Genomic DNA, 72,089 nt, shown 5'->3' with positions numbered 1-72,089 from the left:
TATATGCACTCATCAAGTCAATTTTAGCAAAAATTCTTCTATCCGCCATCACGTCAAGATGCCCTTCACCTTTCGAACTGGGGAAGAGTCTACCTAGGTCTAAGAGTTTGTAGTGTTTTTGAAGTTACTACACATACATAAGGAGCCGCTCAGTTCTTGTACTATTATTATACGCGTGGCCAATTGCCACTTTCACAGAGGTTAAAGGATTCGTTCGTTGAAGAACTTAAGGGTTCCGGATGTCAGTCGGGTGATAAATGCTACATAGTCTCTGACTGCTGATACTGGTTGCGAAAACACTGACTTAAATTTTGCAAGCAATGTGCCAAGGAATTTGGGAACGCTGAGGGTGTGGGCAATAGGTGCAGTCATGGATCTCCAGTACTTTACCAAAAGGTTCACTGCTGCCACAATATTCACTACAAGAATGTGGACATAGATGGTGTAGCTGCCATACTGGATCGATGCCGTGAACTGTCCCGAAAAACTCATCATGTCATAGCTGTAAGTCATCTTCCGACAATCCACGTGTTGGTAGGTGGTTCGCCCGCCCAATGGTAGGATTGGCAGTCAGTGATCGTTGCAGAGAAACCTAGCTACAACCTGAGCAGCACATCACCAACGCTCAACAACAGGGAGATACTGTTTGTGGTGGTTTGGAACACTAATTTGATATGTTCTGTATTTGGGAAAGGTTTACCTCTGGTCGCTGATCCTCCTTCCAATGGATCAAGCGTGTTGTACTCCACTGACATTTTGTGCGACGATTGACAAACTTTTGCTCAGTGTCCCGGCTCCCCACACGTAGCACATTTTGACCTGTGATAATGACAGGAGTGTGATATAAAACACTTGATACACGATGGCAAATACTGGGATCGACGCCTCAGTCCTTGGTCGTTCTGTACCATCTGCCAATGCGTCCTCATTGATGGTTGAAGCCTACAGGTTGCCCTAGTTGCAAAAACTTGGGATGAGCCTTGCAGAGGTACTGCCAAATATAACGATTGTTTAAAAGCCTTATTGAAGGGTGATCACAATACTAATGAAGGGTCTTTCATTTCCAACAGGTCTTTCCGGAAGACATCATCTGGAGCTTGCACTAATACCATGTCTCTGACCAATGAAGCAGCTTAGGACTATTTGGATTTCGGATTAACGCACACAAATCTATAATTCCTGGAGAGCCCTCATAGCCATGCGGGCCAATCTGTGTAGGACTGTCTGTTGATCTTGTGATAACTGAAGAATTTACACCTAGATGCCGCTATATGCAAGCAAACTGGATTTGGTCGTGCCCTGTGGTAGGGCTTGTGGCTCTGCCTTTCGGTTACTTTGTTGTTCAGGATGGTGTATCTCTTGTCCCGCATGCAAACGCCAACAAAAACGCACATTGTTGCTCGCTATCGGAGTGGCTGTGGACCAAGAATTGCTGCTCCATCCTGGTGACGCAATTGACCCACTTTACGACCACGTAGTCGAACGGCTGCAATGAAGCGGCTGCCTTGCGGAACGCCTTTATCATGGTGTCGATTCTGGAGAGACGGTGATATACTTCAGGTGTTGAATTGAAAACTGTGGCTTCTCTGTCTGCCGTGGCCTCCATAGTTCGTCGTATATCCTGGAGCGTCAGGAAACCCTGTGTAGTCACAACCACCGTTTCCCTCATTCTGAAAAACAGAGATAAATGCGGCACAGACCGAGAGCACCCGCAGTTCCTTAAATGGTGTTGTTGGTGCACACGCCAAACATTCAATAAGCCCTGACGACACTAGTGAATCCGCCGCAGGAACACAAAAAATATCAAAGATTCCTCAAAATGTTATTAACAAAACCAAGGAACACTGTTCGGCTGCTCCGACGATTGATAATACAAAACTGACAAGTGAAAGTCACCGGCAGGAGGACCATAATTTAGAAACAAACAGGCGAGCACACAAATGAAAACGTTAAGTCTTGCTGAGGTTATCTCGACGTAAGGTTCCACAAACATTCAGCTCCTCTATCAATGCACAGAATTAAAGTTCCACAAAAGGTTTTAAGTTTCCCATCTAGACGCAGAATTAAAGTTCCGTCGGAACATTCCACAGTGAATGTACTACAAGAATAATTTGATCCAAGTTTTTTGAGATCCACAACCACGGAGATGGATCTGTCCGCAGCGTCGCGGTGAGCCAGGGCGTTGTCCGTAGCGAAGGCGTCTGGTCGGCGGAGGAGAAGATGGCATCGGCATGGGCTGAATTTCCGATCTGTAGTGCTGGCACGGACTCAGATGGAGGAGCGAGCGCCGGCCATAACACTATGCTTCAGCAGAATATGTTGGTATCTATCTGCAGTAACGTGTGTTGCGAAAGTCAAGCGCGTACCTGCAGCCTGTGACTTCTTGCGGCGCTTCTAGGGCTGAATACTGGAAACCCAATAAATCTACTTGTCGGCGACAAGAGGACACCTGCCATACTGGCAGGCATGTGACACTGAGAAGTATAATGCGTAGCCGACGGTGCACACGTAATGTAGAAACACATCGAACACCATTGCACAACAAGAGTGGCTCATTGTCAGAGCACATGGGTTTCCTGCGAATGCTGCTCTGCTGCATCGTAGGTGTATCACACTGTGTCAGCGAAATAGCGCGGAGCTGGAAAAATAATCCAGATTTTAAATACGCTTAACAGTATGATTCTTATGAATGAAACATCTAAGCACAGATGCGCTCTGATATTCGGGAGATGTTTGGACCAAATGCAATATCGCTTTGAGGCGCTAGTTTGAACAAAGACACGCAGGCGGATGTAATGCTGATTGGAAAGTTTAGGTCCTGCACCATGCCATTTTCGTCTGTCTGGGAAGCTGAAGACATCCGAGGGATCTTCCAGCGATGAGGGGGTTCAGAGAGCTGTTCCCGCATGACTCTGCGACTAAGGAGCAAATTTCTGTAGTCTATCCTCGTAAGTGCTAGAACTTCTCTATGTATCGATTCTTCATGTCGACACATGGGTGACACAGCGGTGACCTCGGGTCCGGAGTCTGGAGTTTTCCTGTTCAGGAAACGTTGCACCTCTGATATCGCGTACCCGTCATTCTAGAAGTAGGTGGATTCCAATAATTTCCTTAACCGCAGAAAGACCCAAAGATACTTCGTGCTATCAAAAATACGGTGGTGAAGCAAAATATGAAACGCAAAGAAGCAGCATGTGTCATGTGCAGAACGAGCTGGGCCGTTGTGCTGGAGCAAATACCCCCTTGGACAGCTTTTCACTGCACTTCGTGGTAACAGCCTGCCTTAATCAGGTGTGAAGGTTTGCTCTTGAACCATGTGATTTTCATCTGTTAGGCAAGCGGAAAGAACATCCTGGGAAAATAGATTTTCCAACATTGAGAGGGTTCATGCGTTAGTGCTACACCACTCATCATCACCTCGCACGATGACGGTCGAACCTTGGCTTTTGTATCCACATGTTCCACTCCTTGCTCTGCTTCTTAGTTACGGAGACAAGGCCGCGCGGGATTAGCCGAGCGGTCTATGGCGCTGCAGTCATGGACTGTGCGGCTGGTCCCGACGGAGGTTCGAGTCCTCCCTCGGGCGTGGGTGTGTGTGTTTGTCCTTAGAATAATTTAGGTTAAGTAGTGTGTAACTTTAGGTACTGATGACCTTAGGAGTTAAGTCCCATTACATTCGGAGACAGGGTGACACACCCAGAACTCGTCCCTGGTGATTACGCGGCTGAAAATGTCATCTGGAATGTACTGACGCTCTGCAATATTTGCGCTCCTGCCCCGCTTGAGGCCGGGGGAGGTGAAGGGTGTGGGAGGGCTTTTGAATGGACGTGACAGTCACGAAACGTAGCGGGCGGCAAACTTTCTCCCTTGAAATTCGTCGCTCTCCACGTGCAGACGGTTTACCACTACGTCTTCCGTCATTAAGACTTGTTTGACCGCATTTTGAGCGTCTTCACGCACCTACAAATTTTGTCATTTGACGGTGACTTGTTGCTTTAAATACAAAAAATTATATACATACTTTCACGAAACGATACTTCATTTACAACAGTAATCTCGCAATCACTCATTTTCATGTACCAATAAATAGAAATGAAAGTAGTTTTCCGCTAAGCAAAGCTACTACGACCCCTACGACCCCCACAGCGGAGAAGTCTTAGCTCAACCTTGAGAAAGAGCCAATACATAAACAACCTATTAATTAAAGTAAAAAAAAATGATCCCCACGTGCAGATATTCATTTAATTCCGCGATCTTAGATCTATCCAATAACAAAAATTGAATTTTTGATATACTCTGAGTGACATGAATTTGATCACACCTCTTGCATTCAACAAAATTCCATCCCTTCCTTGAGAAGACTTAAATTTTGCAATGTGCACAATCATTACATGAAAACTAAATTTGTATGTATTTACTAAAGACCTAATTAATGAATTAACTTAGTCTGTTCGAAAAAGTCGAAAATCTATTAAATTATGTTACTATGTTACCCACAAAGACGAAAAATGTTCACCCAAATAAGTATTCATTCTACTCTGCAAACTTAAATGCATTATATAATTAGCAAGTAACTGAATTTTGAGATATTATGAGTACCAGGGATTGAGCGCATAATCCTTCCGCATCAGGAAGATCCTTCTGTTTCTGAAAAAGAATCTGCTTAAATTTTCGAACTTCCACGTACTTCACTCACTCACTGAACGTGTAACCGTTTACTGAATACCGAGTAGGGCATGGAGTGTGGCATGATTTCTTGGCGTTCATATTGCCTACGTCTTCCAAATCATCTTCACATACAAGTACATACATTTTGTATTCATTATTCCATCTTAATATTTCCTAGTATGTTCTCTTCACATTTATTTCCTATTTAACGTAAATATTGTCAGTTATGTCCTAGTTTCACTGTAAAGTATGACATTTTCACTCTTTTCGTCCTTACTCTCCACTTTCAATATATTTTTCAAAGCTATTCATCATTACTGTATTCTCTTTCATAACGATATAAATTTTAGTCTGATTTTATCCTTTAGAGCCAAAAACCTCTTAACTAAATACGATTACTGAGTCCCAGAGGAAATTCAGTTTTGCTGTCTTCCTTTGCCTTCTGCAAATCCAGTTCCTGTTTCACGTTTTCCTTAACTGTTTCTGTTCATTTATCTGCAGATGTGAATAGTGAGTCTAGACTTGTTTAGGTATAAGAACATTTCTTAGTTGTTAGTTCTTTTTAGAGATTGTTACGAACTGATGTACGCCGCTTCATTATTCCTGTTTTTCAAAAAAGCAGTGGGTTCACGTTCAGGAGCGTGGCGTTTGAGCTCCTTGGTCTGGCACTCTTGATTCTGATTTTGCTTGGCTTTCGAAGACCTCATTGTGCGAAGCATCCCGTCTGAAGAGTCTCTGTTACAGCGAATTGACGGCAGCCCTTGAAACCAGCACACAACCTCTTGTCAAGAAACTAAATACCTCCAACATCATTGCGTGGAATGTCATTCAAGAGGCGAGTAAGCATCCATTCAAGTGTCAGATGTCACAAGACCTACCAGATGATGACTTTCCCAGTCTCGTGGAATTCTTCCAATCGTATCTATACCGTTCTGTAAACATAATTGATTTTCTAACATGTGCTTCGTTTATTAACGAGGCTGCCTTTACAAGAGAAGGAATGTTCAACGGTGGCAATAGCTACGTCCGAGGCTTGAAAAATTTTAAGGCAGCTCGTGTGTTCCAGTACCAACAGATTTGCCATAAGTGCATGTTAGTCAGCTTTGTTCACGACTATCTAATTTGGCCTTATCTTCTGTCTAACATACTCGGTTGACTGAATACTACCGCAAACGTTGGAGAATGTTCCACTAGTAGTCAGGTAAGGATTATGCTTCCTGCATGGCACAGATTCTCGTTGAGGTCAGAGAACATTTAGACAATGTTTACCCCCAGAAACACGTGGTTGTTTGGAGTGTGTTAGACAGTCACCAACAGGCAGATGCCAGTTGTGCATTAGTGTAAACGTACGAGATTTTCAGCAGCATGTCTAAAGCAATATTCATCAGACAGCATTTTGAACGTCTATGAACATCACTAGCGTCAAAATCTTCATTGACCCGTAGCGGAAGATGCTGTACACCTGTGACGTTTTGGTCATTTGTGTTATTGATGATATTGTCTTATGATCATTAGGCCTTGTCTGCGCCATAACTCTCCAGAGTGTCCATAATCAAAGTTCTGGGTTCAAAACGTTGTAGGAAGGGAAACACTGCACATTTGAACAGCATGTTGACGCAGGAGGAAACGTTATTGGAAGATAAATTTAACGAAATTTTTACCAATAGATGGCACTGTAAGCTGCCTACTTTCCTCAAATTGTAATCATTTCTTTTTCTTTACATGCAAATCACACCTACTGATCGCATTCGGATAATTATTTCGCGCTGCTCCACATTTTTGTCTTACAGTGTATTACAGTGAATTATTTATGGCGAATTTCACAAGCTAGTATGCAGTCCTATGCTGTGAGATGCAGTTACAATATCTAATTCTTCGGGAGATTTTACAAAATGTCCCAGCACATGGTTGAATTCCACGGGGTATCAATACATCCTTTCCATGTATACCCAATAAACAGCAGCGTAAGATCTTAAGTAGTGTAAATACACAAAGCATTTCTACATATCAACTTATTTGTTTCTAAAAGCGGGGAGCAAATTTGTTAGATTATTGTGAAGATCAATGACATATTCTTCATGTATTACTTGTTTTATTTGGTTTATAAAGGCAGTTTTACCGTATTTTATCATGCGTGAAAAGGATTCCATTTCGAAAGAATCACTTATTCATTAACAGAAAAATACTAACAATTTGATGTGAATCTTCAGCTTTTAACAAAAGCTGGTTCTGCTATTGTTAAGGAGAGGATCCACTTTACTCGTCGAAAAATAGACCTGGTTTCTGAAGAACTTTATCGCCTGCACCTGAAGATGTCTGTGGAGATACCCTATGATTCTTGGAATTGGATTGATGGTACAATGTGGGCCAAATCCGACTGGATTCGTGAGGTGACCACATCCCGACGGACTGCAAAATTTAGTCGACTGAAGACCACATCGCAGTGAGAAACTGTTATTGGACACCCTGTTATTAATATGACAGGTAAAGATTTGGGCGATGCTACGATGGTGGTCTTGAGTAAGGGACTGAATTTTCCACCCACGCCACAGGTTCTGCCATTACCTTCGTTTATCAGCGCCATTGAAGAAGCTGTTCGACCACTTCCCTCGGATTTAGCAGAGGAAGTACGACGTGAAACTTGCCTTGCAATTATGAAGGCTCGTCCACAAAGGAGCAATATATCTGTGGCAGGGAGGGCTGCTCTACGCAAGCTTCGCCTGGATCTCAGACGGTGGTACTCCCAGCAGATAAAGGTAATGCTACTGTTTTGTTGTCCCGGGACGAATATCATGATAAAATGTACAATTTATTGGGTGACAGCATGTACCGGAAGATCAGCAGAGATCCCACTAATCGAGTGGCGGAGAAAACTGTTTGGCTTCTGAATGATTCCCCCCTTCCACCAAAAGTTGTTCGGACATTGAAACCAAGTGGTCCGGTGGCCTCCTAGACTTTATGAACTACCAAAGGTCCACAAGGAAGACGTTCCTGTACGCCCCATAGTGAGTAGCATAGGCTCTCCGAGCTATGACGTTGCCAAACATCTGGAATCATTGTTGAGGCCTCTTGTGGGAAAATGTACTCACCACATAAGAAACTCTGCTGACTTCATTAGTAAACTGAAATCATTGAAAATTAACCCGTCTGATATATTAGTTAGTTTTGATGTGGTAGCTTTATTTACAAAGGTTGCCCTTCCAGAATCTCTACAACTTATTGAAAGAAGTTTTGACGAAGAGATTTGAGTTTTATTTCAACATGTTCTGACCTCCACATATTTTTTTTAACAAAGAATTTTTCGAACAGACCGACGGAGTCGCCATGGGTAGACCCTTATCCCCTCTGGTGGCTAATTTATTCATGGAGGACTTCGAGGAGAAGGCGCTTGAATCTGCTGACTTGAAACCCACGGTATTCTGGAGGAATGTTGATGACACCTTTGTAGTTTGGCCCCATGGTGAAGACAACTTGCAAGACTTCTTAAGACATCTGAACTCCCTCCACAATCAAATAAAGTTCACAATGGAAACTGAAAAGGAGGGATGCCTTCCATTGTTAGATGTTTTGGTTCGGCGCAGAGAGAATGGCACTTTGGGACATTAAGTGTATAGGAAGCCGACGCACACCGATCTGTATTTACGTGCAAATAGATGCCCAGAATATGAGTGTTCTCCGAACTCTGACCCACAGAGCGCATATTATTTCTGACGAAAGCAGCCTGCAAAATGAACTTTCCCACTCACAAAGAGTGTTTGAAGACAATGGGTACTCTCCACAACAAATACAGAGGACACTGAAAATGAAACCGAAAGAGGCCACAAAGAAAGTAGAAGAAGATGAAGAAACCTTTAAATCGATGGCCTTCCTGTCGTATGCGGGTAGCCTCTCATCAAAAATAGGACGGATTCTCAGCAGACACAAAGTAAAAGTGATTTTTCGTCCTCCACCTAAGAGAGCTGCACTCGTGGGCTCCGTCAAAGATGATTTGCTGCTCCTAAAATCTAGAGATTACAAAATTCCATGTGAATGTGGCCTTTCTTACATCGGACAAACAACTCTTACTGTCCAAGAAAAATGTACAGAACACCGGAGGTACACACGGCTTTTACAACCTAACAAGTCGGCAGTGGCAGGGCACTGTATTGATAATGGTCACAGTATGTTGTATGACAACGTCGAAATTTTGGCAACTTCATCATCCTTTTGGAACTCGATAGTGAAGGAGGCAATTGAAATTCGCTTGACGACGAATTTAATAAATAGAGACAGTGGTTTCAATCTTGATAAATCATGGAATCCGGCACTTGCTATAATAAACTCACAAAGACGTCGTCACAGTGCAGCTCACAACGATACATCGATATGGCAACACAGATCGACTGCGGAGTCATAGATACAACTTGCGCATTATGCACGTCTCAGCCGCCGACAAACGTCTCTGGCGCATTTGCATCTGTGGCAGCACGCGCAGTCGCGCGGTACACGAGTACAAAGGGACTAAGCGAGCACTGGAACGGCAGTCTTGCGGTTCACTCTGAAGATGGCTGAACGTTATACGGCCGAAATATTAGAAGAAGGAGATTTCTTGCGGTTGCACACCCAAAACTTAATGGAACATACTAACAGTTTGTTTCTTATTGTCTCTCTAATAGTGCTAATTACAATCCTCATCTACAGAAAACTGGGCAGTACTACCTCGTGCGCCCGTTCCCCACGACTAAATGGATGCGAGGCTTTACATTGCTTCCTTCCAGTGTGAGAACGACACTCGAGATGATGTCAATAAACGTGTGTAAATCCCACATTTACTTTTCTTGTTCCTAATTACTGTTGAAATAGACGAAAACGCGAATCATTGTCTGTAAGAAAAATATTGTCCCGCAAGTAAGAGTATTGAAGAAGTTACATGACAAAATATTGTATAAATCAACGTACGGAACGTATATAAATAATCTGAAATTCAGAGACAATATTTCGAAAGTGGTTCACAGATATTTTCTGAGTTTTCTGTTGCAGGGGATTCGAGATGTCTTTGAGATAACCGCTTAACTCACTTCAGAATGATTCGTAACTGAATCGAAGTAACTTGTGAGAATAAAATTCCAATTTCATTGGAAAAATTGACTGTTTATTTTCAATAAACAGGTTTTGTTGTGATGCCATGTATTTCAGACTGAATCTACACGATTTCTGCAGTCACTGTCGAGCTTTTAATGGTGGATGTATTACTGCCCCGGCAGTGTCAGTCTTCCTAATGATCTGCGAAAGAATATCGACTGTGTGTTGGTGTGGCTGTTGCTGCATTGCATCCAGAGACAACCGCACAGCTGTAGCTGGCGGGCCTGCCTCCGACACCGTCTGCATTACTCAGTGAAGCCAAAGACGATTAGAACTCACGCCATTTCATCCAGTCTTCCACAACACCGAATATTACGGTTCTCTGCATCTACATCTATTTTCCAAAAGCCACATTACTTCGTGTGGTGGGAGATACTTCTGGTATAATTATCTGTTGTCCCCTTCCCTATTCCAGTCGCGATGGGCGCTGAGGAAATACCATTGCCAGCAAACCTGTTATTTACCTTTTATTTCCTAGATCTTTCCGTTGCGATCATTTCCAGAGACGTGTGTGAATAAAAATCATATTTTGTTCAATTTTTTTACGGACCTTGTAATGGTTCTTTATCTACGTGACCATTACGGCACTCCAACCCCAGTTCTCGATACCAGTAATATCGCAACTGGTTCAGATGGCTCTGAGCACTATGGGACTTAACATCTGTGGTCATCAGTCCCCTAGAACTTAGAACTACTTAAACCTAACTAACCTAAGGACATCACACACATCCATGGCCGAGGCAGGATTAGAACCTGCGACCGTAACGGTCACGCGGTTCCAGACTGAAGCGCCTCGAACCGCACGGCCAAACCAGCCGGCCAATATCGCACTACTTTTCTGCGAGGTAGCAGACATATTTTTGTGACAATATTCACATTTGGTTTTATTAATGTATAGGTACTCCGATGTATCGATATATTACAATGATGTGGTTCTCGTGTGTATTCATTTCTGTGAGACTGTCATAAACTCTTACTTATTTTTAACCGTTTTGGCGTGAATGCTCACAGAGCAGTCTTTGTTTCACTTTGCAGAAGATAAGTTGTTATTTAGCTTTGTAAAAGAACAGTCGAGTCTTGTGTTCCGTTAAAGTGGAAATTAAATATATGAAGATTGATACAATACTGTTTTTTGATAATGTGACAATTAAGAAAAAGTATAATTGAATTTACAAGAAGTTTAATAGAAATGTGCATCGTGAACACCAAGTCAAAAATTATTTCTACCATACCATTGCTCTGATCTGGGATTGTCTGATCATGAAGAATTTCCTGAAAAACGCATTTGTTAGGTCTTCAAATATTGCTATAATACAGATCTGGAGCTTCTAGCAGTCAAAGTGCAATCACCCTAGAATCAACAAGATGAACCATAACAACTTCGACGAAATCTAAGTGGGAATTCATTCAAGATAAGTGCCAAAATTAATGACTCTTTTACAGTGACTTCATTATTTACATTCTGACGATACCATCCACAGTCAATAACTTTGTTGTTGCCCGGTAAAGCGAACATATGCTGCGTGAGCAACATTATTAATCTGATTTCTAACCTACTTTGCAAGTGGTGGTATTGTTAGAACCTGCTTTCTCGGCATTTCAATAGTAAACGTCCCTCCGATGCGCAACGCCTCCGTTTGACGTCTGTCGTCGCAGTTTGTCGAGCATCTTCGTAATGCTCTCTCGCAGGCTAAACGATCACGTGACAAACTGCTCTCATCATTGGCTCTTGTCTATTTCCTTCTAGTAATCTAATGTAGTAAAGATTCCAGCTTGGTGGACAACACTAAAGAATTGAGCAAACATGTATTTTGTAAGCCACTTTTTTCATAAATGAATTACATTTTCGCGACATTTTTCCAATTAATCTCTGTCAAGCATACCGTCTTCTTATAGTTTCTCTTATGTGGTCAGTCCAGTTTAGGTGACTCCTGGATAATTGCTAGTAGCTTTTCTACGGTACGTTTTCCTGCGATTTCTCAACTATTGTATAATCGTATAGTAATGGATTTCCTTGCCTGTATGCAGAGTGCGTTACAATTCTTTGCGTTCAAAGTCAGTTTTCAGTCGCATAACCAATCATTGATCCTCTGCAGGTCGTCCTGCAATTGGGTACAGTCTTCCAGCGTTGCTACCTTGTTATAAAGCACATCATCTGCGAGGAACTTCGTGAAGTTTCTGAGGTTATCACTGGTTCATTTATGTGCGTGGGATTCAGTTGCCTCTAATATGGATTTTAAGCAATCCACAACGCCTATGGTACACAAATGGCGCCACGATACAATCAGGATTATCTTCCAAACCAGATCACGCGCGTCATCGAGCCTATGAAATAGAACAGTTCATACTTGACGATCTACGTTTAGATCCGGCAACTGTTGTCGAAATACCTTATTTTATAACGGCGAGCGGTCTGTGTGAGTGTTGTCTAAATACGCGAATTCTCTCACATTTAAACGTTCCGACAGGTATATCGGTGCAGTGACGGTGGATCGTATAGGCATGAGCCAGAGGACTTTAAGGGTTTTTGACCTCCCCTTCGAGATCCCAGACGAATTTGTCAAGGACGCCTTCCGACCATATGGCAATGTCATCAGCCACGTTGCAGAAAGCTGCAAACTTCTTCGACGTATAAGGTCTATAGTTGCTTGCGCCAAATCAAACTTGAGCTCAAGAAACATGTACCGTCCTATTTGAACATTGGTGGCTGTTGTGCAGTAGGAATGTACGATGCATAACTGTTCAGGATGTGGACAGGAAGGCCATGTTATACTGGGCTGCTTAAAACGTAGACTTACACAGACACCAGTGAGAGACTCGGTTTTGCCGACAGAGACGACCATCCTGCCCCTCACATACGCTCAGACGACGATGCGCACCATAGATGAGGGCGAAACGGGAAGTCGGACACATCCATCGACGTCAGAAAGACCACATGAGGAAAGGGAAGGACCCCCCCCCCCCCCCCCGATGCAAACCCGGAAGTCGCCCCCTCCACAGCAACAACAGCACCAACAGCCCCACGGAATCCAGACGCAACCTCACGCCCAGGACACGATGGACGTGGAAGCGAACATTGTTTCCTAGCGCAAGGTGATACGACGCTGGATTGCCTCCCGCATTCTGATGTGGATTTCCACGCCCAAAAACAACGTTCACCTCGACGACACAATCTACGTCGGTGGACCCGTTCTGACGATTGCCTCCTAAACACGGCGGGTCAAGAAGGTGACATCTCGTCAGACGAGGATGCTGCACCTGCTGAGGATCTAAGTGGTGTAGACGATTCGCTTGCCCTTCCCACGAGTGCCCAGTTAGTTCTTGCACCACAAATACAGCAGGTCACGTCGATGGACGGCACTACGTCCACCTCTTCCAAACACGACGTGGGTGAAAGAGACTTACATACAGATCAGCAACACAGCATCGTGTTGTACCCACTGAGGAGCTTCCAGGAGAGAGCACGACTGACAGGGAAGGGGGTGGCATTGGGGATGCCACTCCTACCGTGAAAGACTCATAATCTGTAACTGGTTCAGTGGGTCCGACATCTCTTGCAGTTATCTTCGATTGCCATGGCGTCTACCCTAGGTGAAGAGGCTGGGCAGCACACCATTTGCCTTGCGACCATCAATATCAATGCGATACAGGCACTACACAAACTGACAATGATCCAACGCATGCTGGACGCGGCGTACATCGATGTGGCACTCTCACAGGAAGCTTGTGTTGCAAGTTTCCCTGACTTCTACGGGTATACCACCCACATCTCCCACGCCTCTTCTACCGATTTTGGTGTGGCTGTCCTGATGAGGGAAGTCTTGGCGGCTACGGACCTACTGTACCTATCGAGTACAAGAGCCATGGCCGTAACTGTCAACGGTTTACGACTCATCAATGTCTATGCCCCTTCAAGATCACGCAAACGGAGAGATGGGGCCCGCTTTTTTTCGGAAGATATTACGCGTCAGTGTATGGTCTGCATAGACGATATGGTGATCGGAGGCGATTTAGACTGTACTTTATCTCCGTCTGATCAGCAGCCACATCACGTCCCATGTGCGGAATTGGAAATGCTAATGCGTGACATCCATCTGTTCGACACGTGGCGCCACATCCATGGCCCAGCTCCAGGTTACACCAGTCATTCGTCAAATCCTTTGCAAAAACAGACATAATGTCTGATGGGATAACAGCAATCAGTGACTTTATAATGTTAATTTGCAGTCAAGACGGATTATAAGTAACATTCGTCAAGTCGGTTTGACAGCATTTACGTCACAAGCACCCTTGCGACGACGACAAGAGGAGCAGAGCCCTGGCCCACTGCATTCACCGATCACACAGCCTATATTTGCACCATTGCCCTCCAACCTGCACGTGTGTGGCGCATTAGGCCACCCTGGAAACTAAACGTCACCCATCTGGACGAGCCGGCATCTCAAGGTGCTATCGAAGAGTCGTGGAACGCGTCCATACAGCGTCGTGGTCGTTATCGATCGACCCTGAGTTGGTGGATTGAATGTGCGACCTGATCTTAGGCGCACCTTCATGTCTTACGGCCGGCAAGCGGCGGCATGGAGGAGGAGCACGAAAAGCTTTTATTACACTGTCCTACGGGAATTTCTAGTTATGGCGCCTTCACCTGTCAGGCTGACCATTGTCAATCGCGTGAAAGCGCAGCTCGTCTCTTTAGCACGCCATCATTTACAGGGCGCTGTTATACGGTCGCGTGCTCCAGACAGACTACAATCAGAAAGGACATCTATGCACCACGTGCTGTTAGAGCGCAGGAGGTGCTGTAGGTCACTGGTAACGTGATAACGGACGTCGGTCGACACGTGGTAGAACAAGCAGATATAGCAGACGCCTTCTATGGGCATTACGTTCACCTGTATTCTGCAGTGGCCCATGATTTGGCGACGGTAAACACCGTTTCTGCACATGTCCACGGTACAGTTCCACCAGATATGGTACCAACCTTCTCGGGAGAAGTGACAGAAGAGGAAGTGCTTGACGCCATTGGTAAAGGTGCTCCCCATAAAACACCAGGAATCGACGGACTAACATTAGAGTTTGAAACGTCCCATTTGAAAAATTATACAAGACTGTGCTTAAACTGACACGCAATATTTTTAGCGCAACGCAATCTGACTTTCAGTAATCGCTACAAAGAATGGCCCTGACTAACATTAACCTGTACATTTCACAAATCACTTACCTCACAAAAATCTTGGTTATTCGAACTACTGCAATACAGCGAGCGCCACTACTGCCAGCTAAATAAAAGATTCAAACTACGGAAGGCACTAACTACTGATAGGGATAGTTAGGAAATGAAAGATTTTAATAGAGAACAAACAATGTATTTACCTTAATATCATCAAAAGTCATAATATATATAGCAGTTCATGACATCCAGTCTTACAAATTTCAAAACTCCGCCCTCTCTCTCCCCACATCCACCACTGCTGGCGGCTTACCTCCAAATGCGCAACGCTAAGCGCTGTTAACAGCCAACTACCCAACGCTATAATGGCGAGTATTACAACAATGCCAACCAGCCACTGACTGCACACAGCACAGTCAGTGATTTTTCATACAGAGCGCTATGTGGCGTTACCAATAAAAAAACCTAATCAGCCTACTTACAAGTTCTACCGAGCCTTTAAACGACTGTTGATACCATGTTGGGTTGCAATTTGTCAGGAATTGGTGCCACCAGGTTTATCGTTGCCTGCAACATTCTTGGAAGGAATGATTGTACCCATCCATAAACAGAAGTGTCGGAATTATGCCCGCGATTATCGCCCCTTAACTTTATTGAACAGCGACTTCCAAATCTTTTTGAGGCTGCTATGACAACGTATTCTCCGGACACTACTGCACGCCCTGTTCAGCGATCAGACGTCCTTGGGGGGATCCGACAGCATCAGAACTGCGTTATGTCGTTACAGAGATCTCATCTCCCTCGCACGGGTGAGACGTTTGCCGGCAGCCCTGGCGTCTATCGACTTTAGCCAGGCTTTCGACCGTGTAGGCCACACTTTCTTCACGGACGTTCTAAGGCGCATGGAATACCCCGACAACTATATCACAGTTTTGACACGCCTTGTGCATGGTCCTACTTCTTTAGCTCTTGTTAATGGAAGTCAGGCGGCACCCATGCCGATCCACCGATCAGTACGACGGGGATGTCCATTATCTACAGTGTTTTTTGCTTTGGCCCTAGAACCCTTGTTGTGTGGTCTCCGAGACAGGCTCACTGGGATACAATTTGACGGCTCCATCTATCACTGTACCGCATATGCCGATGATTTGATGATCGTCATACGTGGAGCAGCCGATATGGCGGCGGGTTTGGACTGGATTGGAACGTACGGTACAGCATCTGGTAGCCAAATCAACATTGACAAGTCAGTCGCCTTGAGGATCGGAATAGGACTACCGCAGGAACAACACGTCCCCTTACGCTTCCGTGATACTATCCACTGCTTGGGTTTAGATTTCATGAACGATATGCGACGCACGACGCTTGCGGCCCCTCAACATCGTCCAGCGGGCGCATTATGCCAATGTATACCTTGCGTCCAGCATACCGCATGTCGCCCAAACGCTACCCATTCTATACTACATCTACATATATACTCCGCTAGCCACCAAGCGGTGCTATTTCCCTTATCTTTGAATGGTGATCATCGCGCGATTTGAAAGTTGGTGGTAATAATATATGCTCTACATCCTCGGTGAAGATCGGATTGCAGAATTTAGTGAGCAGCCCCTTCTGTTTAGCGCGCCGTCTATCTGCAAGTGTGTCCAACTTCAAACTTTCTATGAGATTTTTAACGCTCTCGCGATGCCTAAATGTACCAGTCCCGTATCTTGCCGCTGTTATTTGGACCTTCTCAATCTCTGGAATCATACCCAACTGGTAAGGGTGCCATACAGACGAGCAATACTCCAAGACTGGACGAACTAAAGTATTATAAGCTATTTCCTCTGTTGAAGGACTGCATCGCTTCAGGATTCTACCAATAAACTGCAATCTAGAGTTCGCCTTACCCGTTACTTGTGTAATACTACTTTCCTGTGGTCTACAGCATCATCGGCAAACAATCTAAGTCCGCTCTCAATACCATCAACTATATCGTTTCTGTAAATTGTAAAAAGCAGAGGACCTATTACGCTGCCCTCGGACACACCTGGAGTTACGCTTGTTTCTGTTGAAGTCACCCCGTTCAGGACGACATACTGCTTACCGTCTGTCAGAAAACTTTCTATCCAACCACATATGTCATCGGATAGAGCGTAAGCGCGCACTTTTTGTAGCAAGCGACAGTTCGGAACTGAGTCGAACTCCTTTCGAAAGTCGACAAATGTGGCATCAACCTGGGAGCCGGTATCTAGAACCTGTTGTATATCACGCACAAAGAGGGCCAGCTGTGTCTCGTATGACCGTTGTTTCCTAAAACCGTGCTTGTTTCCGCAGATGAGCTTCTCAAAGTGTAGAAAGGTCATTTTGTCTGAACACCAAATATTTTCCATGATTCTACTACAAATAGATGTCAGTGAAATTGGCCGGTAATTATGTGTATCCGATCGTCTACCCTTTTTATAGATTGCTATGACCTGGGCTATCTTCCAGTCCTGTGGAACTTTCTGCTATTCCAATGATCTCTGATAGATGATGGATAAGAATGGTGCTATATTTGTAGTATAGTCAACATAAAATCTTACGGGGTTACCGTCTGGGCCAGATTCCTACCTGGTGTCTAAGGATCTTAACTGTTTTACAATCCCAGATACACTAAACTCTATGTCAGGCATCCTTTCGTTTGTTCGATAATTTAAAGGGGGAATGGTGCTGTAGTCCTCTACCGTAAACGAGTTTTTGAAGGCTAGGTTTAGAATTTTGGCCTTCTGTTTATCATCATCAGTTACTTTTCCCGTACTGTCAGCAGGAGAAGGTATTGAATTATTTGTAGCATTCATAGATTTTGCGTACGACCAAAATTTTTTGGAGTTATTTTTAGAATCTGCAGATAAAATATTGCTTTAAAATTCGTTAAAAGGACCTCTCATTGTCCTTCTGACAGCTGCTTTCATTTCGCATAATTTCTGTTTGTCAGTGGGGCAGTGACTACGTTTAAAATTACTGTGCAAAATTCTCCGCTCTCTCAGCAATTTCCTAATATGCTTGTTATACCAAGATGTATCCTTTCTCTCCCCTATCCTTTTGCTAGGCACATATTCTCCAGCACATGGTGGACAATATCTTTAAATTCCGACCAAATATGTTCAATATCTTTGTGTCCTGTGGTGAATGCATGGAGCTGACTATGAAGATATTCCTTAATGACGCTTTTATTTGCTTTCCCAAACAAGAAAAGTCTTCAGTGTTTCTTTGGTTTTCTTGCAACATCCACTTACATAGAAGCCACAACATTATGGTCGCTAATACCTTCTTCTAGATTAGCTTCCTCAAAAAGATCAGATCCGTTTGTCCCCTAGATATCTAATATGTTACCATCTCGAATTGGTTTTCTAACCAATTGCTCAAGGTTGTATGTTGAGATCGCTCCTAGAATAACTTCACACGAATCTTTGCTTCTGCCCCCTGTGATAAACGTTTAATTTTCCCAGTCAGTGGATACTAGATTAAAGTCTCCATCTATAACTAATGGATAATTTGGATATTTACACCCTATGTACTCAAGACTTCCCCTGAAACGTTCTGCGACATTTGGTTCAAATGGCTCTGAGCACTATGGGACTTAACTGTTGTGGTCATCAGTCCCCTAAAACTTAGAACTACTTAAACCGAACTAACCTAAAGACATCACACACATCCATGCCCGAGGCAGGATTCGAACCTGCGACCGTAGCGGTCGCGCAATCCCAGACTGTAGCGCCTAGAACCACCCGGCCACGCTGGCCGGCTCTGCGACATTTGTTGCGGATGCTGGTGGTCTATAAGAACATCATAATACAATGGTCAATCCTTGTCTGATTGACGGCTTTATCCAGACTATTTCACAGCCCGACCCAGCATCAATCTCAACTGCGTTTAAACAGCTTTTAACTGCAATGAACACACCAGCTTCCAGAGTGTCAGTCCTATACTTCCTAAACATTGTCCAATCGGAGTTCAAAATTTCACTGCTTTTTATGTCTGGTTTCAACCAGCTTTCGGCGCCTAATACAATACTGGAATTGCTACTGTTTATTTCGGAGATTAACTCGGGGATTTTGCTACAGACACTTAGACAATTCACTAACATGAGATTAAGGATATTTAAATCCTTTGGAATGACCTGTTTAGGCGAACTAACAATTTTTACAGTTGTCACACCCACATTATTTTCATGAACTGGTAACTAGTAACCTCTTGGCGCATGCATTATAGCAGCGCTGGGATACTTCGTCAGCGCTGGCATGTTACTGAAGATCAGATACGTATCTCTTACCCTCCCCAAGGAAAAAGGTTGTCTCGGTCTAGTGAATGTACATGACAGGGCCGTTGCCCTCTATGTTAGCTCACATTTAAGTCTGCTGCGCCGTTGTACTACAAGCATAACGAGTTTGCTTCTGACCGCCTACGGCCTGCTTCACTAAGAGAGCCGGTGCCACTACAGGGGACCCCAACACCCCTCTTTTGTAGAGGACGTTTCTATTTAGAACAAAGCTATTCTAGTGTGGCGCTCATGACACCACGAATGGCCACAACTTGACGCCTATATTACGACATGCTGCAACGCCACCCCCTTAATGTGGTCGAACAAAACTATCTTGATGTACGGTGGCACATGGTGTGGAAAACTGTACACGATGCCATGCTTGATTCCGGTGTTGTTTCTCAATGGTAGGTAGTCGTTAATGGCGAGGTGGTGATACAAAAATGTCTCCACCATATCCACATGGCAGAATCGCCGGACGTTGTGGGTTGTAATGCAGTAGATTCTGACGAGCGCTGTCTCAACTGTGGCGAGACGGAACCGGTTTGGCACCTAGTCTGGCAGATATTGGCTTATCTCTTGCAAATTACGCCGGAGCATATATCTTCAAGCACGTTATTGTTCCCGGAGGGGACATTTTACCCCAAGACTCAGACCAATTCCGTCACCTGGATGCGTGGACATGCGGTAAATTACCTCTATCGTGAAGGACACAAAAATTTTCTCGACTTCTGGCTCTATTTGCAAGAAAGACATCATGCTATTGCCGGGCATACCAGCTATCGACGATGCTTCGCAAACTACCTATGGAGTAACCTATCACAGCCCGCCATAGTTGGAATATTCCAGGCAGTGGTAGATGAGGTCAGAACAAAGTGCAAACAATCATACATTGAACAATCTTTATCAGTGGGCGCCATTGCTGGTAAGCCTGACTACGAAGTTGTAGCTTTATTTTCACGTAATTCATGTGTACTATCCACGATGGTGTCTTCATTCTGTTTTAGCTTTCCAGGCTTGACTATCCATGACTGTTTGCACGTTGATATCTATATGTCAATACTGTACTGAACGAAAAAAAAGCAACCTACCGCACGCTACTAGATCTACTCTTTCCCTTGTTCCTTTCATCGTGTTTTTGTCGGTTGGCGCACACGCGTTGGTCCTTCACATTTTAGATGGAGGGTGGTAACGTACAGTTAGGATGGCAGCGCCTGAAGGGGTAAGAGTTCATTATTGCCTGGCAGAGACACAAGTGGCGATGCCCCGTAGGGATAACTATGACTACTTTTTATTTCTTTTTGACTATTTTCAGAACTGCTGATGGTATTACACAGCATTTCAAGCACCTGAAGTAAATAAAATAATAAAAAGCTGAGTGTTAACGTGCTGCCCGCCATGCAGCGGGCCCGGGTTCGATTCCCGGTTGGATTGGAGATTTTTTCCGCTCGTGGACTGGGTGCTGTGTCACCATCATGCTCAATTTATCCTCATCATTGGCACGTAGGTCGCCCAATTTGGCGTAAGACTTGCACTCGGCGGCCGAACTTCGCAGGATGGGGGTTCCAGGCTGACAATGCCATACGATTTTTGTGAACAATAACGGTCCTACCGCATTTCCTTGTAGTGCTCTTGAATGTTCCGTCACTCATTGTGTTTTATGTTCCTTTAGGAGCGACGATTTGAAAACTATCTTGAAGGAAGTTCTGAATCCAGTCACGAAACTGGTGTGATAATCAATTAGCTCTAACTTTGTTCACTAAAACACAGTGCAGAACTGTGCCAGAATAGCTTCCTGAAGTCTAGATGTGTGATGTTCGTCCACCAGATGGATTCGTACATCTTCCATACACCAGGAAACCCTTCACCGCTGACGATCATCATCGTCCTCGTCCTTATCGTTGGCGTCGTTGTAGTTGTAGTCGTCGTAAAACATTTGAAATCCACAGTTGGGAAAATGGTCTATCGACGCCGGCCCACTTAACTAAGCTCAGTAAATGAACAATAACGAATTACTGAATAGTGGAGCGAGAGAAATTACTCTGTTCAGTCCAAAGCTGAAGTTCATAATTATGTTCATAATTACAGAGCAACGTCCAAGATCGATGGCTGAAGGCAGACAAGACTGAAGGCATATAAGCACGACCGTAACGTGCTTTCGGAAGTTGCGGAAGCTCAGATACAGGCAACTGGTCGCTGGTCGTTAGTTACCAACGAGATGCGTGGTGTAGCTTGCGGCGTCTTAATAATGCATCCAGTATCGCTCCACTTGAGGGAAATATCGATACTGAATAGTCATTGCTGATTCAGCTGGCCTCAAAGGCCTCTAGTTAATTTTTTTCTTAAATTAAGATCTTCACATATATACATCCATGTAATTTCTATCCTTTTTGTACTGTCACCTATCTATTTTTCATTACATTGTCTTCTCCGTCCTTTATTATCCATTGGAATTGATCAGAAACTTACTTGGTGGCATGTTTCACCCAGTTCACTCTCATTTTCATTACATTCATGGTTAAATCTTTCACTCCTCTGTCAACCTTGACCTATCTGTATCTCTGTCTCCCCCCAATAACTGCAAACACACAGCTACTGGCCACTGAGCAACCATCATTTCAGGTGCATGTTCGCATTAAAACTACATATTCAACTGTAATAAAACGAAAGCCGTGACGCGTATTGATGGTAATATTTCCGTTTATGACACAATCGAAGCTTTATGTTGATAATTGTATGTAGTACACCAAAATCATTACCGTATTTTTTTACTTTTAGCCCACGAAAAGTTGTTGTTTAAAGAAACCTGTAGTTTCCCAAACATTCACTGTGGGTAAAAATATCATTATCATCAGAACGGCTACAATTTCAATATCAAGATTTCTCATTAGTCAGCGTGAGACGTCAAAGAAATTCATTAAAGAAGTGCTGAAGAAAGTCCACAGGTAGCTGCAACGAAAAAGGCGTCGTGCATTGCGGAAAGCCTCAGTCCCGTAGCTCTGAAAGCTCGCATCCCAGTACGAAGGGAGAAATAAAATACTGCTCCGAAACCTACAACCCACATAAGGGCACGTCAATACAAGTACAGAAACTCGGCCTTCAAAGTAGAAGATCAAACATTGTTTCCGCCCAACGTCGGCGTATAGAATAGCGCGGGTGTATTACACGGGCGTTATAGACTGCGAAAGAAAAGACATTCTACCCCAAGTTTTCGTTAAGGTATGTTTGTTGGTAGTGCGTCGAAATTTTGATTTCGGAAAAATAATTTTTAAAGTTCGTAGCTACCGAATTCAGACACCGAGCCCTCGCCCCCCGTTTTTTAACTATATAAATTTATCTGTGGGACTGAAACGAACCTTAGAAGAGATTCTCAACGACATTTCCTTTGTCGGACATGTGATCAAACCGTAATAAGCCGGCCGCGGTGGTCTCGCGATTCTAGGCGCTCAGTCGGGAACCGCGCGACTGCTACGGTCGCAGGTTCAAATCCTGCCTCGGGCGTGGATGTGTGTGATGCCCTTAGATTAGTTAGGTTTAAGTAGTTCTAAGTTCTAGGGGACTGATGACCACAGCTGTTAAGTCCCATAGTGCTCAGAGCCATTTGAACCATTTTTGAAACCGTAATAACAGCGCCGAAATACGTTAGATGAGGTGTAACAAAAGTCCCTAGTGTACTTACAAGCAAAAACATACCGAGGTGAAAAGTGGTTTGTGATGATGTTATCTCGTTAGTATTTTATCAGGTTCCGTATACGCTGCGTCGTCCAAGTCATCTTCGAAGGCTGTTTCCATTGACCACATATGTGTACACTTTATTCCGTTTCCTTTTTTTTTTTTTTTGTCCTGACACTGTTTGTCAGCTTTCAGACTTAAAAATTGCTTGGGTACGTCAGAAAATTCATAGCATTTTGAGCAATAATTTATTGTATACAATGGAATTGATTTTAATCGGTTTTGTTGAGCGGTACCTCAATCAGTAAAACGGAACCCTTATAGAATAAGTTTGTTGTACGTCCGTCTGTCTGTCTGCCGAAACCCCTTTTCCTCAGGAACTGGTATCAATTTGCAATTTATGTCATATGCTGAGGTTTACGGTCCTTGGCGGTGTAGAAATTTTAAGCTTCTAAGTCATTTGCAGTAAAATTATATGACCATTTACATCACAGATTTTGATACTCACTCTTTAAAACCTATAGGGTATTCATCTATAATAATGAAGTTTGGCAAGAAGCAAGTCTTCACAGTACAGGCAAAGGAAAAGAAGTTCCTCTCTGTCCGTTAACGCCCCTTTTCTAATGTCTGCAGACCCTTTGCCAGACATCATCACAAATCCTGTCATTTTTTGTTCCCATGCTGCACTGTGTGTTGATACCCGGAGAAGTCGTAGCGACACTTTTAACCTTGATTGTTGTGGTGCGGTGTGCAGATTAGACAGTCCGGCTGTAGCTAATGTTAATCCAGGTTGGGGAACTACTGCGTATATACGTCACAATCAAAGAGATGCTGTGACAGATGGACCGTGTAAAAGATATTGCTCAAAGAGCTCAGCCGCTTCAAACGGTTATTGTGAGTGGGTGTATTTCTGGATTGTTTCAAGTCTAGTTAATTACTTTTTAGAGGACGCCACAATGTCTCACCATAACTACTATTGAGTGTAGAGACACGGCGATATACGATAACAACTGTATTTCTCGTCTGATTGTTGTGGGAGATTTCAAACCGATTTCAGAGCCAAATCCCAAATGCTGTTTTACTATACTTTCCCTCCAATGTTACCATTAATAAACCAAGGCACCACAAGCACTAACCCGATTACCGATAAAGTTATTTTTCAAATTTTTATGCAACCAGGTACTCTTCATTCTTTTTTTCAGTTATCACATACAAATTTCCTCCAAATGTAATATTCAAGTAATCATTTACATTTAATTTACAATTTTCATACGAGCTACTAAACACGCGTTTGACCACAATCTCAGCTGATTATGAAAGAAGATACGCTCCGATCTTGTAATTACCTAATCACTCTCGTCTTAAAGATACCATTGTTGTAGTTATACTACTGCAACTTCAGGACTGTTATTCAACATTTTTTTTATTTTTTTAAAGGTTTATTAATAAAAAATGTATACTCGAAAACGGCAACGAGTGGTTTCTCAAGTGATACTCACGTTTCGTTGTTTTAGTTTACCACAGACTGTGGGATGTTGTCTGAAGATTTCCCCTTTCTGTGCTGAAGGCAATGCATCGTTAATAGAGGATGTGCCCTGGTATTTGGATTCGCCGGCGATTGTAGCTCGCGTCGTCAATTTTTTTCGTGTAATATTGGTGAGCGTTATATAAAGGAGCGTCAAGCAAGTGACATGTATGTGTAGCCCGTTCCGCAATAATATTCCCTACATCTCAGGAACTGTCTTTTGTAGCCTTGTTTGATAAGATTACTGTTTGCTTTCTGAGTAATGTGCCCGGGGTAGTTCCTCCAGTGGACGACGTGCTCCTTGTTGCTCCGTCCGGAGCAGAGACGTGTTTTGTTCCTGGTGCAGCGGCAATTCCGTCGTCGCAAGACGTCTAGGACTGCCCACGAACAGGTGCCTCTATCAGCTGCGCCGTGTTAGGTCAAATAAATTTGATCGTTTTTGTACGTGCCCAATTAATTCAAATATTGAGAGTTGAGCTACCACAAAAGTCTTAACGTGTATTCTACAAGTCCAGAGTTCCTTGTGAACATATTCGCTCCTTAACAACTTATTTCAATCTTGTTGGCCCTATTTTACTGGTTCTGGACCGTGTTAAGTTCCAAAGGCTTTTACTTATGAACTGTTGAGTTCTTTTATCATCAGTCATTATGTAATTCCATTCATTGTCAAATTTGCGTGGTTGCTACCACTTTCGTGTGATAACTGGCTGTTGTAACTTGTCATTTTTCTTGTATTTTGTGGGATTCTATATTTATTTAAGGGTCATTATTAATATTTCTGCTGGTGTGTACCAGTTGGGAGGCACAGCTTTTCTTGTATTTTGGGAGATAGTGTATTTTATTATGTTAACAGAAACTTCCGTCGGTTCTTGGTAGAACAACATTGTAATAAATGAAAAGCATCAGTTTTCTTTTCTTCTACAACATTGTAGAACAAAAGCACACTGATGTATTTTATTGCTTAACGGACTTATTAAGGTTTATAAATTGTTAAGTGCCTTCCAACAGCCACAATCAGTGGCGTGACTTGCTATCGTTTCCGTGTTTTGGTTGGGCTTTGTCTATTTGTTAAATGTTTTATCCACGCTTCGGAATTGTTAGTAGTTTTACCGGCAGTCACTTGTAATTCATTTTACTGGTAGATACCTAGTTGGTGTAACTACTTACTTGTATTGGGGACTTATGCATATTCTTCGTCTTAAGCCCTGTTCTTACCAAAATAAATTGTTAAATTCTTTTATTAACGAATTGATACTATTCAATTTCTTTAAATTGTTTAGAACGTTCTTATTCATTTTTGACACCGTTTTTAAATTGTAATCATAATAATTGTTGTTAAACAGTAAACTGTATATTATGAAATGACAAATGACGAAATATGTGGGTGTACCTTCCATGTGTTTTTTCTTAAAATTCTCCCAACCCCAGTTGTGATGTATCAAAGTGTTTTGCAGAATTAATTGAATCCTCACTCTGTGATAACTGCAAACTGTGACATTGACCTGAAAATTCATTTGATCATGGAGTATGTCACTGTGTCTGATACAGTCAGAAGTCCCAAGAATCATTTAATGAAGCAAATGATAATGTTAGAGCTGCTTTGTTCACTTTAATCGAAAACTATAAGTTACTGGTAAAATACACAAGCAAAAGGCGCCTGCAGACAACTATTTTCTATGTCTTCATCTGACGCCTTATTTAGAACAGTGTACCGCTACATTCGGAGCAAGCTTATTATTTCCTAAAGAACAATATCAACAGTTAAGATAAATAAATCGGAGCTAGCGCATGAGAGAGTACGAGAGTAGCCGCGATAATAAAGCCCACAGAAGCTTAGCACTTAAGGCGCTTACGATATAAGCTGCAAAGCTGCGTCCGCTATTCGTAAAAGTGCATTCTTTTATCGCGCTATTACAGACTAAAAACGAAATTAATATCACCAATATAACTAAGCTGATTGGAAGCATTTTATTGCTTGAGCAGTGTAAATCCCTTAGCGGGATCTCTTTTCAAATCCGAAATACAGCTTTAAAATGTAGTTGCCATTGACTGTAGAATTAATAAGCCACTGCAAGTGACACGTTATACAAATATCCGAAAGTAACAATGTGTAGGATGTAACATGGAACTTATGAATTAACAAAACTAATATAGCTCCAAGCCTTCATTGTTTTCATAATTAATAATATTTTATGCATCACGACTGTTAAGTTTCAGCATTAGCGTACATTCTGAAAAGTCATCTAGAAGCTTTAAACTGACCACTGATAATGTACTATTAAATTTTAAGTTTTATGTTAATAACAAGTGAGGTGTCCATATTTTTCAAGTTAATGTAGAACGATTAACATGAGACAGGTTCGACTGCCTGAGAAAACTGGCTGATGAGCATGATATAGACATTATATCTTCACAGGAAATATGTTTGGCTGATGACAGCTCGGTGGCTAGATACAAACTACAGGATACAAAGTGATATCAGGGCTCCTCTCACCTATTCATGGATCTCTAATGTACCTAAAAAGGCTACATGTCAGATCATCGTCAGGTAACCTGCTGCAAAATTTACAACGTAAAAGTCTTTAAAGTAGAACTCAAAAGTCCTATTAATCAAGCATTTTTTTTTTTGAGTCATCAGTTTCTCACTCGGTTGATGCGGTCGCGCCAGATATCTCAGAGAAGCACTTGTAACTTAAGTCCCCTGTTAGTTGCTGGATGTATTCCCCCTACGGTTCCTTCTATACCATTGTATTGCATGTATTAACAGATGTCCTATCATCCTATCCGCTCTTCTTGTCAGTGTGTTCCATATATTCTTTTCTCACCGGTTCTCCAGAGAACCTCCTCATTTCTTATCAGGCCACCTAATTTTAAATTTCAAATGCTTCGATTCTCTTCTTCTCTGGTTTTCCCACAGTCCTTATTTCACTACCATAGAATGTTATGCTCCGGAAATACATTTTCAATAATTTCTTCCTCAAATTAAGGCCTATGTTTCGTAACAGTAGACTTCTCGTGATCAGGAACGCCCTTTTAGTCAGTGGTAGTCTGCTTTTTACTGTCCTCCTTGCTCTACTTCATGATTACCAATTTGATGTTAACTTTCTCAGTGTTCTCATATCCTCTACTTGTTGTTACCTTCGTCTTTCTTCGATTTACCCTCAATCTATATTCTGTACTCACTATAACGTTCATTCCATTCACCACTTCCTGTAATTCTTCTACACAATCACTCAGAATAGAAATATCATCAGCGAATCTGGTCACTGATGTCCATTCATCTTGAATTGTAACGCCACTCTTGAATCTTACTATTAAATCTATAATTGCTTCCTCAATATATAGATTGGACAGCAACGTCAATAGACTACATCCCTGTTTTACAATATTTTTAATCCAAGCACTTCACTCTAGGTCTTCCACTCTTATTGTTCCCTCTGGCCTCTTACACATATCGTATATTGCCCGTCTTTCTGTATAGCTTACCCCATATTTTCTTAGATTATCGAACTCCTTGCGCCAGTTTCATTGTTGCTGCTTTTCCCCACTCGACAAATCCTGTGACGATATCTTGATATATCTTTATCAACCTTTACCTTCCCTAAAGCCAAACTGGTCATCACCTAACACATACTTCCATTCTTATGTATATTATCAAATAACCACCTAACGTCAAGTGTCCCACGTTTGTCTTATCCATAGTGTCATGGAGATTCGTATAGTTGCTATACTTCAAAACCGAAACTCAACCTGAGGACACATAAATAAAGGCGACAATGGAAAAAGAAGCTGCCGACCGGAAGGAAGCACGAGGTCTAATTTTAAGTTACGATAGCAACGAAATTAAAACGTTCCATCAGGAAAATGGCGAGCCGCTGCAAACCTGATCCATCCATGTTCTCCATTGACGAGAACAGATTACCATAGATCATTCAAGGAAAGTACTAAAATATTAGTCCAGAATCCCACATCGCCCTTCAAAAGATCGACGTATGTTCTGAAATATCAGCTTGAACTTTGAGAACACTAACCAGACACAGTATCGCCAGAACATGTAAGAAACCTGAAAGCAGTAAATTACAATGGATTTCTGAAAATTATTTGAGATCCAGTTAAACAGAACATCCAAGGAGAATAAAATAAAGCATGTGCTACCCTCAGCAAACCTAACTAAGCTGTGGCGTGCTTAATTTTGGCTGACAGGGCACTCCGCCGGTGCCAGTAAGTATTTGGGTTGCCGATATTGATCTGATCATATGTCGGGAGTTAGAGCCTTTGGTCGAGTCGTGAGTTGTTGGTTTGTCGAACCGTGCCACAGTGAATTGGCTGAAGAGAACGTGTCTGGCAAGTTTTTGCTTTTAGGGAACTGGGGCTGTCTGGTATGGGCCTCAAGAATCCGGGAGTGATTAAATCTGCTGGAGGCAAGGCTTGCCGGCTCACTTAAGTATTAATAGCCACGAGTTGCGCGAACAGCAGTACAGCAGTGGATGTCTGGTGCAACCTGGTTGGCGAGCTCCAGGCCTACGACGCAAGCATAAATTTTACGACACCTCGAAGACCGCCAGTACGGATTGGAGGTAATACCACCTCAGCTTCTACGCCTGGAAGTCACGACTTCTTCTCATCTGAGTGTTGTTTTTCCTATTTTTTGGGTACTTGATATTGCAAGGCCACGTCCGTGTTAATGTGAAACGGGAACTGTTATATTAACGCGCCTCCGACATATTATGCGTATGATCATCGGTCTGTGTAACTGAACGCAGTTATTTGTCCATATAAACCGAACCGACAAAATTAAATTTGTAAGATAATCTGTGTGGGAGGAAAGGCACCATTTTTAGATGATTATGCCTTAACCATTGCGTCACCAGGCACTGATACCTCGGCTTCTGATTTACAAATAATTTTAGTGGGTGTCAAGCTTGAACTTGTATGTGTATTCGCTTGCGTGGGAAACAGAGATATCTTACATTTTAGGCATTCTCGTCTGTAGCCCTATTACCGCAGATTACTGCCCTCTTCTGAGGTGTGTCGTCAGGCTAACTTTGGCAGCGGACGACGCCTTCCTCTTTCTTACCTGGGCCCGGAGCAGAGACGTGTTTTCTTTCTGCTGTGGCCGCATTTCCGTCGTCGCACGACGTCTGGTTTGGCCGGCAGTCTGGTGCCTCTACCAGCCGCTACGTGGTGGCTCAAGCCAGGTAAAGTTGATAGCTTGATGCGTGCCACGGCGGAGTGTCGCCAATAATCGGGAACCAGTAGTCTGCCCTATTTGATGAATTCATGAATTCAGTAAGCTCACGAGGTTTAGCACGTTCTGCAAGCCCGACGTTCGTCATCGGAACTTGTTCTTCAACTACTCATTTAAATCTAGCATCCTTATTGCTACTTCTGAGCGCGTTAAGTTTAAAGACCTTTACTTATCAATGTGAACTGTTGAAACTTTCCTTTTGTCCACAGTCACTAGCTAACTCCACACCATGTGAAACTTGCCTGCTTGTTCCTTGTTGGCCGGCCGCTGTGGCCGTATGGTTCTAGGCGCTTCAGTCTGAAACGATGTTATCGCTACGATCGCAGGTTCGAATCCTGCCTCGGGCATGGATGTGTGTGATGTCCTAAGGCTAGTTAGGCTTAAGTAGTTAAGTTCTAGGGGACTGATGACCTCAGATAATAAGCCCCATAGTGCTCAGCGCCATTTGAACCATTTGTTGGTGTTTAACAGTTGCGAGTCACATTTAAGTTGCACGTCCTCCCAGCACATCCTGTATTTTGAGGAGTCTTATATTTCCTTAAGGGTAAATATGAATGTTTCTGTTGGTGTGTACCATTTGGGAGTAAAATTTAAATTGTATTCCTTCACAGCTTTGCCTGTATTTTGGGGGAATAGTGTATTTTATTGCTTAAGGGATTTTTATTAAGGTTTATTCATTGTTAAGGGCTTTGTAACAGCCAAAAACAGTGGCGTGACTTGTTACCATTTCTGTATTTTGCATCCACTTGTGTAATGTGTTGCAATTCTTAGAAATTGTTAGTACATTTAATGGCTGACATTGTAATTCATTTTGCTTATAGAATTTTTTGGTGAACATTCTTGTGGCCGGACCTAGTTGGTGTGACTTCTTTCTTGTGTTTGCGAACAGCATACTCTCGTTTCAAACCCTGATCTTAATGGTTAAAATTGGAAGTTGGTTCCTAATGAATTGAGCCTGTTCAAGTTTTTAAAGAAAGTGGTCGTCGTGATTCTTTTAACAACTCTTTTGTGATTATAGTCCTGATGTGAAGCAATAAAGAGTTTCCCATGAAACATCAGACGACGAAATATGTGGGTCCACCTTCGCTGTGTTGTCCTTGAAGTTATCCCGAACCAAACGCGCTACTACGAATACCAAGAAACCGATAACGCCGAAAACGGTAAACATATAGGAGAAGAATTGAACAAAGCAGAAAACAGAAGTGGAAGGAGCTGGGCATCCACCTGAAATTTACTCATCCGAGTAGAAAAGCTCAGATTCCCCTAAGACAGTGGTGACATCAGCAACAATCCGAAGCCGAATATAGCACCTTTGGTATGGACATTAAAACGTGTTCAAAAAACTCCTGTTCCACTGCAGTCCAGAAATACAGATCAACATACAGCTCAACGAAATCGATAATGGCCATCATGACAGCAACATCCTATAAGATCCCTTCAATGAACAGGTCGCTCACCGTTTATTACGGCATGCGTTACGTGCGCACCATCAACTTCTCCGCCTCCCTTTGACGAATTTACAGATGGCAATGGTGTATGGAATGACGTCACTGAGGAGAAGAATGGCGTTAGATAGTATTTTAAAACGTACCAATGTTCTGTTTTTAGGCCGCATTTATTTTCGCCGGAGACATGGGCAGCAGCATCAGAGTGACTGCATTCGCACACGACGTGCAGCATCAACTCATCAAGGCCTTATGGTGTGGGATGATACTGAGTACAGCCACAAATCACAGGTGTTGCGTGTCCAGGCCACTGTGGCCAGTGTCACAGTATCTGTAAATGTAGCTATACGTTAATACCAAGCATTATAACATCAATCGATCTTAAGTTACTGATCTGTTATTATGGAGTTTCTTTATTGCCCATACTTATGTTTTTCAGGATTATTTTTCTAGAGAAGGTGTAAGGGAGAATATCAATGTAAATATGTTCGATACTGAAAACTACAGTAGATGTATGGTTTTAGGCGCTTCATTATTCTAAGAACTGTGTAGAATGGTAATCATAGGAGATATTTTTGTAGGTTCAGAGGCTTCTTGGGGAAGTCTTCCTCTGAAGATACATGCAGTAGTGACAATGATGAAGCAGACACTAAACCCCGTTAACCATCAACAGAGCATACGGTAAGGACGAAAGAGGCTAAAATATGGCGGTGTGGAAGGCCAGATGAAGAAAAAACAGGACTGAAGGAAAGCAGTATTCAAAATACTACGATAAGGGTACTGTTGTTGAAGAGAAGATGATAGGTCCGCCATGTGAGTGCACTAAACAATGTTTCAAGATTATCAGCGAAGTATATAAACAAACGGCATTCCGAAATTTCTGGGAAATGAATTACTATGATACTGAAAATGCTTACCTATAACGTTCTTTGCTATCAAAACCGTTATCCGAAAGAAGACTAAACAGGAGATATCTATATGCACTCAAACAAAACTGTTTACTGTGGGAACTGATGGAAAGGTTCTCATGGTTTGCAAAATTGCTTTCTTAGCATTCATGGCTCCAGAAAAATAGAGAGTGTGTGGAGAATATTGTGAAACGATTTGAAAACGGTGCCGTTTCCTTATGATGGCAGAGGTAAGCATACTAGTGATCCTAGAAAATATTCAAAGGATGTCATCAACGATGTGAAAGCATTTACTGACAAACTTCCGAAGTATAGGAGTCACTAAAGATTCATCGCAAGAGTACTTAAGTGTGGAATATTCCACACAGCTCTGTTATGATAAGTACGTTAAGGAATGTCAAAGGTCAAGCAAAATTTCTGTTTCTATAGACAAATTTCGATGAATATTTACAAGGAATTCAGTACAAGTTTCAAGAGCTCTAAAATTGACACTTGTCAACAGTGTGATTCGATTTATTTAGCCATCAAGCATGCTCAGACCTGTAAAAGCGAAACTGAAATACATTCATTGCGAATAAATCAAGAGATTCACCATCGAAAAGCAAAAGCTGGGCCATCTGCATTACTTGAAGCATTGAAAGTAGGAAAACATGACAACAATTTTCATGTCATCACGTTAGATTTGCAATAGATACTACCCACTCCTAAACTGACTGCAGGGAAATGATTTATAAATGTAAAATATGGTGCTACAGCTTTAGTGTCAATTCTTGTGCAGATAGCCAAGGAACTTTTTTTCTCTGATATGAAGCAACCAGCTAAAAAGGGGACCAAACGAAACAGAAAGCTATTTAACGATGTACACTCCTGGAAATGGAAAAAAGAACACATTGACACCGGTGTGTCAGACCCAGCATACTTGCTCCGGACACTGCGAGAGGGCTGTACAAGCAATGATCACACGCACGGCACAGCGGACACACCAGGAACCGCGGTGTTGGCCGTCGAATAGTGCTAGCTGCGCAGCATTTGTGCACCGCCACCGTCAGTGTCAGCCAGTTTGCCGTGGCATACGGAGCTCCATCGCAGTCTTTAACACTGGTAGCATGCCGCGACAGCGTGGACGTGAACAGTATGTGCAGTTGACAGACTTTGAGCAAGGGCGTATAGTGGGCATGTGGGAGGCCGGGTGCACGTACCGCCAAATTGCTCAACACGTGGGGCGTGAGGTCTCCACAGTACATCGATGTTGTCGCCAGTGGTCGGCGAAAGGTGCACGTGCCCGTCGACCTGGGACCGGACCGCAGCGACGCATGGATGCACACCAGGACCGTAGGATCCTACGCAGTGCCGTAGTGGACCGCACCGCCACTTCCCAGCAAATTAGGGACACTGTTGCTCCTGGGGTATCGGCGAGGACCATTCGCAACCGTCTCCATGGAGCTGGGCTACGGTCCCGCACACCGTTAGGCCGTCTTCCGCTCACGCCCCAACATCGTGCAGCCCGCCTCCAGTGGTGTCGCGACAGGCGTGAATGGAGGGACGAATGGAGACGTGTCGTCTTCAGCGATGAGAGTCGCTTCTGCCTTGGTGCCAATGATGGTCGTATGCGTGTTTGGCGCCGTGCAGGTGAGCGCCACAATCAGGACTGCATACGACCGAGGCACACAGGGCCAACACCCGGCATCATGGTGTGGGGAGCCATCTCCTACACTGGCTGTACACCTTTGGTGATCGTCGAGGGGACACTGAATAGTGCACGGTACATCCAAACCATCATCGAACCCATCGCTCTACCATTCCTAGAGCGGCAAGGGAACTTGCTGTTCCAACAGGACAATGCACGTCCGCATGTATCCTGTGCCACCCAACGTGCTCTAAGGTGTAAGTCAACTACCCTGGCCAGCAAGATCTCCGGATCTGTCCCCCATTGAGCATGTTTGGGACTGGATGAAGCGTCGTCTCACGCAGTCTGCACGAACGCTGGTCCCACTGAGGCGCCAGGTGGAAATGGCATGGCAAGCCGTTCCACAGGACTACATCCAGCATCTCTACGATCGTCTCCATGGAAGAATAGCAGCCTGCATTTCTGTAAAAGGTGGACATTGTGCAAGCTCTGTTGCCTGTGTCTATGTGCCTCTGGTTATGTCAGTGTGATCATGTGATGTATCTGACCCCAGAAATGTGTCAATAAAGTTTCCTCTTCCTGCGACAATGAATTAAAGGTGTTCTTATTTCAATTTCCAGGAGTGTATTTTGAAACGAATGACATCAAAGGTGAAAAGTTGATAGCGTTTTCCGACAACAGTGGGGGACAAAACAAGAATTGGACCTTAGTTGCCTTTTGGCTATACCTGTTAAAGTATGGTCGTTTCAGATACATCGAGCACACCTTACCTCACGCTGAATATAGTGTGACAGATACTTTGCTCAGGTGGAGAAAAATGTGACCTCAGTTTGTGAAAGTGTTGATGGACCTGATCATTGAGAAGAAGTTCTAAGAACATCCCAGCAAAAGAAGCCATTCAAGGTAACTCGTATGACTCAAGAGTGTTTATATGCCTTCTCTGCACTGAAACAACTGTTCCAACAACCACAAGCATCAGATGCTCTAAGCAAATTCGGTACTAGAAATCGTGTTCGATTCGTATTTTCTGCTGAACTACAAAGTCCCACACCAAAATTGTTTAGTGATACATACAATGGTCGCCTAGAATCTGTTGCCTTAGCAAAGTGTGGAAGACCTGCAAGCAGTTCTTTACTGACAGAGCTTAAATGGAAATGTTCCAGGCAATTACTGTTCAAGGAGACAAGCTAAGAGACATTCTCTCAAGCTTAAAATGGATACCTGCTATATATTATGATAGGTACAACTCATTCCAAGCTGAAGGAGGTACTGTGCTTCAGCTACAAGAAGATGTAGAAGAAAGATAGACAGTCAAGTATTGACAAAACATTGTTTTAAGTAAAATAATAATGTTAAGCAAATGCATTGAGAATAAAATGTTTTCATGTAAAAAATGTTAAGTAAGTGTGTTGGGACTACAATCTTTCGAATAAATTAAGTACCTGTTTCTCAAACAGGTATTACACATTAAAATGCAGTACCTGAAAAAATATGATTTGTATGTGTTTCATCTACATCTACATGGGCACTCTGAAAATCACATTTAAGTGCCTGGCAGAAATATCATCGAACAACCTTCAAAATTCTCTTTTATTCCAACCTTGTATAGTGTGCAGAAGAAATGAACACCTATATCTTTCCATATGAGCCCTGATTACCCTTCTTTTATCGTGGTGATCGTTCCTCCCTATGTAGGTCGGTGTCAGCAAAATATTTTCGCACTCTGAGGAGAAAATTGGTGATTGGATTTTCGTGAGAAGATTCCACCACAACGAAAAACGCTTTTCTGTTAATGATGTGCAGCCGAAATCCTGTCTGTGACAGTCCCTCCCATATTTTGCGATAGTACAATAATAATTCCAGATCTGAATTATGGGATTTTGCTAAAATATTTGTGGTGCAGATTCTCAGAACTACTGATATAGCCCATACCATTTTTACCACTGAGCTATTTAATTACATCCTGTGCCAAATCTTAATGATCATCTTCCTCAAACATGAAAGAATTTCTCAATGAAATGACTGCTACACTGTGTTGCTGTATGACAGAAGGGTGTCCATACAGTAAGACTATTGTCCACCACAATGTATCCATCACACTCACAATGAAATGCACACTAATTTTTTCTTACTTTGGTTAATTCTTAAATTTATTTTTCGTTCCAGAACTTTATTTCTTGCCTGTTTATTCACTTTTTCTTTGTATTATATGTAAGTTTTGTGAAACTAAATGTTCTTTTTGCAGTAATGTGATTTAATTTTCAAGTGATTTTGGACTTAGCAATTGATTAATTTTTGGCATAATTCGTGCCAGCAGCCACAGTTATACGATTGATACAAGTGAATATTTTTGATTAAAAGAGTTATTTATATTATTGGGGATAAATATAAATTTGTAAGGTGAAATGACAAAATTTATTCGTAGCTCTTTTTATGAATCTATGAAATTTGTATATTAAACTATGATTCGATACCATATTGTTTTAAATGTTAATTGTATTTACCAGGGTACTATTATTTAAGGTCTTTAAACCCTAAAGAATTTGGCAATGTCTCACTCCATTCAGAGGAACCTACCCCATGATCGATAATACACGATTTACTATTCTTAATTTACTTGTTTGTAAATCTCTGTTATCATAGAATCTTTTTAGAGTTACAATTCTCAAGATTTATAATTATGAAGTACTTCAGGTCATGGTGCAGCTTATAGTTAAGAGGAGATGGGTTACAATAGATTTTTGTTTATAGTGGATTTGATAGCGAAATACTGTTGATGAAGGTTGATTTGATAGTAATTTGATTTATTAAATTTAACTGATATTGGGTCTGAGGTGTGTATGCATCACCCATCGCTATCATTATTGATTATTCTATTACACTTATTTTAAGGTAGCTTCAGTTTAGATGAGATTACTCGTAACATAGTAGATGTACTAGAGAATGTCTCTAGGAAATAAGTAAAGTATTTCACTTAGATTGAAAATTTTTCTGTGCAAATCAGAATTTCTTGATTATTTTATTATCTTGATTTTTGTTTATTTAATTACTTAATATAATAATTTTGTTGTTTTTGTCTCAGTATGTTATAGAATTAATTTTTTAAATTATAGTATATTGCTAGTGTAAGAGTTACCGTAAATATAAGTTTAAAATTTTGATAGTAGATTTTATTTGTTGTACCTTTTGTATCAGGTTTTATCAAAATTTTAGTTCTTATATTAGTTATCTTAAATTTAGGTTAATTTATAAATATCTTGTACTTGTAGTATCATAATTATGATACAATTAATTATAGAAATGAGATATTAATTGTTTACTAAGATATCTAGTTTCTTAAGAAAAAGATTATTTGCTTAAAGTTGGTTGTTTTTATTCATTTTTGATTATAAATATTAACTTATTTGTTATTGAAGGGATAAGCTTTTTAAAATATAATAGTAAACTTTAAACCAGTTACCTTTAAGATTATATTTTAGTTCATTAATCTATATTTTGATTTTACAGTTATTTTAGGTTTCATATTATGATTATTGATTTAATTTATTAATGTTTGTAATAATGATGGATTCTGTATATTTATTTTTTTGATAATTTTAGCTTGTAAATATTATTATAAGGAACTAGGAAAAACTGATTTCCATCTATTTATCACAAAAGTGTCCTCTTGAAAATATTTTAAGGTCTTGCCTGCTCACTGAGTGAGGTTTTAAAGACCCAATGTATTTTGACTGTGCAAAGGTAGCATAATCATTAGTCATTTAATTAGTGGCTGGAATGAATGACTTGATGAGAAATCAACTGTCTCTTAATAAATTTTTGAATTTAACTTTTGAGTCAAAAGGCTTAAATTCTTCTTTAGAACGAGAAGAACCTATAGAGGTTAACATTTTACTTTTCTATAGTTTGTTTGTTTCTCTTTTCATATTTAATGGTAATGTTTTGTTGGGGTGACATGAAGACATAAACTCTTCATTATTATATAATTGATTTATGTTTGTTGACTTGAACCATAATTTATGAACAAAAGATTAAGTTACATTAAGGATAACAGCATAATTGTTTTCAAGAGCTCATATCAGATTCCGACCTTGATGTTGGATTAAGAAAAATGTTGGGTGCGGAAGCCCAATGATTGTGTCTGATCAACCTTCAGATTCTTACATGATGTGAGTTCAGCCCAGTGTTAGCCAGGTCAGTTTCTATAGTAAGTCTATTAACCCATATTAGTAGGCAAGGACCATATGCATAAAATATTTTTATTATATTGACTAATATTAATTAATTTACTATTTTGAGTAAATATAGCATTCTTTTATGTAGACTTTTCCTACAAATAGTATGATACTTTGTGATTTATTTATGTTTATTTTAAACTTTCTTTTGCTAGTTCTTTGTGATTTAATAAGGGAGGCTTTTTTAACTTTGTTCAAGTGAAAGGTTTTAGGTTATATTCAGATTCGTAAAGGTCCAAATAAAGCAGAATTTGTAGTGATTCCACAGCCTTTTCGTGATGCTATTAAGTCGGTTTGTAAGGAGCAGCTTATTCCAATTATATCTCATTATTTGCTTTACTATCTTTCTCTTTATTATCTTTTTTATTTAATAATTTCTTAGGCTGTCTGAGTAAATTTTCCCTACTTCACGTACCTGTTATCTTTCTCTTATGGGTTTATTGTTTTTTTTATGTTGTACTAGATTAGATGTTTTTACTGTTATGATTGCTGGTTGGTCTTCTAATTCAAATTATTCTTTGTGTGATTCCCTGTGTTCTGTTGCTCAAACAATTTGTTATGAATTTAGATTAGCGAAGATGTTATTATCTTTAACTATTTGGATTAGTAGTTTTAGTTTGTTTGATTTTATAAATTACAAGTTTTGTTGTTGATTTGTCATTATTTGTTTCCCTTTAGCTTCGGTTTGTTTCGCATCTCGTTTGACTGAAACTAATCGGACCCTTTTGATTTTGCTGAGGGTGAGTCTGAATTACTCTCAGGGTTTAATGTTCTATATGATGCAGGTAGTTATACTTTAAACTTTTTTGCTGAATCTACTAGATCTGTTTTTATGAGAATATTTTTGGGTTTAATTTTTGTCGGTGGTGACTTTTGTATTCTTATATTCTTTATTAAGCTTCCTATTATATCTCTTGGCTTTATTTGAGTTCAAGGTACTTTACCACGATTTCCTTATGATAAGTCGATATACTTGGCTTGAAAGAGCTTATTACCTTTATCTCTGATTTTTTTTATTTTCTTTGTTGGTTGAGAGAATTATGTATTTCATTTATGTAGTGAAATTTTTAGAGAAAAGTTCATAGAAGAGTTAACCTTCGAGATTAATTTTTCAAGAAATATGCATTTCCAAATGTAATTAAATTACTTATCTGATTTCTTAATTAACTTTTTTCATATATTTGCAACATGAACATTAATTAAGAAGTATGTAAGGCAGATAATTGTTAAGATGAGTTATGTTATTATATCTGATTCTTTAACTGGTCACTTACCAATTCATGTTAATAAGCATACAACTACCATAATTCAGAATAGAATTTGATTAATAGCGCAAAATTGAATACTTCAAAATTGTGTTTTGTTGTAAAATGGTAAAACTATTATGATTGTAATTTATAAGAATAGTGAAATAACATCTCCTAATTTATTGGGAATTTTTTTGTAGAATTGTGTGAGCAAATAGGAAGTACCATTCTGGTCGAATAAAGAACTGGTGTTACTAATGGATTAGCAGGTACGAAATTCTCTGGGTCATCTAGAAGGTAAGGAAGCATTACACAAAATATAATTAATAATGATTTTATTAATACAAATGTGATGGAATCCTTGAAAGTAAAGTATGGGTGGAATGGAATTTTTCCAGTATCTCCATTCAGAACTAAAGACCCTGTTCAATGAAGGTAAATTATCAGATTCCTGCCGTACTTGCAATAATTAATGGTAGTACAAAATGAAATGTAAGGAATTGATTTAAAGCCGCATTGTCAAGAGCAAATTCTGCTTATACTCATTAAACAAAATCTGATCCTAAGTAAGGATTTTCTTATAATAAATTAGTAATTACTGTTGCATATCAAAATGGGATTTGGCCTCAAGGTAAACCATTTGGTATAAATGAGGCTGCTATAACAAGAAATAGAATTGCTGTCCCAATTATTCAGCTGTGTATATATACATACAAGTTCTAATGTAGATTCCACATCCTACATGTAAGTAAATGCAAATAAAAAATATAGATATCCCATTTTCGTGTAAAGTTCGAATGATTCAACTGTTATTTATGTCCTAGCAGATGTGTACCACACAACTGAATGCTGTTTCATTATTTGATGTATAGTGTATTGCTAAAAATAGTCTAGTTGCGATATGAATTACTAAACACAGCCCTAATAGGGACCCAAAAGTTTATCAAAATGAAATATTTGTTGGTGCAGAAAATAAGCTAAGGAGCTGATAACAATTTTAATTAGAGGGGGGTCTTAATCCTAATGGATTATTCATTCATAAAATCTTATTTTACAAATAGGCCCCTGATTAATATTAATGATTTTAACTATTGCCAACTGTAGTAAATAAATTATTATCATTATTGTAATAATAAATTTAGATCTATTATATAATTTTTCTAAAGATATTGTTATGTTTTGGTAATTGATTGAGTAATCGATGTTTATAGTTTCGGTAATTTTGAAGAAGTCTATAAATATTATTATGTCTAATATAATTAATGTTCATATGATAAGAACCCATACTGTTAAAGCATTGATTATATTAATTGATTTAGGTTGGAATATTTCATTTCATGCAAATCTTGTAATATAAATAAATAGGACTAATATACCACCAAGATATGTTAAGAATAAAATACATGATAATCAAGAACTTCCCTTTATTGTTCCCACTATTAATCCAAAAAGGAAACTTTGAAGGATAATGAAGAGTATTATGATATTTTGAGGCCTTTATTTAATAAAATTAATATTTATTACATTTGATAGTGATATAATTACTATTTTAATCATTTCAGTGCTTAGTTTATTTACAATGTTGGTTTTAGAGACCAACGATGTAAGCTTTTACTCATCTTAAGCGTTAAAAGTGGGAGCTACACTTAATTCCAGTTTACAAGGCCAGTGTTTTTTTAAACAAAACCAGTGTTTATATTCTCTATTTTTACTTGGTTCTTGGTATTTTTTTGCTCATATTTATGTTTCTCATTCTAACTGTAAGGATTTAATTAATGGTTTTTCTGAGATTGAAATATGTTGTTCTTTCTTTATTTATGTTGATTTTTTCTTATTGAATTTGATTATGATTATTTTTTTCCTGATATTCTTTTAGTTCTTTCTGTTTGTGAAGGGGCTTTAGGTCTTTCTATTTTGGTTTTAATAATTCGATCTCATGGTACTGATTCTTTATTTTTTTGGTTTGTCTTCATGCTGAAGCATTCATTTATAACACTTTTTGAATTTTTATTGAAAAATTGTTGATGGTTGGTTCATCATTTAGTGTTCCTGTGAAGTTTTGTTTTCAATGTTTGTGTGGATTCATATACTGACTTGAATATTTTTAGATATTATTTTGGTATTGATTATTCTTCTTTTAGTTTATTTTTGTTGAGTTTTGGATATGTTCTTTAATAATTACTGCTAGAGTTTTAGTTTACATAATTTTTTATCATTGTAATTGTTTAATTTTTATGGTTCTGATTTTAGTAATTATACTTAATATATATATTCTTATTCTCAGCATGGGAATGATTATTCTGGGGTTTAAGCTTGTTCTCTTGGTTATCGTCGGGATTACCAGCTACAGTTTTGCATTGATTGGTTCTTTCTTCAGAGGGTGAATATTTCTTTGTAGAGTTTTTGTTGAATGTGAATATTTTAATTTAAATGGTTCTATGGTTGTTACGACTTTAACTTTGGATTGAATGTGTCTTATTTTTATGTCTTCTGTTATATGTATTTCGTCTTTGGTAATTTACTGTTGAGAGGATTATGTCTCAGGAGAAAACAATATACAAATCGATTTATTATTGTTGTTTTAATATTTATTCTTTCAACAAGGTTTTTAATTATTAGGTTTGATTTCTTATTGTTTAGTTATTTATTACCAAAATGTAAAATCTTACAGTGCTGGTGTGTTAACTGCTCTTTTTCCACTTTACTACCTACTGCTATAGTTGCTCCTACTCTTGTTTCTGCTTTATTCAATTTTTTACTCTTGTTACTCCAGGGGTTTATTTATTGATTCATTGTAGTCCATTATTAGATACTTATAATTTTGGTTGGTTTTTATTGTTAATTGGTTGTAGAACTATGTTTATGGATTAGGTGCTAATTTTGAATTTGGTTTAAAGGAAATTATTGAACTTTCTACTTTAAGACAACTTGGTTTAATAATAAGACTATTGGTTGTAGTTTATCCATTTATTGGCTCTTGCTTTCTTGAAGGCATTGTTATTTATGTTTGAGGTTAATAATTCGTGATTTATAGGATTTTGTTTTATGTGTTCAATTGTTAATTTTATGCTATTAATGTCTATTTGTTTTAATGTTTTATAGATTATCTCCATGGGGTATACCTTTTTTAGTTAGTTTTTATTCTTGAGATGGTTTGAATTAATTGTATAATTTTTTCTTGACTTTTTCTACTGGTTTAACTGCACCTTATTCTTTTTGTTTATTTTATTATTCAATATCTGGAATAACCATGTTTACTGATGATTTTCGTGGGTGATAAGCGTTATTATATTTCATTTGGTACAATCGGTTGCTGTGTTGTTGCTGTTTTTGGTGGTAGCCTTTTATCTTGGATGATTTTCCCCATTCCTCATGTGATTGCTTTGCCTTATTATTAAATTTTTTTTTGACAGTTACAGATATTATTTAGGTGGCTTATTCGGGTCACCTTATTTGTAAGTTTGATTTTTCCCATAATTTGTTTTCTTTAAGTATACTTTCTTTTGTTGGATTTGCTGGTTCTATGTGATTTATACATTTCCTTTCAAATATGTGTTTTAGATATATTCATTTGAAGTTACGTTATTACTCATCAGAATCATTTGATTATGGTTGGGGTGAGTTATTTGGTGACCAGGGTTGTATAGATACTTATTTACTTAATTGGTTATATTCAAGGTTGATGTGTTTCAAATTTTAAGATTTATCTTTTAACTTTCATTTTTCGGATATTTATTTTATTAATTTTAGTTTTATTATACCTAATTAGCTTATAATTAGAGTCTGACACTCAGGATGTTAAGGAGGTATTTTTATTTTAGGTATTTATAAATATAGTCAGGCACTTTTTTCTGAAAATGATCTTTCATTTAAACTATATAAATTTTAGAAATGTTAACGGAGTTCAATCACTAATATAAAAGTTAGCAGCTTTTGTATTATCTTTACATTTCCTGAATTCGAGCTTTATAGTTCAGTTATATTATTAACAGTAATACACCAATTTTGGCTTCAATTAATTAATAAGAATAATGGTATATTATTTACCAACCTTTCAGGTGAAAATGGGGGGCAATATGTCGCTTTTTCATTTTTTTAGGTGACTCCTTATATCAATAATTTTTGAATGCAACCCAAATGCTATAGTTAACTACAACCCTTTATTCTGCTCATTACAAAGCTCCTTCATTTCATTCATGATATAGCCGCCCTAATAGGATTAGAATGAAGGATATTGTTGATGATGTTCAGATTATAATGTCTGATGTTTTTAAGATAATTACAATTCGCAGAATTAGTGTAATTTCTGCATCAAAGATTAGAAAGATTACGGAAATTAGGAAGAATCGAAGGGAGAATGGTATTTTTACTGATATTTTTGGATCGAAGCCACATTCAAATGGTGATCTGTTTTCTAGCCGTTAATTAATTTTTTTGTAGTGGTGTTGCAAGTATTACGATTACTGGGATAAGGAATCTAATAAAAACTCTTGTACATAGAACTAGGATTGTTTTTCTTGATTTATATCAATAATTTTATTGGCAGTCAAATGTACTATTTCTACTAGATAAACAATATCTACCTCATCAATAAATTGATATATATATAGGAATATTCATACTGCATATACAAAGTGTCAATACCATGGTGCTGCTTCAAATCTAAAATGGTGTCTTGGTGGGAACTTATTTACTGGGGGCTGAGGAAGGCATGTTGTTAAGAAGATTGTTCCAATAATTACATGGAGTTCATGGAAGCCTGTTTCAACAAAGAATGTGGATCCATATACTGGTTCTTCAACAGTGAAAGGTGCTTCTCAATATCCATGTACTTGAAGTATTGCGAAATATAATCGTAATAGTACTGTGAAAAATAGACGTTGTAGTGCTTGAGTGTGATTATATTCTATAAGACTGTGGAGTGCTTACAGTTACACCTGCAGCAAAAATAGCTCCTAATGGAGGTCACAATGTCCCTAGATGAATTGCTGGTGCTAATTTTCTACTAAAGAATACTCAGAAGAATGATACAAAATAAAGGACTTCTGGTGCAATAAATAGAATTATTGAAACTTCCTGGCAGATTAAAACTGTGTGCCTGACCGAGACTCGAAATCGGGACCTTTCTCTTTCGTAGGCAAGTGCTCTACCAACTGAGCTACCGAACCACGACTCACGCCCCGGTACTCACAGATTTACTTCAGCCAGTACCTCGTCTCCCACCATCCAAGCTTTACAGAAGCTCTCCTGCGAACCTTGCAGAACTAGCACTCCTGAAAGAAAGGATATTGCGGAGACATGCCTTAGCCACAGCCTAAGGGATGTTCCCAGAATGAGATTTTCACTATGCAGCGGAGTGTGCGCTGATATGAAACTTCCTGGCAGATTAAAACTGTGTGCCTGACCGAGACTCGAACTCGGGACCTTTGCTTTTGCGGGCAAGTGCTCTACCAATTGCTCCTTAACGTAATCCAATTGATACAAATCCTGTGTGTAATCCTTGATATGTTCCTTCCCATACTACATCTCATCATCATTGAATTATAGTGAATAGGGTAATTCCAAATCCAAATATGAATAGTATAATGTTAAATAGGTGAAATCTTTTTGATAATCCTGACACTAGGACTTTTGCTCCAATTGTTCCTGTTAATGGCCAAGGTCTGTAGTCTACTAAGTGGAATGGGTGACTTGAGTGAGTTGTTATCATAAGTTTAGTATACTTCTCTAAAATACAGAGTTCTTAAAATTGAGAAAATATTAACTTGAATTATAGCTACATCTACACCTACATTTATACTCCGCAAGCCACCCAACGGTGTGTGGCGGAGGGCACTTTACATGCCCTGGCATTACATCCCTTTTCTGTTCCAGTCTCAAATGGTGCGCTGGAAGAACGACTGCAAGAAAGTCTTCGCGCACTCTCGAATCTCTCTAATTTTACATTCGTGATCTCCTCAGGAGGTATAAGTAGGGGGAAGAAATATATTCGATATCTCATCCAAAAACGCACCCTCTCGAAATCTGGACAGCAAGCTACACCACGATACAGAGCGCGTCTCTTGCAGAGTCTGCGACTTGAGTTTGCTAAACATCTCGTAACGCTATCACACTTACCAAATAGCCCTGTGACGAAACGCAGCGCTCTTCTTTGGATCTTCTCTATCTCCTCCGTCAACTTGATCTGGTATGGATCCCACACTGATGAGCAATACTCAAGTATAGGTCGAATGAGTGCTTTGTAAGCCACCTCCTTTGTTGATGGACTACATTTTCTAAGGACTTTCCCATCTTACCAGCAATTAATTTTATATCACCAGTCCACTTCAAGCCGTTCCTCACGCATACTCCCAGATATTTTACAGAAGTAACTGCTACAAACGTTTGGTCCCCTATCATATAATCATACAATAAAAGATCCTTCTTTCTATGTATTCGCAATAAATTACATTTGTCTATGTTAAGGGTCAATTGCCACTCCTTGCACCAAGTGCCTATCCGCTGCATATCTGCCTGCATTTCGCTACAGTTTTCTAATGTTGCAACTTCTCTGTATACTTCAGCATCATCCGCGAAAAGCTGCATGGAACTTCTGACACTATCTACTAGGTCATTAATATATTCTGTGAAAGGAATGGTTCCATAACACTCCATGTAGCACGTCAGAGGTTACTTTAACGTCTGTAGAGGTCTCTCCATTGAGAACAACGGGCTGTGTTCTGTTTCCTAAAAGCTCTTCAATCGGGCCACCCAACTGGTCTGATATTCCGTAGGCTCTTACTTTGTTTATCAGGCGATAGTGCAGAACTGTGCAGAACGCCTTCCGGAAGTCAAGGAAAATAGCATTTACCTGGGAGCCTGTATCTAGTATTTACTGGGTCTCATGAACAAATATAGTGAGTTGGGTCCCACACGATCGCTGTTTCCGGAATCCATGTTGATTCCTACAGAGTAGATTCAGGGTTTCCAGAAATGACATGATACTCGAGCAAAAAACATGTTCTAAAATTCTACAAAAGATCGATGACAGAGATATAGGCCTATAGTTTTGTGCATCTGCCCGACGACCCTTCTTGAAGACTGGGACTACCTGTGCTCTTCTCCACTCATTTCTAATCTTCTGTTCCTCTAGGGAGTTGGGGTACACGGCTGTTAGAAGGGGGGCAAGTTCTTTCGCGTACTCTGTGTAGAATCGAATTGGTATCCCGTCAGGTTCAGTGGACTTTCCTCTGTTGAGTGATTCCAGTTGCTTTTCTATTCCTTGGACACTTATTTTGATGTCAGCCATTTATTCGTTTGTGCGAGGATTTAGAGAAGGAACTGCAGTGCGGTCTTCCTCTGTGAAACAGCTTTGGCAAAAGGTGTTTAGTATTTCAGCTTTATGCGTATCATCCTCTGTTTGAATGCCATCATCATCCCAGAGTGTCTGGATATGCTGTTTCGAGCCACTTACTGATTTAACGTAAGACCAGAACTTCCTAGGATTTTCTGTCACGTTGGTACATAGAATTTTACTTTCGAATTCACTGAACGCTTCACACATAGCCCTCCTTACACTAACTTTGACATAGTTTAGCTTCTGTTTGTCTGAGAGGTTTTGGTGCGTTTAAACTTGCAGTGAAGCTCTCTTTGATTTTGAAGTAGTTTCCTAACATTGTTGTTGAACCACGATGGGTTTTTCCCGCCCTTCACAGTTTTACTCGCCACGTACCTGTTTAAACAGCATTTTAGATTGCCTTGAACGTTTTTCATAAACACTCAACATTTTCAGTGTCGGAACCGAAATTTTCGTTTTCATCTGTTAGGTAGTCTGAAAGCTGCCTTCTATTACTCTTGCTAAACAGATAAACCTTCTTCCCTTTTTTTATATTCCTATTTACTTCCATATTCAGGGATGCTGCAACGGCCTTATGATCACTGATTCCCAATTCTGCGCCTACTGAGTCGAAAAGTTCGGGTCTCTTGTTAGCAGTAGGCCCAAGATGTTATCTCTGTTTAATTGCTCGACGTAATTTTCGGATAGTGCACTCAGTATAACGTCACTCGATGCTCTGTCCCTACCACCCGTCCTAAACATCTGAGTGTCCCATTCTATATCTGGTAAAATTAAATCTCCACCTAAGACTATAAAATGCTGAGAAAATTTATGTGAAATGTATTCCAGATTTTCTCTCAGTTGTTCTGCCACTAATGCTGCTTAGTCGGTAGGTCGGTATAAGGAGCCAATTATTAACCTAGCTCGGTTGAGTGTAACCTCCACCCATAATGATTCACAGGAACTATCCACTTCTACTTCACTACAGGATAAACTACTACTAACAGCGACAAACACGCCGCCACTGGTTGCATGCAATCTATCCTTTCTAAACACTGTCTCTGCCTTTGTAAAAATTTCGGCAGAATTTATCTCTGGCTTCAGCCAGCTTTCCATACCTATAACGATTTCAGCTTCGGTGCTTTGTATCAGCGCTTGAAGTTTCGGTACTTTACCAATGCAGCTTCGACAGTTTACAATTACAATACCGATTGCTGCTTGGTCCCTGCATGTCCTGACTTTGCCCCTCACCCTTTGAGGCTGTTGCCCTTTCTGTACTTGCCCGAGGCCATCTAACCGAAATAACTGCCCAGTCCACGCCACACAGCCCGTGCTACCCGTGTAGCCGCCTGCTGCGTGTAGTGGACTCCTGACCTATACAGCGGAACCCGAAACTCCACCACCCTATGGCGCAAGTCGAGGAATCTGCAGCCCACACAGTCGCAGAACCGTCTCAGCCTCTGATTCAGACCCTCCACTCGTCTCTGTACGAAAGGTCCTCTGTCAGTCCTGTCAACGATGCTGCAGACGGTGAGCTCTGCTTTCATCCCGCTAGCGAGACTGGCAGTATTCACCAAATCAGATAGCCGCCGGAAGCCAGAGAGGATTTCCTCCGATCCATAGCGACACACATCATTCCTGCCGACATGAGCGACCACCTGCAGATGGGTGCACCCTGAACCCTTCATGGCATCCGGAAGGACCCTTTCCACATCTGGAATGAATCCCCCCCGGTATGCGCACGGAGTTCACATTGGTTTTCTTCCCTCTCTTGCTGCCATATCCCTAAGAGGACCCATTACACGCCTGACGTATGTCAGCTACTGTTGATTCTAAGGTTAGTAGATTTATTGCTATAGATTGTCATATTTCCTAATAAGGTTAATAAGAGGTCCATTGGTTATATTTGCTGCTAGACATACTGCTAAGTTACCTGGTTGGATAACATTTCTAATTGTTTCAATTAATACTATAATTGACATTAATTCAGGTGGTGTTCCTTGGGGTACAAGGTGTGTGAGTATGTGATTAATGTGATTGACTCATCCAAATATATCATATGGGTAGAGCGATTGCAAACGTTAATGTTAAGTGGCATGTTCAAGTAAAAATGTAAGGGAATAGTGCTATGAAATTATTGAATAATATTATAATGAAAATTGAGGTAAAGCTGAATTATGTTCCATTACATGATTTTGGTCAAAACAATATTTCAAATTCGTTGTGTAGTTTTAAGTTTAGTTTATTCCAGACAATATTAATTCGTGATAGTGTAAGTGAAAATACTGATGGGATTAGTAGTAATCCTAGGAATGTTCTAGTTAAATTTAATGATAAGTTGAAGATATTAGTTGATGGATCAATTGTTAAGAATAAGTTTGTTATCATTTTCAAGTTAGGTTTTTATCTCAATTGTTCTTTTTTCTGCTCTTTTAATAAGCTTAGGTTTCAAGGAAAAATGTTTATTTGATTAAATAGAATTTAAATGGCTGAAAATATAATGAATGGAGAGAATCAAATGAGAGGAGATATTTGAGGGATTTTTATTTAAATTTCCCCATCAGAAGTAGTCGTTAATTTACTATTGTTTGGTTTAAGAGACCATCACTTTCTTTCAGTCATCTAATGTTTCAAGCTGTACTAATTATTTAGTTATATTAGTTTGACACACTAATGTTATATGTTTTAACTAACTCCTTAGATTATCTTAGACAATCACTTGAAGAATAAATTTACTGAAGGTCTTTCAATTGGCACGAATCTGTGGTTTGCTCCACAAATTTCTGAGCACTGGCCTAATAATATTCCAGTTCTGTGTATTGTGAGTGTTCCTTGATTTAGTCGTCCTGATGTAGCATCAATTTTAACCCCTAGAGCAGTACTGCTTATGAGTGAAGAATGTGTAAGGGTCTCATTAATATTTGTGCTTCTGTATTTATTGGAAGATTTGTCCGGTTATCTACATCTAGAAGTCGAAATGCATCGTTTTGTAAATCCTGTTCTAGTGTTATGTAACTATCTGGTGGCGACCAGTGTGAATTAACATAATGCAGTCAAAAGTAAGGTTTATTCCATGGTTCTTGCATGTAATGCAAAATCGGTCGTCGAAAGTCCACGATACTTCTGCAGACAACTGTTCCACCGTCATCAGGCAGTGTCCCACCTGATTTTGGAGAGATTCTGCATTACCACCGAGAACAATGGACGCAGCATGTACACCAGGAAAGATTCAGGTCAGAATGGTAAGGATGTGTGATAGCAGTTGGAGCCGAAAATGAGTTGGAAATAATAGGTGAAACCTAAATGGAATAATTGTAGTTCTACTATTTTTAATCCTTTATCTATAAACCAACATCAAGAAAAAATCGATGCACTCAAGTGGAAGTCACCCTCATGTTGAATGTACGACAGAGCAGATTTTACACATGTAACAGAGTACTAATTCAAAGTGAGAGATACATGAGTACACTGTTTCAATGTGAAATTTCCATTTTTCTGAATGCCTCACTAAGACTCTATTTGAGTGCAATTACATAATTTGAACAGATAATTGTTTTGTACAAACAAACATTTAAGAATTAACACTTAAAAGTTCAAAAACAGGAAAGTCCAAGAATAGACACATAACTAACCATGCTACAATTTTAAAAGACTGAAACAATACAACCACTTTATAACGAAACCTTGCTTTATAAAGCTGACAGAGATTCTTTTAATAAATAATATGACTTACAGAAAGCTAATAGTACTCAAACAATGAACTCATACACTTACAAACCCACATTACTTAACAGGGTACAAAAATTAATATCTCCAACCATTGCGTATTTGTTGTGTTTACCAGATGTATTTCGACATTTATTTAAAATCATTTAGGAAGAAGTCAGGAAGATAATGAGGTCTTCAGTGCAGAAAGAGACAGTACATCTACAATGTGACATACGAATGCCGTATGTCGCATTGGCTACATTGTCACTATATTAGTTGGTTAAAAAGTAATGATTTCCATAAATGCAGCGCATCAGTATGGTTTCTCATTGACGGCGTGGAAGAGCAGTGTACTTTTTATGCACATCTGTTATACAGAGATGGTGTGTTTACGGATATGAGTGTCTATTCAAAGCTGTAACTATTCGGACACCAGAAAAATGAATGTAATATGTGTAATGAGGATTAAGAATTACAGTCAGAAACACTTTAACCACCTTTAACACTTAATACGAGTACTCTGAGATTGTTCTATAGTAAACAGTATCTTTTGACAATCGTCTCAGACTAGCTTGAAAAGTTAGATCTAGAAGATATGCATGTAGAAGGTATACTATGAAGGATGCAGTCTTGTCATTTGCAAAGAGAAATCTTGCAATTCACCGTTTCGTTTGTTAAGGGCTGAGAAGAAATTGTTTCTCATTATCTGGAATGAAAAGATCGCTAGAAGCAACATAGCAATATGTCTCCACAGGAACTGACTCACCTATTCGCCTGTATTACTGCAACTTGCGTTTGCCCTTCCAGGGACCCAAAACACGCAACAAATAAACAGCAAACAGGCACGTATCTGAGCGCAAACATTTGATGAAGGAATGAACAAGTTCCCGATTTTGTTGACGAAGCAGTAATTGTATTTGGTTTTCATCTAGCGCATTTAGGCATCTCTATCGAAGCCAATCGTAAAGTTAATGCAAAGTACACCGATATCTTCAGGGGTATGCAAAATACGCCCTGTGCAAAGTCGTCGTATTTTCCTACATGCATTTTAAATGCGTTCAGTAAACAGGCAAACATGTGTTCATAGAACACGAAATGAGGGTTAACTGTGCGCCAGTGGTCCTTCGATGATGGAATAATGGGGAATATACGTGTATCACAAAATCGCAGAACCGTATCGTATGTGGCGAAAAAGTTCAGAAGGCGCCTCAATCATTTCAGAAATTCTCTAGCCGAGGTTTCGCAGGGTCTGTACTGGTTCTTGTGTTACACATGCCGAACGCAGTCAGTGTACAAATATTAGCAGCCAGACGATAGCGTCTTACACAACAAAGACGTGGTGGAATTCAAAGACTGGGTCACCCTAGACGCTACTGGTTGAAAACTGCAAATTACGCACACACTCTCAGGAAATGGTGGAAAGTTTATGAAATCAAATTTAATCATCGATAAAGTATTGCTGCCGTTTTCGAAACCAAACAGGATCCCCGACTTCTCACCATCATCTCCGCAGACATACTGTACTTTGAATGATGTAATACCATTATTGATTCAGGTCTGCAGGTACACAGATCATTGACCTCCTCTTGGAAATAGAAGAATTAGTAAGGTTAAAGTTAATGGCTTGATGTCAGAGTAGAAGAATACACTGCTGGGGAGCTTCAGAGACATAAGAAAAAGAGTCAGTATTAATATAATCCTCGAATGAGGGTGAAACAGTTTCGACCAAATATAGAATATTTGTGGATCACCTGTTTAGGTGGTATTGAAAGATGTGGGAAACATGCTGGAATACAATATTACATCATCTAAATGCTTATGGTGTACTGTAACATTGACGCAGCACTGTATTCATGTTACGGAAATGTGCACAGATTACTGTGACATCTAGTAACACCCAAGTAAATCCAACTCCTGGAAAACAATCATGTTAAACTGTTTCTACTCTTTCAGGATTATAATGGGTAGACAAACAAAACCTGATGATAAGGAGAGAGCAGAAAAGAAGACGTGAGTCACAGAAACATCTTCCAGAGAAGAGAATGTCGGAAACGAACCGTTAAACGACAATCAGTGGCGAGGGCTAGGAGGTGTGTACATTTAAATTAACTTAACCCACTTTTCAGAAGAACCGTCATAACCAGGAACCAGTCAAAATAATACCCAGGGCTGGTTGTTTTAGAAGATGGAAAAAATATCAACTATACTGAAAGTTTCATAATGCTACTAATTTCGTAAGGTAATAAGCTGTACTTCAGAAACAGCTCTTCAGTGACGTAATCATCATGTGGTGCTGCTGGATCCAACATACTTAACACTAAAATCTAAAGGACACGTGTTCAGCTTTTACTAATACACAGATAGCATGAATTCATTTTGAATGTCAGTCTATTAGTATCTATGTACTACGGATAGATAAAATAAGTTTTAACCACTCTTTGCTTCTGTTAACTTACACTACTGGCCATTATTTTGCTACAACAAGAAGAAATGCAGATGATAAACGGGTATTCATTGGACAAATATACACTCCTGGAAATTGAAATAAGAACACCGTGAATTCATTGCCCCACGAAGGGGAAACTTTATTGACACATTCCTGGGGTCAGATACATCACATGATCACACTGACAGAACCACAGGCACACAGACACAGGCAACAGAGCATGCACAATGTCGGAACTAGTACAGTGTATATCCACCTTTCGCAGCAATGCAGGCTGCTATTCTCCCATGGAGACGATCGTAGAGATGCTGGATGTAGTCCTGTGGAACGGCTCTCCATGCCATTTCCACCTGGCGCCTCAGTTGGACCAGCGTTCGTGCTGGACGTGCAGACCACGTGAGACGACGCTTCATCCAGTCCCAAACATGCTCAATGGGGGACAGATCCGGAGATCTTGCTGGCCAGAGTAGTTGACTTACACCTTCTAGAGCACATTGGGTGGCACAGGATACATGCGGACGTGCATTGTCCTGTTGGAACAGCAAGTTCCCTTGCCGGTCTAGGAATGGTAGAACGATGGGTTCGATGACGGTTTGGATGTACCGTGCACTATTCAGTGTCCCCTCGACGATCACTAGAGGTGTACGGCCAGTGTAAGAGATCGCTGCCCACACCATGATGCCGGGTGTTGGCCCTGTGTGCCTCGGTTGTATGCAGTCCTGATTGCGCATACGCATACGACCATCATTGGCACCAAGGCAGAAGCGACACTCACCGCTGAAGACGACACGTCTCCATTCGTCCCTCCATTCACGCCTCTCGCGACAGCACTGGAGGCGGGCTGCACGATGTTGGGGCGTGAGCGGAAGACGGCCTAACGGTGTGCGGGACCGTAGCCCAGCTTCATGGAGACGGTTGCGAATGGTTCTCGCCGATACCCCAGGAGCAACAGTGTCCCTAATTTGCTGGGAAGTGGCTGTGCAGTCCCCTACGGCACTGCGTAGGATCCTACGGTCTCGGCGTGCATCCGTGCGTCGCTGCGGTCCGGTCCCAGGTCGACGGGCACGTGCACCTTCCGCCGACCACTGGCGACAACATCGATGTACTGTGGAGACCTCACGCCCCACGTGTTGAGCAATTCGGCGGTACGTACACCCGGCCTCCCGCATGCCCACTATACGCCCTCGCTCAAAGTCCGTCAACTGCACATACGGTTCACGTATACGCTGTCGCGGCATGCTACCAGTGTTAAAGACTGCGATGGAGCTCCGTATGCCACGGCAAACTGGCTGACACTGACGGCGGCGGTGCACAAATGCTGCGCAGCTAGCGCCATTCGACGGCCAACACCGCGGTTCCTGGTGTGTCCGCTGTGCCGTGCGTGTGATCATTGCTTGTACAGCCCTCTCGCAGTGTCCGGAGCAAGTATGGTGGGTCTGACACACCGGTGTCAATGTGTTCTTTTTTCCATTTCCAGGAGTGTATTATACTAGAACTGAGATGTGATTACATTTTCACGCAGTTTGGGTGCATAGATCCTGAGAAATCAGTACCCAGATCAACCACCTCTGGCCGTAATAACGGCCTTGATACGCCTGGGCATTGAGTTAAACAGAGTTTGGATGGCGTGTATAGGTACAGATGACCATGCAGCTTCAACACGATACCACAGAGTAGTGACTGGCGCATTGCGACGACAGTTGCTTGGACACTATTGACCCGACGTTTTCAATAGGTGAGAGAGCTGGAGAATTTGTTGGCCAGGGCAGCAGGGGAATATTTTCTGTGTCCAGAAAGGCACTTAAAAGACCTACAACATGAGGTCGTGCATTAACCTGCTCAAATGTATGGTTTCTCAGGGGTCGAATGAAGGGTAGAGCCACGGGTCCTAGCACATCTGAAATGTAACGTCCACTGTCCAAAGTGCTGCCAATGCGAACAAGACATGACCGAGACATGTAACCAATAGCACCCCATACCATCAAGCCGGGTGATACGCCAGTACGACGATGGCGAATACACGCTTCCAATGTGCCTTCATCGCGATGTTGCCAAACACGGGAGCGACCACCATGCTCTAAACAGAACCTGGATTCATCCGAAGAAAATGACGTTTCGCCCTTCGTGCATCCAGGTTCGTCGTTGAGTACGCCATCACAGGCGCTCCTATATGTGATGCACCGTCAAGGGTAACCGCAGCCATGGTCTCCGAGCTGATAGTCCATGCTGCTGCAAACGTCGTCGAGCTGTATGTGCAGAGGGTTGTTTTCTTGCAAACGTCCCCATCTGTTGACTCAGGTATCGAGACGTGGCTGCACGATCCGTTAGAGCCATGCGGATAAGATGCCTGTCATCTCGACTGCTAGTGATACGTGGCCGTTTTGATCCAACACGCCGTTCTGTATTACCCTCCTGAACACACCGATTCCATGTTCTTCTAACAGTCATTGGATCTCGACCAACGCGACCAGCACTGTCGCGACATGATAAACCGCAATCGCGATAGGCTACAATCCGACCTTTATCAAAGTCTGAAACGTGATGGTAGGCATTTCTCCTCCTTACACGAGGCATCACAACAATGGTTCACCAGGCAACGCCGGTCAACTTAGGTTTGTGTTTGAGAAATCGGTTGGAGACTTTACGGATGTCAGCATGTTGTAGGTGTCGCCACCGGCGCCAACCTTATGTGAATGCTCTGGCAAGCCAATTATTTGCATATCACATCATCTTCTTCCTGTCGGTTAAATGTCGCGTCTGCAGCATGCCATCTTCGTGGTGTAGCAATTTTAATGGCCAGTTGTGTACCTTTTTCCAGAAAAGTTCGAAAATCCTGCCATTAATGACCCTGCAAAGTTGACTTCGTCGAAGGAATGATATAAGCAACTCAGTCAGACAAGTTCACACAGCTAGTCAGCCGAAGCAGCGAGCTTACCTTACTAACTATGTGTGTTCGTAGCTGATTAACTGTCGCTTCAAGGCCAAAGCTCTGAAACGATCTATTTACGACCTATGGTTACTTGAAAAATTTTTGCAAGGTTTGGCGTTCGGCACCTCGTGCTCTGCATTGATCTTATTAAATGGGGTTTATCTCCATCTCCCTCACGCTATAAGTATATATACACACATCACCTCGGTTCCGAGAGTTCCGGAGTCTGTACAGAAAGTTGGAATAGAAAACAACATAAACATCATTATCTGGAATGAAAAGATCGCTAGAAGCTCATGAAAACCATACATCGCTTGTTGTACTACCATACAGCGAGACCTTCAGAGGTGGTAGTCCAGACTGCTGTGCACACCGGTACCTGTAATACCCAGTAGAAAGTCCTCTTGCATTGATGCCTGCCTGTATTCGTCGTGGCATACTATTCACAAGTTCATCAAGGCACTTCTGGTCCAGATTGTCCCACTCCTCAACGGCTATTCGGTTTAGATCCCTCAGAGGGGTTAGTGTGTCACGTAGTCCATAAACAGCCATTTCCAATCCACCCCAGTCATGTTCGATAGGGTTCATGCCTGGAGAACACGCTGGCCACTCCAGTCGAGCGATGTCGTTATTCTGAAGGAAGTCACTCACAATAAGTTCGTATGAAGACGAATGCCTCACTAACATGCTGCCGATTTGGTTGCACTATTGGTCGGAGAATGGCATTCACATATGGTACAGCCGTTACGGTGCCCTCCATGACCACGAGCTGCATACGTCGGCCCCACATAACACCACCCCAAAACATCAGGGAACCTCCATCTTGCTGCATTAAAGATTATAGGTGCTCCTGGAAAAGTCTCTAGACCAGTTCAACACGAAGCTTTGATACGAAGCTGGACAATGTGTCGAAGGCTTTCAGCCTGACCGGGTTACCTCCGAACACGTCTCCGACGTTTGTCTGGTTGAAGGCACATGCGACACTCATCGGTGAAGAGAACGCTGTTCGAATCCTGAGCGGTCCTTTCGGCATGTTGTTGGGCCCATCTGTAATGCGGCGCATGGTGTCATGGTTGCAAATATGGACCTTTCGTCGGGAGTGAAGTGGCACATCATGCAGGTTATTGTCGTAACACGACGTCCTGTGGCTGCACGTAAAGCATTATTCAACATGGTGGCGTCGCTGTCAGGGTTCCTTCGAGCCATAGTCCGTAAGCAGCATTCATCCACTGCAGTAGTAGCCCTTGGGCTAGTTCCTGTCTCTCTCAATCTCCTCCATATGCGAACACCGCCTTGGTTCGCTCCAAGAGGCCTGGACAACTCCCTCGTGGAGAGCCCCTTCCTGGCACAAAGTAACAATGACGACGCGATCGAACCGTCTAGGCACGGCTGAAATACAGACAAAACGAGCCGTGTATCTCTTTCCTGGTGGAATGGCAGGAACTGGTCTGCTGTCGGACCCCCTCCGGCTAATAGGCGCTGCTCATGCATGGGTGTTTACAAATAAATAAATAAATAAATGTTCAAATGCGTGTGACATCTTATGTGACTTAACTGATAAAGTCATCAGTCCCTAAGTTTACACACCTCTTAACCTAAATTATCCCAAGGACTTACACGCACACCCATGCCCGAGGGAGGACTCGAACCTCCTCCGGGACCAGCCGCACAGTCCATGACTGCAACGCCTAGACCGTTCAGCTAAACCCGCGCGGCTCTTGGCTGTTTGCATCTGTGGTCGGGTTTAGTAACATTTCTGAACAGTCAAAGGGACTGCGTCTGCGATGCAGACTTCAGGACTTTTGGAACCGGGTTGTTGCAAAACTTTTTTTGATATGAGTGACAAAAAAATGTAGTCGCCACAACAAAAATATTGCCATGCCTAATATGGTTGGCATTCAGAACACCTCGGAATGGATAAATACATTCCTGTACGGATTTCAACGGCATCAAGGGAATCTTCTTCCATTTTTCAAACAAAATAGTGGAAATTTCATGTAGCGTTGGTGGAGGTGGATAGCTATCATGCCTATTTTTATCCAGAGTAGACTACAAAGGTTCAGTTGCATTGAGACCTGGTGCATGTAGTGGAAACGTAACATGCGGCAAAATCGTTCTCGTGTCCACAAAACCAGTCCTGGACCATGCAGGTTGTTGTACCATGGAACGGACTGTTTGCCAAACTCGAATCAAACCAAAATAAAATTGAGGCTAAAATTGAGGATAGTAATAAAGAACTAAAAGAAGAACTGCAATCAAAATGGAATAGTTTGAATTATAAGATAGATGCTATTCATCATGACATTCAAGTAAAAGTAGGGCAACAGTTAACTAAAATGCATAGTACTTTCAAATGTGAAATAGATCAAATTCAAAAAAATTATCAAGAGGCAGATGAACTTTTGGAAGTGAGGTTGTCCGAAAGATTGAGCAACGAGTCCAAACTTTGCTCTGACAAAGTTAAAGAGGTACAAATTAAAGTAGATACTTGTCAGAAAAACATTGAGAAAGTAAAAGAAACCTGTACCGAAATTCGTGGTGCAGTGGAACAAAGATGTTCTGCCAGGATAGAAGCAGTAGAGTCACAAGTAGAGGAATTAAATACTAACATTGCTAACCTAGAAAATAGAGTAACCTCTGTTAATTCTAGTCATTCTACTGTACAGCATGTGACTTCAGTTGACGCCGCTTTTATAGGGTGTCGACAGTTTTTGCGCTTTGATCCTGATAAGTACATTCACCCTCTTGAATTTTGGAATGACTTTGAGGATGTTCTCCCCAACACTTGGTCAGAAAGAGAAAAAATTTCATTTATAAGAAGTCATTTGTCAGGTGATGCTTTGCGATGGTCAGCGGATGTAATGATCAAATGTAAAACTTTATCTGAATTTAAGTCTGCATTTCTCAACGAATACTGGTCACATAACAAACAAAATGATGTGTTAAGGGAATTCTGGAGTGGTAAGAAGTTTTTCCCAGGGCGTGAATCAGTAAAGGATTTCGCTAGGAAGTGGGTTTCAAGACTGTCACATTTGACAGAAAAGATGAAGCCAGATATGATCATTATGGGTTTAGAAGGTAAGCTGCCGTGGTACTGGCAGAAAAGGATCATTTCCGCCCCTAGAGATAATATAGACAAATTTATTGAATATCTGGAAAGAGTGGAAAGAGTAGCTGCTGCTGAGGAGCAGGTGCAGCAGAATAACAAATCTTCTAACAATCACGTACAAAATAATGGAAACGTGAACGTTAGAAATATGGAAGTTAGGCACACCAAAACAAACTATCGAAACCAAAGCCGTGGCAGAGGAAGAGGGGGTAGATACTCACCACGCTTTCGTAACAACTACTATGACGAAAGTGGAGAAGTAAATACTATGCCATTAAGACAAGAAGGGAGTCATGATGCTACTATATCTAGTGGTGTCACAGATGAACACAACAGGCCGCGTGTGGGAAACTAAATCCCGTCTATGAGGAAACTGGCGCTCACCAGGCGGTAACAGTAACACAGCCAGTAACGGAAACACAGACAATCAGCCAACATACACAGACAGACAACATGGATGACGAAATAAATACAGATAATACCAGTGATGTGTTAAGCCACTCTCACAAAATAGTGGATAGTATTTTGGATACACTAGAAAAATGGGTCAAGGAAGAACAGGAACTCAAGGTAGATAATGGGGAAGAAATAGATAATGGGTTTGAGTCTGATGGGAATAATGATGAAGTAAAAGCTTACATCTTCGATGAAAATGGCAATCTAAAAGCTGAAGTAGAAGTAGCAGAAGTAGAATCAGTACTGCAAAACTTTAGAGAGGAGGAAATGATGAATGAAGGGGGTAGAAATAGTAACGAGGTGAAAGAATCTAGTAGCTGTGTAAACGTGCCACAAATGGTTGAAGGTGACGACATTCTTATGAACAGCAATATTGCGCAGGGACGCAGTTGCTCAGAGGTAGAGGATAGTTTGGCTGATGTGCAGCAAACAAAAGTAGAAAAAGTCGTCAGATGCTTCGATTTAAAGTTAGTGGACAGATTAGAGAAAGCAGCTAAGATTATAGAGCATGATGAGCCCCAGGATGTAAATGTAAATGTAATTGCAAATGATCAGAATTACTTTAGCTGGAAGAACATAGAACGAGATTTATTAGACGAGGTGTGTGAGCAGCCTGTTCGATGTAAAATAACTCACCCTGTTATCAAAGTAAACATATCAGGAGTCACTGTGCGTTGTCTGCTTGACAGTGGCAGTGAAGCAAGTGCTTTATCACAAACATTTTTTGACACCATACCCAATAAAGAGAAGTTAACAGTTATGAAAGTAAGTGGCTTAAAGATTATAGGTGCTCCTGGAAAAGTCTCTAGACCAGTTCAACACGAAGCTTTGATACCCATTGGTATAAATGACGTAGTAATAGATCATCCTTGTTTGATTGTGCTAGGCTTAAGTGTTGATATGTTGATTGGTACTGATTTCTTATCAAAGTACCAGGGAAAGATCAATTTTGATCAGAACAACTTAATTTTAACTTTACCTGACTCTAAAGTGATAAGAGAGTCTTTTATAGGAAGTCATATAGGCGGTAGTAATGAAACTTGGGAACTGCCTATTAGAGTAATAAAGAATAAAGGATACTTGCAGGAAAATTTGGTTTTCAGTGAGAATGAGGAAAGTGCTAAGGTTGAAGAGAGACACATCCTAAAGGAAATAGAGGAAAAGGTACAATCAACAAAGCAAATTGCTGACGAACAAAGATCAGAGTTAAAGAGTGTGTTAACTAAGCATAGTAATGTATTCTCAAACGCACCTGGTGAAGTTAAAGGTTATGAATGCCATTTGAATATCAAGCCTGGGAAGGTATTTTTTAAGAAGCCTTATCCAATACATGTTGCAAGGAAACAAGCAGTGCGAAATGAAATTAAACGTATGTTGGCATGGGGTGTCATAGAGCAAGCAATTAGTGAATACAATAGTCCTCTTGTTGTAGTGCCTAAGCGTGATGGAAGTGTTAGATTAGTATTGGATGCACGCTGGTTAAATGAAATTGTCATCAGAGAAAGTGATCGTCCTCAAAATATGAATGAGAAGAAAGCACAGGCCAGGGCAAATATACGCAAAAGAGCTTTAGATAGGAAAAAGAGGCATGATGCAAGGGCTTCCCACACTAGTTTTAAAATTGGTGAGCTAGTGCTGGTCAAAACAAAAGAAAAATCAAAGAAAATTTCTGCAGAAACTAAAAAGTTTATGCATGTATATCATGGACCATTTAGAATAGTAAGTAAACCTCATGCAAATGCCTATCGTTTGGAATATCCAAAGAGTAAGAGAGAACTGGGTCTAAGAAATATTGTGGATCTAAAGGAATTTAAAATTAACAGTAATTAATTACTGTAGGGAGTCTGCCACTCTTTGGCGGATACACGGTTTGGCGTACCGTGCAGTCCCAGCTGGGTGAAACTTTATTTCCTTTTCAAGTTTCATTCCCTTCTTCTGGTCTATCATAACAGGTAAGAATCACATATGTCTTCATGTTGTATATATGCTATTAGGTTTTAAGTATTCTTAGTAAGGATCTACCTAGTGAATGGCAAAACAAAAGTCTGAGTACCAATAAGAGGCAAACATGGCTAAAATAAATAAATTAAAATATTTCATGTAATTGTAAAGGGTTAGAAACTACAACTAAGAGAGACACTTTGCAGTATACGAAGTACGGTATGAATGTGAATAATCCATGAGATTATGCAGAAGGTAGTATGTTGCTAGAAATAAGGTTGTCTGAAGGAAAACAGCGTAAGAAGGTAATGCTCATAGAGGCAAGCAATGGCGTTTTAGAATTAAATAAATGGAGATGTGTGGAAGTGGTGTGAGGATCGCACCAAATATATAGAAACAGGACGTCAATAGGCTGACAAAAGGAAAAGGGAGAAAGAAGTGGGGAAATGAAGTATTTTGAATCTGGAAGAAAAGGGAGAAAATAAATAAGGTGAAGAAGTGAAGTAAGTAAATTGAAGTAAATGATGTAGGATTAAAGAATAATTCCCTCACGTCTCGTGAAATGGTGAAAAACGCTAAATCTTGCTTGAGGCAAATAAATAGTTAAACAGACAACAGAAACACACAAATATTGGAAAATGCAGAAATTTGGAATCGGTATACTGAAAATAACTAATTTCTTTAGTAATTCATACAATAAAGCAAAGTGCTGGTCAGCAAATGGCTTCTTTGATGAACTAATCCATACGATAATTAAGCCAGAGTATATTAAAACTAAAAGGTTACTCAATTTTCTAAGTTGAAGCAAGATCTTAATATATTAATTTGCTAAAAGAATTTTCACTATTTAGGAACCTAAAAGATTATTTATGAAAGAAGAAAGTAGGAGCTATTGTATCAGATACGACTTAGTGCTATATGTCTTTCTGACAACTTCACAATTAGTAAAATAGTGCCAGAATATAAACTATAAAATGTACTTTGTCCTACCTTAGATATAAGTTGAAAACAGAAACTTAGACTGTATTGTCTGTTTCTCAGGGACATGCAGGCTGCATGAATGACTGACAACAAGCGGTAGGGAGATTGGAAGTAGAGACGCAAACCACAGTGAATACAATTTCCTCCCACAATTTTGTCAATCAGTGAAATTAAATGAGTGTTACAATAGGACACCCACCACAGTGCCGAGTATTATAGTAAAAGAAAAATGTCAGTGCGTTGCAGTGATAAAAGTCGTGTGTATTTTCTTTTTCAGGAAGAGACGGATTTAAAAAAAAAAAAAATAACTATTTTGTAACCATTGAAAAATTTATATTTCCATGTAAATGTATGTAAATAATTTGTGAATGTCTTCTGTACTAGCTTTTCTATGTGTATATGAGTATGGTTATTTTGTGTATGTAGTAATAAGGAATTTCCTAAGAAGAAGCAACTTAAGTTGAAAGAGGTATACTAAAGTAATCCATCGCTTGTTTGTTCTTTTAGAAATTTAATTTTGTTCAAAAATAGATTTTCACGAAAATTAAAAAGGGGGTGATGAAGCAAAGCAAGCGCTGTATCATGTATAAGATACAGAGGCGAGCGAGTGCACGGGACTTACCCTAGTTCACTGCTAGTAGCGTCACGTCATCGTAACGCGCCTGCATATAGTATTGCACCACATTTAACATAAAAGTAAAAATTAAGATTTGTGTGTAAAACTTTGTTAAAGTATAGTTCTATGTAATAATGTTTCAGGTAACAAATCTTAATGTTATAAAATTAGTAGTTTACGTAAAATTCACGTTTTGAAAGAAAAATAGGAGGCGCTAAATAATGACGCTAGGAAGCCAAAATTTGGTGAGAAGGTGCAGTAAGAAGTCATTAATGAGTGGTGCTGGTTTCCAAAACCATAAAACTAAAATTGACTCCAGAATCCGCATTTTCGGAAAAATCAGAGGCGCGAAATAATAGAGCTACAATATTGAAAATTGGTAGGATGCTTCAGTTCACCCTAATAATAATAATGGAAATACCACAATCAGTTACCTCTTCTAGTTTTTTTAGTAATTTAGTAAAAACTACTTTTGTGAGTAAAATGTACATAAGCATTATAGATTAAGTACTTTAAATTTTAATGATAAAACAAATTCTTTAAGACCAATGATCAGATAGGACAATTAACAAAGCTACACCAAGTTTTAGTCTTGTAGCATAATTAACAGCTGATACAAGTCTTGATAAAGCCATGGTTCAGAGGTAACAAGCTACCGTTAGTTCCATTGTAAAAATTCTAGAGAGTAAAGTTTTAATTTTAGCGGGCTGAGATTTTCTACGTGCTTCTGTACTGCTCAGATGTATGTATACAAAAATTGAGAAGTTTGTAAAGCTATTATTAAATGTGATATTTAAGATTATGTGCCTGAGATAGCGATCATTTGGAGGCTGCAGGCATCTGCATAGGAATGGAAAGAACAGATGCTCTCTTGGCGGTACGCGCCGGAGCTATATAAAAAGAGCGGCAGAGGCAGTAGTAAGCTCACTCCGCATTAGACCAACGCCTAGTCCACGCGAGCTTAACGTCCGATCGCGCCTCGCCTCGGGTGACGTCATAGCGGGCTGTGACATGCGCGTACTTAGCAATGTAAACGGACATTGAAAATCGCGAGGACTGTACACCGTCCTGGATCGTTTAGACTTCGGTAACAAACTGTTATTGTGCCGTCCGTGTGAAGTATAATTCCGCGTGGCAAGTGGTGACTAACTCCACTTTTAAGGCGAGCATTAATCTTTTTTTTTAACATTATTGCGAACTATTAATAGAGCACCGTTAGTTAGAGTAATGAACTATTCGGGAGGAACTTGCTGTAGAAGTCGCCTCTGAACTATTAAACGATTGGCTGAATTAACAATATTTAATGTCTTTAGCATTTTCAGAAGTTTCGAGTAATTTGTGTGAGCCTTTAAGATAATAAAATCTTGTTTGGAACTTTAAATGTTATTGAAGCAGCCCTAATCCCGTGAAGAACTATGGATATTTTTCGTTTAGCTGGGCTGTACAGGAATGTGGCCGTGCAGACTGGGAACTAAGGTCAGTAAGTTTCCCTTCGCTTTCTGACTGGCCACCAAATTAGTTGCCAGGCTCGCGTGATTTAAGGTGGCAATGTTCAACTTTCATTCAACATTAAACAACGACTTCTTCGCCGTCCCACATATGTTGCATCGGCAATAGTCTGTTACGTGAAATGAACATTCAAACAACTCATTCGACAACTTCTTCGCCGCCCCACATATGGTGCTTATCGGCCGGGAAAACTGAATTAAAAGCAAATAAAAGTGCTCGATGTGTGAAAGCGATTGGTATAAATTAACGAACTCGGTAGGCAATAACAGGACACTGAATTGAACTAGTGTGGGAACAGTGTTACCAGTAAAGGCGGGTGTAGTGTATAAACAATAAGTGTCTACCGCTGTACGTTGGTTAGTGACGATGGTGAGGAAGGCGACGATGCTGGATCGCGGCTGCCGACGGCGCTGAGACTAAAGGAAGACGGTGCGTCATCGCGGAGCTGCGCTGATCTGCGAGACAGCTGCCGGCTGCGCCGAGCGGTCAACGGTGCCTTGCTGCCCCCCCCCTGGAGCTATTGCAGTAGGCGATTCCTGTGGCGGTACTCGACGCTACAGCTGCTGCTGCTGCCTTCAATACGTCGCGACGCGTCGCATCACGATTGCTGGTACACCGCGACGACATCATTCGTCGAAATCAAGCATTTAAGTCAAAGACTTTTAAAATATTTATTAACTGCTGCTAACAAACTAAAAGATATGGAAAGTAGTGTACATTTCAGAAGGGAACCGGTCTCTGACCAAGAATCCTCAGGATCAGGAATTGAGTTTAATGAGGATGGTTCCATTAATCCCTCAAATATTGAACTAGAACGTAATTTGTCACCAGTAAATTATGACTTTAATTTAAATGAGAGTGCAGGGATGCAATCAATAAGTGAAATAGAAGTCAAAAGGGAGCCAGTAGAGTTGCTAACTTTGTCAGGTAGTGAAACTGAGCTCAATATATCTCCAGCTCAGTCAAGTCAAGACATACAAAGTATCAAGGTAGAAGCTCCGGATTGGATGCAAATACTGTTTGCCAAACTCGAATCAAACCAAAATAAAATTGAGGCTAAAATTGAGGATAGTAATAAAGAACTAAAAGAAGAACTGCAATCAAAATGGAATAGTTTGAATTATAAGATAGATGCTATTCATCATGACATTCAAGTAAAAGTAGGGCAACAGTTAACTAAAATGCATAGTACTTTCAAATGTGAAATAGATCAAATTCAAAAAAATTATCAAGAGGCAGATGAACTTTTGGAAGTGAGGTTGTCCGAAAGATTGAGCAACGAGTCCAAACTTTGCTCTGACAAAGTTAAAGAGGTACAAATTAAAGTAGATACTTGTCAGAAAAACATTGAGAAAGTAAAAGAAACCTGTACCGAAATTCGTGGTGCAGTGGAACAAAGATGTTCTGCCAGGATAGAAGCAGTAGAGTCACAAGTAGAGGAATTAAATACTAACATTGCTAACCTAGAAAATAGAGTAACCTCTGTTAATTCTAGTCATTCTACTGTACAGCATGTGACTTCAGTTGACGCCGCTTTTATAGGGTGTCGACAGTTTTTGCGCTTTGATCCTGATAAGTACATTCACCCTCTTGAATTTTGGAATGACTTTGAGGATGTTCTCCCCAACACTTGGTCAGAAAGAGAAAAAATTTCATTTATAAGAAGTCATTTGTCAGGTGATGCTTTGCGATGGTCAGCGGATGTAATGATCAAATGTAAAACTTTATCTGAATTTAAGTCTGCATTTCTCAACGAATACTGGTCACATAACAAACAAAATGATGTGTTAAGGGAATTCTGGAGTGGTAAGAAGTTTTTCCCAGGGCGTGAATCAGTAAAGGATTTCGCTAGGAAGTGGGTTTCAAGACTGTCACATTTGACAGAAAAGATGAAGCCAGATATGATCATTATGGGTTTAGAAGGTAAGCTGCCGTGGTACTGGCAGAAAAGGATCATTTCCGCCCCTAGAGATAATATAGACAAATTTATTGAATATCTGGAAAGAGTGGAAAGAGTAGCTGCTGCTGAGGAGCAGGTGCCGCAGAATAACAAATCTTCTAACAATCACGTACAAAATAATGGAAACGTGAACGTTAGAAATATGGAAGTTAGGCACACCAAAACAAACTATCGAAACCAAAGCCGTGGCAGAGGAAGAGTGGGTAGATACTCACCACGCTTTCGTAACAACTACTATGACGAAAGTGGAGAAGTAAATACTATGCCATTAAGACAAGAAGGGAGTCATGATGCTACTATATCTAGTGGTGTCACAGATGAACACAACAGGCCGCGTGTGGGAAACTAAATCCCGTCTATGAGGAAACTGGCGCTCACCAGGCGGTAACAGTAACACAGCCAGTAACGGAAACACAGACAATCAGCCAACATACACAGACAGACAACATGGATGACGAAATAAATACAGATAATACCAGTGATGTGTTAAGCCACTCTCACAAAATAGTGGATAGTATTTTGGATACACTAGAAAAATGGGTCAAGGAAGAACAGGAACTCAAGGTAGATAATGGGGAAGAAATAGATAATGGGTTTGAGTCTGATGGGAATAATGATGAAGTAAAAGCTTACATCTTCGATGAAAATGGCAATCTAAAAGCTGAAGTAGAAGTAGCAGAAGTAGAATCAGTACTGCAAAACTTTAGAGAGGAGGAAATGATGAATGAAGGGGGTAGAAATAGTAACGAGGTGAAAGAATCTAGTAGCTGTGTAAACGTGCCACAAATGGTTGAAGGTGACGACATTCTTATGAACAGCAATATTGCGCAGGGACGCAGTTGCTCAGAGGTAGAGGATAGTTTGGCTGATGTGCAGCAAACAAAAGTAGAAAAAGTCGTCAGATGCTTCGATTTAAAGTTAGTGGACAGATTAGAGAAAGCAGCTAAGATTATAGAGCATGATGAGCCCCAGGATGTAAATGTAAATGTAATTGCAAATGATCAGAATTACTTTAGCTGGAAGAACATAGAACGAGATTTATTAGACGAGGTGTGTGAGCAGCCTGTTCGATGTAAAATAACTCACCCTGTTATCAAAGTAAACATATCAGGAGTCACTGTGCGTTGTCTGCTTGACAGTGGCAGTGAAGCAAGTGCTTTATCACAAACATTTTTTGACACCATACCCAATAAAGAGAAGTTAACAGTTATGAAAGTAAGTGGCTTAAAGATTATAGGTGCTCCTGGAAAAGTCTCTAGACCAGTTCAACACGAAGCTTTGATACCCATTGGTATAAATGACGTAGTAATAGATCATCCTTGTTTGATTGTGCTAGGCTTAAGTGTTGATATGTTGATTGGTACTGATTTCTTATCAAAGTACCAGGGAAAGATCAATTTTGATCAGAACAACTTAATTTTAACTTTACCTGACTCTAAAGTGATAAGAGAGTCTTTTATAGGAAGTCATATAGGCGGTAGTAATGAAACTTGGGAACTGCCTATTAGAGTAATAAAGAATAAAGGATACTTGCAGGAAAATTTGGTTTTCAGTGAGAATGAGGAAAGTGCTAAGGTTGAAGAGAGACACATCCTAAAGGAAATAGAGGAAAAGGTACAATCAACAAAGCAAATTGCTGACGAACAAAGATCAGAGTTAAAGAGTGTGTTAACTAAGCATAGTAATGTATTCTCAAACGCACCTGGTGAAGTTAAAGGTTATGAATGCCATTTGAATATCAAGCCTGGGAAGGTATTTTTTAAGAAGCCTTATCCAATACATGTTGCAAGGAAACAAGCAGTGCGAAATGAAATTAAACGTATGTTGGCATGGGGTGTCATAGAGCAAGCAATTAGTGAATACAATAGTCCTCTTGTTGTAGTGCCTAAGCGTGATGGAAGTGTTAGATTAGTATTGGATGCACGCTGGTTAAATGAAATTGTCATCAGAGAAAGTGATCGTCCTCAAAATATGAATGAGAAGAAAGCACAGGCCAGGGCAAATATACGCAAAAGAGCTTTAGATAGGAAAAAGAGGCATGATGCAAGGGCTTCCCACACTAGTTTTAAAATTGGTGAGCTAGTGCTGGTCAAAACAAAAGAAAAATCAAAGAAAATTTCTGCAGAAACTAAAAAGTTTATGCATGTATATCATGGACCATTTAGAATAGTAAGTAAACCTCATGCAAATGCCTATCGTTTGGAATATCCAAAGAGTAAGAGAGAACTGGGTCTAAGAAATATTGTGGATCTAAAGGAATTTAAAATTAACAGTAATTAATTACTGTAGGGAGTCTGCCACTCTTTGGCGGATACACGGTTTGGCGTACCGTGCAGTCCCAGCTGGGTGAAACTTTATTTCCTTTTCAAGTTTCATTCCCTTCTTCTGGTCTATCATAACAGGTAAGAATCACATATGTCTTCATGTTGTATATATGCTATTAGGTTTTAAGTATTCTTAGTAAGGATCTACCTAGTGAATGGCAAAACAAAAGTCTGAGTACCAATAAGAGGCAAACATGGCTAAAATAAATAAATTAAAATATTTCATGTAATTGTAAAGGGTTAGAAACTACAACTAAGAGAGACACTTTGCAGTATACGAAGTACGGTATGAATGTGAATAATCCATGAGATTATGCAGAAGGTAGTATGTTGCTAGAAATAAGGTTGTCTGAAGGAAAACAGCGTAAGAAGGTAATGCTCATAGAGGCAAGCAATGGCGTTTTAGAATTAAATAAATGGAGATGTGTGGAAGTGGTGTGAGGATCGCACCAAATATATAGAAACAGGACGTCAATAGGCTGACAAAAGGAAAAGGGAGAAAGAAGTGGAGAAATGAAGTATTTTGAATCTGGAAGAAAAGGGAGAAAATAAATAAGGTGAAGAAGTGAAGTAAGTAAATTGAAGTAAATGATGTAGGATTAAAGAATAATTCCCTCACGTCTCGTGAAATGGTGAAAAACGCTAAATCTTGCTTGAGGCAAATAAATAGTTAAACAGACAACAGAAACACACAAATATTGGAAAATGCAGAAATTTGGAATCGGTATACTGAAAATAACTAATTTCTTTAGTAATTCATACAATAAAGCAAAGTGCTGGTCAGCAAATGGCTTCTTTGATGAACTAATCCATACGATAATTAAGCCAGAGTATATTAAAACTAAAAGGTTACTCAATTTTCTAAGTTGAAGCAAGATCTTAATATATTAATTTGCTAAAAGAATTTTCACTATTTAGGAACCTAAAAGATTATTTATGAAAGAAGAAAGTAGGAGCTATTGTATCAGATACGACTTAGTGCTATATGTCTTTCTGACAACTTCACAATTAGTAAAATAGTGCCAGAATATAAACTATAAAATGTACTTTGTCCTACCTTAGATATAAGTTGAAAACAGAAACTTAGACTGTATTGTCTGTTTCTCAGGGACATGCAGGCTGCATGAATGACTGACAACAAGCGGTAGGGAGATTGGAAGTAGAGACGCAAACCACAGTGAATACAATTTCCTCCCACAATTTTGTCAATCAGTGAAATTAAATGAGTGTTACAATAGGACACCCACCACAGTGCCGAGTATTATAGTAAAAGAAAAATGTGAGTGCGTTGCAGTGATAAAAGTCGTGTGTATTTTCTTTTTCAGGAAGAGACGGATTTAAAAAAAAAAAATAACTATTTTGTAACCATTGAAAAATTTATATTTCCATGTAAATGTATGTAAATAATTTGTGAATGTCTTCTGTACTAGCTTTTCTATGTGTATATGAGTATGGTTATTTTGTGTATGTAGTAATAAGGAATTTCCTAAGAAGAAGCAACTTAAGTTGAAAGAGGTATACTAAAGTAATCCATCGCTTGTTTGTTCTTTTAGAAATTTAATTTTGTTCAAAAATAGATTTTCACGAAAATTAAAAAGGGGGTGATGAAGCAAAGCAAGCGCTGTATCATGTATAAGATACAGAGGCGAGCGAGTGCACGGGACTTACCCTAGTTCACTGCTAGTAGCGTCACGTCATCGTAACGCGCCTGCATATAGTATTGCACCACATTTAACATAAAAGTAAAAATTAAGATTTGTGTGTAAAACTTTGTTAAAGTATAGTTCTATGTAATAATGTTTCAGGTAACAAATCTTAATGTTATAAAATTAGTAGTTTACGTAAAATTCACGTTTTGAAAGAAAAATAGGAGGCGCTAAATAATGACGCTAGGAAGCCAAAATTTGGTGAGAAGGTGCAGTAAGAAGTCATTAATGAGTGGTGCTGGTTTCCAAAACCATAAAACTAAAATTGACTCCAGAATCCGCGTTTTTCGGAAAAATCAGAGGCGCGAAATAATAGAGCTACAATATTGAAAATTGGTAGGATGCTTCAGTTCACCCTAATAATAATAATGGAAATACCACAATCAGTTACCTCTTCTAGTTTTTTTAGTAATTTAGTAAAAACTACTTTTGTGAGTAAAATGTACATAAGCATTATAGATTAAGTACTTTAAATTTTAATGATAAAACAAATTCTTTAAGACCAATGATCAGATAGGACAATTAACAAAGCTACACCAAGTTTTAGTCTTGTAGCATAATTAACAGCTGATACAAGTCTTGATAAAGCCATGGTTCAGAGGTAACAAGCTACCGTTAGTTCCATTGTAAAAATTCTAGAGAGTAAAGTTTTAATTTTAGCGGGCTGAGATTTTCTACGTGCTTCTGTACTGCTCAGATGTATGTATACAAAAATTGAGAAGTTTGTAAAGCTATTATTAAATGTGATATTTAAGATTATGTGCCTGAGATAGCGATCATTTGGAGGCTGCAGGCATCTGCATAGGAATGGAAAGAACAGATGCTCTCTTGGCGGTACGCGCCGGAGCTATATAAAAAGAGCGGCAGAGGCAGTAGTAAGCTCACTCCGCATTAGACCAACGCCTAGTCCACGCGAGCTTAACGTCCGATCGCGCCTCGCCTCGGGTGACGTCATAGCGGGCTGTGACATGCGCGTACTTAGCAATGTAAACGGACATTGAAAATCGCGAGGACTGTACACCGTCCTGGATCGTTTAGACTTCGGTAACAAACTGTTATTGTGCCGTCCGTGTGAAGTATAATTCCGCGTGGCAAGTGGTGACTAACTCCACTTTTAAGGCGAGCATTAATCTTTTTTTTTAACATTATTGCGAACTATTAATAGAGCACCGTTAGTTAGAGTAATGAACTATTCGGGAGGAACTTGCTGTAGAAGTCGCCTCTGAACTATTAAACGATTGGCTGAATTAACAATATTTAATGTCTTTAGCATTTTCAGAAGTTTCGAGTAATTTGTGTGAGCCTTTAAGATAATAAAATCTTGTTTGGAACTTTAAATGTTATTGAAGCAGCCCTAATCCCGTGAAGAACTATGGATATTTTTCGTTTAGCTGGGCTGTACAGGAATGTGGCCGTGCAGACTGGGAACTAAGGTCAGTAAGTTTCCCTTCGCTTTCTGACTGGCCACCAAATTAGTTGCCAGGCTCGCGTGATTTAAGGTGGCAATGTTCAACTTTCATTCAACATTAAACAACGACTTCTTCGCCGTCCCACATATGTTGCATCGGCAATAGTCTGTTACGTGAAATGAACATTCAAACAACTCATTCGACAACTTCTTCGCCGCCCCACAACTTGACCACGCAAAACGTTCATGTAACCGTGGCAATACGGCAGACTTGCAGAGTAATCAAGTGGCCCACGGAATACAACGATATGGCTCCCTAAATCATCACCTATGGCCCGGCATGTTCGACTCACGGGAAGTAAATCAAGCCAGAAGTTACAAACAGAGTGAAACAAGACTCATATGACAAAAAGACTCTGTTCCATTGCTGCACAGCACAAGGATTTATGGCTTCGGCACGAGATTTCTCTGTTACGGGAATTTGGATCACTGATGAGACGTTTTGGAGTTTCAGCTCGCTGTTTAGTTCC

Source organism: Schistocerca gregaria, chromosome 5, assembly GCF_023897955.1.
Source record: "Schistocerca gregaria isolate iqSchGreg1 chromosome 5, iqSchGreg1.2, whole genome shotgun sequence".
In the NCBI taxonomy this organism is placed as follows: Eukaryota; Metazoa; Arthropoda; class Insecta; order Orthoptera; family Acrididae; genus Schistocerca; species Schistocerca gregaria.
Note: the sequence above shows the minus strand (reverse complement) of the source record.